Source organism: Alexandromys fortis, unplaced genomic scaffold (assembly GCF_014885135.2).
Source record: "Alexandromys fortis isolate MF-2015 unplaced genomic scaffold, M_Fortis_MF-2015_v1.1 scaffold_170, whole genome shotgun sequence".
Lineage (NCBI taxonomy): Eukaryota > Metazoa > Chordata > Mammalia > Rodentia > Cricetidae > Alexandromys > Alexandromys fortis.
This window is the reverse complement of record NW_026068084.1, coordinates 331,850-388,771: the sequence shown is the minus strand read 5'-3', so window position 1 is coordinate 388,771 and position 56,922 is coordinate 331,850. Positions and strand designations below refer to the sequence as shown.

The window sequence follows — 56,922 nt, the reverse complement described above, 5'->3', positions numbered from 1 at the left end:
CTGGTAAGCCAGCTCGTGGGCTACACAGAATATTAGAAATGGGTTAGAACAATATGTAAGAGCTAGCCAATAAGAAACTGGACCTAGCCAGGCCAGGCAGTGTTTGAAAGAATACAGTTTCCGTGTAATTATTTCGGGCATAAGCTAGCCATGCAGGCGGCCGGGTGCCGGGGACACAGCCCTGCCGCTCTTATTTCAACAGAAGAACATCCCACATCATCTCCCCCTTTCTGTCTAATTAAAAAGAAAGGTTTTAATGTTAACATACTAAATCGCATATAAAAACAGGTGTCAAGCAAGAATTACAGTTATGATATCTATATCTAATTATTAATTTATCATAACTAAGGAAAACTGTAATTATAACTATCTAATCTTCAAGCACATCAAAGATCTCAGAAAATTTTAATATTACTAAATAAATGGGAAGTTCATTGTAGGCAAGTTACAAAGTTCTAGAAATGACAGAGACATCCTACTGCCTTCACAATTCACCTAACAGTCTTTTATAACATTAGGGTACCCATCTTCAGCCTACAGGCCCATAAAATCTGCCAGACTTTTCAGTGAAGCAGGAAATTTGAAGATCTGTTCTGCCTTGTATTGTCAAAGTTATTCAGTTGCTTTATTCTGTATTCTGTAGAATGTCAGGCAGTATCTTCTGTGAAGCAGCAAACCTGAAGAATGTCTCGACTACTTTTTGGCAAGTTTTGTAGTTATTTTTCTGTGGGTCCTGCATTTCCAGTTCATATAGCATACTATCAAGTAGTCCAGGTAAGAGCAGTCTCTTACCCGAATGACTAGTCACATTGGCAAATTCCATAACAAGTTTCTTCAATGCCCATCAAACCCTCTGAAGTAATTGGTACTGCCAGAAGAAGACATTTTCACTGTTATGAAAAGTCTAAGTTCTTAAAGCATCTTAAATGCCATATTCTGTAGGTCTTTGAAGTGTTGAAGATTATCTACTGACTGAAATATATCTTTGTACATCATGAAAACCTAACATGATTACAGGTTAATTATCACAGATCTATTAATGCCTAAGTTTTAATTGTACATTACAACTTTAAAAGAACTGTACAAACAAATACATTAAACAAGATCAGAAAAACATATACACAGTATAACAATTCTTCATTGTTCATTCAATGGAAGGAAAAATTTCTTATGCCAGCATATGGTATTGCACTGCCATGTTTCCAATGGCCATAATAATCACCTGGAGGAATCTGAGACCAGAGTTAATATTAGAATTAGGTGCTGAATTCAATTGTGAAGACTCTTCAGGAGTAAAATAAAAATTTTGGACAAGGGTGAGATGTCAAAGAAACTGAACAGAGGCTACTATGTCACAGAAGTATCTGCAGAAGAATAGTACTTTGTATTCTATGAACTACATAGTATAACACTACATATGATACCATTATTTTGTGTAGAATACATTTTTGCCTTTCAGTGAGTTGAGTAATAGAACTATCTGAGGGAAGATATTTTAAATTTTCATTGATAAAGAGCAGATGTTCATGCAGAATTAAGTTGGAGTAAGAATCACTCCACAAGGCAAACTTAGAAACTGTGTTCTAGTCACTTTCTTATCGCTGTGATCAAACATTAAGCAAATGCAACTTTTGGATAAAAGGGTTTGTTTGTCATACACTTACAGGTCAAATTCATTACTGAGAAAAGTCAAGACAGAAACTATGGATGAACAACTTGCTACCTCATGCACTGCCTTGCACACTGGGTCTTGTTTAGCTAGTTTTCACTTGCCTAAGGAATGGTGCCACCTATGGTAATCTAGGCCTTCATACATCAATTAATGATAAAGATAATGCCCATGTGAATGGCCACATGACAATTTGGTCTAAGAAATTCATCCATTGAGGGTCTCCTTCATCTGTCTGTAGGTTATATTAAGTTGAGAATTAGAGCTAACTAGTTGTGTGATCAGTTCATTTTGATTTGTTAAGTTGCCATCTGAGGTTAGCACTGTTATAATTCTCATAAAGAGCTACAGTAACAGAGGGAGAAAAACATTGATAGCTCATACACTAAAAATGAATAAATACAGAAAAAAGTGATAGATGCTAGAATCAACAAATCCAGATTTCTGCATTTCTATGACGTTGAAACAAGACAAAAGGTAGAAGGTTTCAGGTTGAGGTGGGTGACATGAAGAACATGTTTCTGAAATATAAACAGATTAAGCCAACTCCATCGTTGCTTTTGTTCATTCTTGAATGCTTTCAAATTGTTATGACAGCTCCACTGTCCCAGAAATTCCACTGCACATATGATATCTCGTTCTCAACTTCACACAGTCAGCAGAGCATCTTTTCAGGTATTCCAGTCCTAACCACAAGGTCAGGTACTCTATGTCCCCTCAATCTTTTATCTTTCATTTCTTCAAAACCAATACTATGAAGAAGTCAATGCCAACTTCTGAAACCAGTTGGAGATGTATTCTGGCCTTTTAGATCACAGTCTAACAGCTTCTGTATGTGGCCCCTTAAGAGATTCTTCTCCATTGTCCTAGTGCAGAGCTCAAGGTCTAATCTCTCTAATAGTTACTGCTTCCTCAATGTCTTCACTCTCCTTGCCAAAATTTTACTTTTGCCCCAATATCTTTCTTCCATCAAATAAATTAGTCAAGTATTATTAAATTCAACTTCAATAAAATTCTCAGAACAAGAGTAGAATAATCCAATATTCTTAGACAAAATATTACTGATAAGGTCCCTAGCTGTTGTGGAATTCCACTCAGCATGCTGTAAATATTTTTATTTTATTTTATTATTTTTTTAATTTGGATTTTTTAAATTTTTATTTATTTATTAAAGATTTCTGATTCTTCCCCGCCACTGCCTCCCATTTCCCTACCCCTCCTGAGACTGAGAAGCTTCTGTAAAGCAAAGGACACTGTCACTAAGACACAAAGACAACCCACTGACTGGGAGAAGATCTTCACCAACCCTGCAACCGACAAAGGACTGATCTCCAAAATATATAAAGAACTCAAGAAACTAGACCATAAAAGGCTAATCAACCCAGTTACAAAATGGGGCACTGAGCTGAACAGAGAATTCTCAACAGAAGAAGTTCAAATGGCCATAAGACACTTAAGGAAATGCTCAACTTCCTTAGCGATCAGGGAAATGCAAATCAAGACAACTTTAAGATATCATCTTACACCTGTCAGAATGGCTAAAATCAAAAACACCAAAGATAGCCTTTGCTGGAGAGGTTGTGGAGAAAGGGGTACACTCATCCATTGCTGGTGGGAATGCAAACTTGTGCAACCACTCTGGAAAGCAGTGTGGCGGTTTCTCAGAAAATTCGGGATCAACCTACCCCTGGAACCAGCAATACCACTCTTGGGAATATACCCAAGAAAGGCCTTATCATACAACAAAAATACATGCTCTACTATGTTCATAGCAGCATTGTTTGTAATATGTTTTTTTTTTTTAAATAAAATCATTTGTTAATAAAGAGGCCATTTGGCCTGTGACAGGGCAGAATAGAGCTAGGTAAACCAGAAGCCTCATGATAAAATACAAAATAATAGGAATGGGTTGATTTAAGATGTAAGAGTTAGCTAGAGATACGCACATGCTAATAGGCCATACAGTGTTATAATTAATATAGTTTCTGTGTGGTTATTTCGGTTCTGGGTGACCAGATGAACAAGCAGCCTCTTCTACACTTAGCCCAAATACTGACTGAGTCCTTCCTCCCTTGTGAAACCCCATAAACTGGGACTCAGCTGTTTGCATGCTTTTCAGAAATCTTTTCTTCCAAGCTGTTCTAGATTTCTTCCTGTTCCAATAATAAAATACTCTGACCAAAGAAAATTAGAGGAAGAATGAAACTATATGTCTTACACTTCCAGGTCAGAGTTCATTTTTAAAGAAAATCAAGGCAAGAATTAGGAGGCAGAATCCATAGATGAATATTGATTATTGACTTGCTTGTTAACACTTATGCAGCTTAGAACCATGTGCAAAAGAAATGACAATGCTCACACTAGATTAAGTCCTCCTCCATCAATTAACAAATATGATAATAATTTACATACATGCCCATAGTCAAACTGAATAAAGATTCTTATTTAAATTTAACTGAGACTTCTTTTCTCAAGAGAGCCATCACTATGCCAGTATGACAGTTTGCTCTCTAGAACACTGCACCACTTGTCAACTTGAAACACAATCACCTTACCTTAAGCTATCCTCTTTCAATTCCTTGTCCCTGAGGTCTCATGTTAACATGATTACATGAAACTTTGCTGGATTTAAGAGTTCCACAACATCTAAAAATTTAAACATATTAAAAGTCCAAGGCTCTTCAAAACTACAAAGTATTTTAATTGTGGGTTCCTCTAAAACTAAAAACAAATTACATGTCTCTTATTGCAAAATGAAAGAAGATAAAGTTTGTAGAAAAGCAATTCCAAATCCCACTGTGTAAATCCAATTTCTGCTGCTCAATATTCATCATTTGGGGCTTCTTAGTGGGTAATCTATCTCCAAAAGGTTTAAGCAGTCTTCTTTCTCTAGTTCTTCCATACAGAGAACACATGACTTGGCTCCTAGGCTCATGCTACCTCCACCTCACATTTGCCACTGCCCTTTTCAGAAATCCCATGGGCCTGACATCTCCATTTTGCTGGGATCTTCATTAAAATTAAGGTTGTAACTTTCCTAATGCCACACATGATCTCACCAAAGAAATGTCCGACTGCCATGTAGTATCAAGACTCGGTTCCTATCCATAAATCTATTCAATCATGCGTTTGTTTTTTTTTTTTACACCTTCAAAACTGGTATCACTTAAGAGACTCTTACACATCACCAAGTTTGGCTGCCAGATGAAGATTCAGCTTTGGTTCTCTTGGACTATAACTTCTGTCAGCTGACCCTAAGGAAAATGCATTCCTAATGCCCCAGTATTTCTGAGCTCTTATTATTCACAGCTGATTCTTCAGCACCTGGTGACCAACACTCCTTTTGTTCAAGAGAAACACAGGTTTATCCTCAGTGATTCAGACCTAGTTTTAATCACAGCTGATTCTGAAGACCCAGCTGACAACCAGCCACAGACTCTTTTTAAAAATTTTATTTTATTTAATTAACAGTTTTTTTCAGTTATTGTACATACCAACCACAGTTTTGCTTCCCTCTTCTTCTCCTTCTCCTCACACTCCCATCTGCTCCCCTCCCCATTTACTTCTCCTCTGTCTCCATTTAGAATGGGGCAGGCCTCCAAGTATGTGCTTGAACAAAGCATGGCACATCAAGTTAGGTAGGACTGAGCTACTTCCTCTGCATCAAGGTTGGCAAAGGTAATCCAGGATGGGGAATAGATTCCAAAAAGCCAGCTATGTGCCTGAGACAGGTCCTGATCTCACTGTTAGGAGCCTTACAACCACACCAAGCTACACAACATGCAGGAGGGCCTAAATCAGTACCATGAAGGTTCCCTAACTATGGGTCCAGAGTCTGTGGTCTTCCACAAGCTCAGGTCAGCTGTCTCTGTGGGTTCCCAAATAATGACCATGACTCTTCTGGCTTATACAGTCCTCTGTCTTTCTTCAGAAGGATTACCCAGAGCTCAGCCCAGTGTTTGACTGTGGATCTCTGCATCCAGTCACAGACTCTTAATACAAAATTTCACACAAATGACCTCTGGCCCAATTCTTAATTAAGTCCTTGTTCTTTCTGAAACCTCCAAAGTTCATCATTTAAGCTCCCACAATAACTTCTTATTAAGCTCTGAAAATTCATCAGAATTCCCAACCAAAAGTTCTAATATATTTAAGATAATTTTCTTCTGCTTCTTCTCGGTGATGGTGATCAGTTATTCCTGTTGTATGACCACTGCGTTCTGGTGTTACCATGGTTTTTTTTTTTTTTTAGACTGTTGAATGAATTTTTGCATTGGTGCCTAACCATGTCTTCCTCAAGTTGGTGCCGGCATTGTCTTTGCTTCTTGATCCAATCCTTGCAGTTGCTGTTTGTGTCTTAGGGAGCTGCTGATGTCTCTCTTGGCTCACTCGTTTTGCTCTGTGCAGTTGCACCCTGTGCTTTAGAGTTCTGAGGTCACAGGTGATAGGTGGATTTAGGGACAGAGTGGACCTTGTAGCTTACAGTGTCTGATCAATGGGGGGTGTTGGAGCAGCCTACCTGTAGGAAGCTTGCCTGCTGGCTGGCTAGTGAAGCTGAGGCAGGTGGGGGAGGGGCTTGGGGTTTTGCCCTGGTACTAAGGCTCTAGAGAATAGGGTGCCCAGCTGGCTGGCCGATCATTCACCTCTTGGTTCACTGTGAATATTTCAATTCTAAAGCTTCAGTATGTCATAATCTTAACTGAAGCAGAAATAGGACAGCACATTGTGAGCTTATCAAGGGAAAGAAATCCACAGATTTTCTTAAGTTCATGTGTCTATAGGACTCAGAACCCAGTCAAGACACAAATCATTCTCTTACCTCTTTAAATATGCATCTCCCTTCCAGGCACAACTTTTTGCTTCAGATCACTGCTGTGCATATTTCTGTTCTAAACTAAACTTTAGAGTTCAAATTGAAATTGTGTAGCATAATGCTTGATACACATGTGGTTAAAGGGTTGTTAGAGTTGAACAAACTAACTGATATATTATCTCATATAAATATTCAGATTTTCACTTTGGAGCAAAAACTTCAAACTTAGAAAAATTCCCAAGTGCCATTTACTGTTATTACCATGAGGTCCCATGCTGTTTGTTAAGGTTGTGGTTTGAATGAGAATGGCTGCCATAGGCTCATATGTTTGAATGTTTGAACTGGCATAACTGTTTGGACAGGGTTAGAAGGTGAAATCTTTTTGCAGGAACAATGGCATTAGGGGTCATCAACGGGGTTTCAAACACTGTAACTATTCTCAGTGCCCACACCCCATGTCTTGGATTAGATGCAAGCTCTCAACTACAGCTCCACTGCCCTGTCTGCCTACATGTTGCCATGCTTCCTACCATGGTGGCCACACATGTTCACTCTCTGAAACTGTGATCACCCAAATTAAATGCCTTCTTTCTGTAAGTTGCCTTGGTCATAGTTTCTCATCACAGGAACATAAATGTAACTCAGACAGAAGCTGGTTGCGGAGTGTGCTATTGCTGTAACCTGCCTAACCAAGCTGCTTTCCAAGGAATGCAGCAGACTATGGAAGTTTGGATTAGGGAAGTAGTTGAAAGTTGTAAGTGGGGCTTATCAAGCCATTGTAGTGGGAACTTGGATGACAATTATGTGGAGATCACTGTAGACTATGGAGGCCCAGCCTAAGAGTTTTCAGTAGGGAACAATGTTAGCAATTATGCTACAGAACATTATTGGTATATTTTGTAAAGAATGTTGCTTCTTTTTGTCCTGTCTTAAGAATCTGCCTGAGTGTAAATGGAAGAGTTTGGGACTAATTTTGTTTGCAAAGGATATTATGTCTACAATGAAAATGAGTAAACAGGGCAAAAAGAATACAATTGTAGAGAAATTGACCACCAGGTTATTTAATGTTGGAACTAAGTCTTGTGCTTAGAGTAATCTAAAGAAAGCCCTGATGTGCAATGGCATAAAGGAGTGCTGCTCTCAGGGCAAGAACTTACCCAGCTAAAGTTCCATCTCACAAAAGGGAAATGCCTAAGGACTATCCTAAAACAAAGAAAAACTGTTCAACAATGAAAGCAACACATTAAAGTTTATGTAACAGTTACTCAAAGAAAAGGTCAGGCTACATACTAAGCAGAATATAGAACTTGGCAGTATCAGCCATGTGGTTCTGCTCTTTCAGTCAAAGAGGGACTCAGGAGTAAAGTCGCTGTGAAATCTTCCCTCTAGTTTACTTTCTATCATAACTTACATTACCATCTAAAACTATCATAACTTACATTACCATCTAAAACTATCTCTCAACTTTATATACTTTATATTACCTTAGTGAAATTCTTTTCCAAGTCTCATAAACAATGAAAACTATAACTCTCTAGTCTACAATTACCTCAGATAACCAAGAAGGAAGTAATATTAACCGAGTAAGAAGAAATTGTAAGCAAGCGACTTCTGAAAATTGTGAGGAATGACAGAAAATGTTGGGTGCCTGGAGAGTCACCCAAAGTTCCTCTGCAACTTTGGGGCCTCCATCTTCAGCCTATCAGCCTAGAATATCTGACGAACTTTTCTATGAAGCAGAGTTTTTGAAGGACTGCCCTGTCTTGTCTGGGCAAGTTTTGTCACTCACTGTCTTTTGTGTCCTACTTGTCCCACTAGGACAGCATACTCTTAGCAGTTGAGGCGAGGGTACTTTCTTGCCTAGAGGCTTACTTTTGCCACAAAGAAAGCAACCTCCATGTGGAGATTCTTCAATGTCCATTATCCTCTCTGAAGTAGATTAGTGCTGCCAGGACCAGACACATCTCATTGTCATTAAAAAGAACCCATGTTATTAAAACATCTTAAATATCATATTCTGTATATCTCTGAAATGTTTGAGGATGACTTGTCTGTTTAAAATATATCTCTAATATGAGTCTACAATTTTGAATATAATAGGTAATTAATTACTGACCTGTATTTTCTTATTATCCTAAACAATTGGTAATAATAATTTTCAAGGACTAGAAATTTGCATTACATTGTTAAATGAGTTGTAGAGGTACAATACGTTGAACAAGAGTAGAAATGCATGTACAATATGTTTTAACAAAATTAATCTCAAATTTGTATCAATATACAAAATTTGTATACAATATACAAAAGTCCAATCCAATGTAAAACATTTAAAACTAGTAGTTGTTTTCTAAAAGTAGATTTAATACTCTACCTTTTTATTTTATCATATTTACATCATTCCTTTTTTCAAAGTAGATTCTACCCTTTTATCTTATAATATCTGTACCCCCTTTTTTCTTTTCAAAATAAGAACCTTGCATCTAATTTCTTTCGCTTAGCTCTTTTCCTGACCATTGCCAACAACAATTTGTATGTAATCAATCCCTATAAACAATGACAGTATTCATAACACATTGAATGATCTAAAACCACCCACCCTACCTTTTGGGGATGTAGTCATTGTGTTCTTAAATTTACTTCTTGCTGTATTGGGGCAACGGTATCTTTAGGGCATCCTGAAAAGAAAAAATTGCATTGTCAAATCCTGGGAGAGGTAGCTTAATGGGGGTTTCTGAGTACCATCCTCAGAACTCCCTTAGGGTTCAGAGCAGAATGTGTGTAGCAAGTGAAACTGGCTAAGATATCTGAGGGCAAATAAAATAAATTAGCTCACATAAGTCTTTTTTTCCCATGCCTCATTTATTCTTCCTATGCTTTCCCCAGTGCTCTCTTGATGTTTCACTATCAATGGTCTTCCTTGCAGTTCCTTGCAGTTCTACCCATCCCATGTGGCTTTTGGTTTATATACCCACACAGATAGTCAGCAAGCATGAGTTTCCCAGAATCACAAAACCAGGTGAAACCCACAAGGAGATTATGCCTCAGAAGGGGGAGGTATAGCTGTAAAGCTCCAAGGCAGTTTCCAGGAGGAATTAGGATGGAGCTTGCCCCTCTGGGTCAAGCATCCTGGTGTTGTATTTGCTGGCATCCAGGTGAAAAGAAATTTCCTTCTCTGGGGTTGGTTTAGTGACCCAGGTTTTTTTCCTGTATATTTTAGGGATAAAGGTACAAGCAGTTAATTTCCTAGACTAAGACTTTGCATCTAATGAAAGGTGAAGGTAAGTACAGAATATTGATAGCTTGTGGGGATAGAGAAAAGACCAGTAGATTACACCTTCTTGCATCTGTTGCTAGAGAATTCAAGGCTACCCATACCTGTTTATCAGCAAGAACACACACACACACACACACACTGTTTCTATTTGACCTGGAAGAGTATGACAAACAATCCCCTTTATTCAGAAGTTGTATTTGCTCAATATGTGATCACAGCAATAAGAATGCGGCTTTTTCCAAGTTTACCTTGTGGAGTGATTCTTATTCCGACTGACTTCCGCATGAACATCTGCTGTCTGTCATTCAAAACTTTTCATCAATGAACCTTTAAAATATCTCCCCTTAGATAGTTCTCTTACTTAGATCACTGAAAGGGTAAAGCACATTCTACATAAAATAACTGGTATGATATGATGGGAAGGAGTATATTATATATCTCATAGAATATAACTTACAATTCCTCTGTAGATAGTTCTTTGACATAGTACCCTTATTGAGTTCCATTGACAGCTCACCCTTGTTCCAAATTTGTATTTTACTACTAGAGAGTCTTCGTAACTCAACTCAGCGCATAATCCTAATCCTAATTCTTGTCTTAAACTACTCCAGGTGACTATTATGACCATATATTCACTGGTAATTGCAAACATGGCAGCATAATCCCTATATGCTGGCATAAGTAATTTTTCCTTATGAAAAATTGTTATACTGTGTATATGTATTTCTGCTCTTGCTGAAGGTATTATGTTTATACAGCTCATTTAAAATGTAATGTGTAGGGGCTGAATTATACAGGCCAATGTTTCTACATTGTCTGGTGGTCAGAAAATTCTGAGTGACCTACAAAGCAAAATTTGCACCTGCCACACAGAAGGTGGTCACCTGGCTTTTAATAGTAAAACAACCTGACACCATCCTAAACAGTTGATCAGGATATGCTAACGTCATTCTGCTCCTTCTATTGTAAACTAGGAGGTCACCTGGGGAAGAGGTGTTTTTTAGTACATGAAAAAATGGACATGGACAGGACGTGACAAAATGGGACATAGGTATAGATATGACCTAAGTTATTCCCCTGCTACCTAGGAAACAGAATGCTAATGTACTTCCCCTGTAGTTTTCATTTGATATAAAAACTGTTTGGAAATAAATGTGGGGGATTTTCAGGATGTGAAGTTATGATTTGGATGATCCCTGAAAACTTCCTCCCATTGCTATCATGTGAAGTGTGCCTCATTTATTCCCACGCCTCCACTCTGGTATGAGAAGTGTTTTATGTCCAGGCTGGTCTCCGACAGTAATGTAAATAAAAATAGGGATAAGTAGGTAGTCATCTATAATAGTCAGTCTATAGGCATGCTAGTTAGGTTTTCTAGATGTACAGAGATATATTTCAGTTGGAATTTTTCAACACATCAAAGACCTACAGAATATGGCACTTAAAATGGTTTAAGAACTTAGACTTTTCTCAACAGTGAGACATGTCTGCTTCTGAGATGTTGATGGGCATGAAAAAACTCATTATGAAATTTCCCTTTGATGTGGCAAGAAACTGCTCTTGCCTGGACTGCTTGATGGTATGCTGTATGAACTGGACACACAGGATCCACAAAAAATGACTGCTGAGCTTGCCAAAAGAAGGGGAGACAGTCCTTCAGGGTTCTCTGATTCATAGAAGTTACTGGCAGACATTTTGCAGGACACAGAGTAAAGCAACTAATGAACTTTGTCAGTATAAGGCAGAACAGGTCTTCAAATTTCCTGCTTCCCTGGGAAGTCTGTCAGATATTATGGGCCTGTAGGCTGAAGATAGATGCCCCAATGCTGTAAAAGAACTTTGGGTGACTGTCCAGGCAGTAAGATGTTTCTGTCATTTCTAAAATTTTGGAACTTGCTTACAATGCACTTTCTGTTTACTTAGGTATTATTGTATCCTTTTGGTTTTTTTTTTTTATGGCTGGCAAACATTTTTAATTAGTGCTCCACATCCTTAGTCCTCAGGGAAATGGAGATTAAAACTCCCTAGAGATTACATTTCATGCTACTCGGGATGATAGCAACACGATTACAAATGACAACAAATATTGGCTTGGATAGGGTAAAGGGGGAACTCTTTGTGGTGTTTTTTTTAAATTTATTAAAGATTTCTGTCTCTTCTCCACCTCCTCCTCCCTTTTCCCTCCCCCTCCCCCAATCAAGCCCCCCCTCTTCGTCAGCCCAAAGAGCAATCATGGTTCTCTGCCCTGTGGGAAGTCCAAGGACCACCCTCCTCCATCCAGGTCTCGTAAGGTGAGCATCCAGACTGCCTAGGCTCCCACAAAGCCAATACGTGCAGTAGGCTCAAAAACCCATTGCCCATGTTCTTGAGGTCTCAGTAGTCCTCATTGTCCACTATGTTCAGTGAGACCTGTTTTAACCCAGGCTTTTTCAGACCCAGGCCAGCTGGCCTNGACCACCCTCCTCCATCCAGGTCTCGTAAGGTGAGCATCCAGACTGCCTAGGCTCCCACAAAGCCAATACGTGCAGTAGGCTCAAGAACCCATTGCCCATGTTCTTGAGGTCTCAGTAGTCCTCATTGTCCACTATGTTCAGTGAGACCTGTTTTAACCCAGGCTTTTTCAGACCCAGGCCAGCTGGCCTCCTTTTGGGGTTTTTGATAGTGTTAAAGACTAGATAGATATAATTATAGTTTTGTTAGCTATGGTAAAAGATAAATTAGATATAAATATTGTAACTGTAATTCTTGCTTGAAACCTGTTTTTTAATATGTAATTTTCTATATTAAAATTAAAAACTTCCTTTTTTAATCAGAAAAAAATAGGGAGATGGTATGGGATGTCCTTTGGTATATGTGTTGTTTTTATTGTTGATGAATAAACCTGTTTTTGATCAATGACTTAGTAGAGTAAAGTCAGGCAGGAAATCTGAAAAGAAATATATAGAGAATAGGCAGATTCAAGACAGCGGCCATATAGCTGCAGAAGGAAAAAGATGCCAGAAACTTACCTGTAGGCTACAGCCTCATGATGATATATAGATTGATAGAAATGAGTTAATTTAAGATGTAAGAGTTAGTTAATAAAAAGCCTGACCTAATAGGCCAAACAGTGTCATTGTAATTAATATAGTTTCTGTGTGATTATTTGGGTCTGTGTGACTGGGAAATAAATGTAGTCTTTATTTACAACAAAGGCATATCCTTTATTGTCTACATGTTCTTTCTAATAATAAACATATTTTTAAACATTTGCTCAACATTTCTTATAAAATTTCAACTACTTTTAGTCCTATGGTTCATTTCTATATCAGTTAAACACAAATTTACTAACTTTTCACTCTATCCCTGTAGAGAGCTGCACCCTGACATAGATAACAGAAGCAGGAAATGCCTTGGTATCTTCCAAAGCCTCCCTGCTGTCTGCCTTACAACACTTGAAATGGAAACCCACTGCTTCTAGACTAACAGGTCCGACTTTTCTCATAGTAGTCTTAATAAGACGTGACATTCTCTTCATGACTCTTGCACTAGTTTAAATTATATTGTTAACCATTGGCTCAGTTATTTGAACCCTTGGTCTTAGTTGATGGTGCTGTTGGGGAAGGTTAGGTGGACTGGCTTTGTTGAAGGAAGTATGTCTCAGGAGGTAGGCTTTGAGAGTAAAATCCTCCTGCTAAATGACATTCTTGCTTGCTCTCCATGCTTTCATGTGAAAATGTGAGTGATAAGCTTTCTGTTTCTACCTCCATGGCTGCTGCTTGCTGCCATGCCTCCTCATATGTACTGTATGTCTCTGGAAGCATAAACCCAATTAAACCCTTTCATCCATAAGTTGCTTAGGTCATGGCATTTTAATCAAAACAACAGAATAGTAAGAAATATAATCTTCTTTGAAATTTTCATGTGTTTTTTTTACATTAATTCTAATTGGTCTTAATAGAAAACACTATCCTGAGTGAGGTAAGCCAGACCCAAAAAGAGGAACATGGGATGTACTCACTCATATTTGGTTTCTAGCCATAAATAAAGGGCACTGAGCCTATAATTCGTGATCTTAGAGAAGCTAAATAAGAAGGAGAACCCAAAGAAAAACATATAGTCATCCTCCTGAATATTAACCTTCATCAGGCGAGGAAAGGAGACACACAGAGACCCACATTGGAGCACCGGACTGAAATCTCAAGGTCCAAATCAGGAGCAGAAGGAGAGAGAGCACGAACAAGGAACTCAGGACCGCGAGGGGTGCACCCATACACTGAGACAATGGGGATGTTCTATCGGGAACTCACTGAGGCCAGCTGGCCTGGGTCTGAAAAAAGCCCAGGATAAAACCGGTCTCGCTGAACATAGTGGACAAGGAGGACTACTGAGAACTCAAGAACAATGGCAATGGGTTTTTGATCCTACTGCACATATTGGCTTTGTGGGAGCCTAGGCAGTTTGGATGCTCACCTTACTAGACCTGGATGGAGGTGGGTGGTCCTTGGACTTCCCACAGGACAGGGAACCCTGATTGCTCTTTGGGCTGACGAGGGAGGGGGACTTGATTGGGGGAGAAGGAGGGAAATGGGAGGCGGTGGTGGGGAAGAGACAGAAATCTTTAATAAATGAATAAATAATAAAAAAATAAAATAATAATAAAAACCTGGATTCAGATACTGGTGTAAATACTGAAAGATCAGAGAAGTAAAGGAGTCAGCCAGTAGAGAGACACCTTTTGCTTCAGACCAAATTGGCACGATCGTCTCTCCACTAATTCTCAGACTGAAAGTAATGAGCTCCTTTCTCCTCCCAACTTATATTCTTCTCCTCTCTGCCAGTCATGTCCATTCCTGTCTCTTCATCCCTATTGCTGGGGTTCAATGTGTGTGGCCACACCGATTATCGAAATTCAACCTGTGTCCTCTCATTTACTGCCATCACTCCTGGAAATCATCAGTGTTTTTCTGTCACTGTAGAGCAGTGTTTCTCAACATTCCTAATGTTGTGGCCCTTTAATACAGTCCCTCATGTTGTGGTAACCCACAGACCATAAAATTATTTTGTTGCTAATTCATAACTGTAATGTTGCTACTGTTAGGATTTGTAATGTAAATATCTTATATGGAGGATATCTGATATATATCACCCTAAGGGGTTGCAGCACACAGGTTATGAGCCACTGCTGTGAGTTTTGTATCATAGAACTTACTTAATTAAAAGATTACAGGCTGTATTAGACCAATGTCATTCTGTTATTGTTTAGGCTTCTTGCATGACTTCTCATAGTGTGCTCACTTATTAATGATAGTAAATAATGCTTCCTTTATCTAACTGTTCCATTATGTACTTATCCACTTACCTAGGAGGAACATTTTGATCACTTCTAGGTTGGCAGAGGAATTAAGAGGTGGCAACTTTTAAAATAATGCTTCTGAGGTGCTGATGATTGATCCCAGGGCTTAAGCATGCTAAGTAAGTCTCGCGGTAAGGCTCTGTCAATGGGCTTTAGCTCCTGGTACTTGTGTAGACAATTACGTGGGAGTATATTTTTACTTAATTTGATGAAATCAAATATTCCAATGATAAGCCTCTATTTTTTACTGTTAGGAAATCTTACCTGATCTCATAAGTATCTGTAGACTAATATTCCACTCATTATGTGTGAGAACTCCAGCTGCACCTTCACTTCAGACCTTGGTGCCATCAATGTTTTTACAATTCAGTGGACATATTTTGGTATCTCATTGTGTTTCTCTTTAATTTTCAGTCCTTTATAGCATAATATAGAAAATTCTTTCCTATGCACATTTGAGCCAAATATATCTTCTTTTTAAAGGAATTTTTTTATTAAGAATTATGTATATGTAGGGGGTATGAGCAAATGCCTAATGAGGAAAGAAGATAGCATCAGATCCTCTCCAGTTGGAGTACAGGTTGTTGTGAGCTGCCATACATGCACGCTTTGAAACGAACCAAGGTCTCATTTGCAAGAACAGTACAGACACTGAGCCATCTCTCCAACCAGACATCTGAAACCACATCCTCAATATTCCAAGGGCCACCTCCATTCTTTAGTTATTAAAATTCACACAAATTTCTAAACGTTTACCCTGAGTACCAATCACCAATCACTTGGAGCATGGGGGATGAAAGAGTTCAAACAAATCCAAATCATGTTATTGTTGCCATGCCTATGAAATTCATTCCCTTGTCCATTTCCTATGAGATGAAATTCCATAATAATAATAAAGTGACTGTAGCAATAAGAACAAAACGAGAAATCATAGAAAATGAGACTGGATATGTATTTACATTATTAGAAAATAAGGAAAGAACAAATTTCCTGAATGAAGATACCAAAAGAATGAGTTCTATGTATGGAATTCTGCATTTCCTCAGGACAGTCTATAGATCCATTTCATGTGGACATATCAACTAACATTTTAAGTTTGCATTCAGGGGTGCTAATGATAAAAATCATTTGGATCTTGGCATTAGGATGTATTAATATCTGGATAATTGAATTCAGAGACTATTCAATTGCATATGTTTTTATATAATTTGAAAAAAATCTATACAGATGGATGTACTGATGCTGTAACTTCACTGTGGACACAAGGTATTGAGTGTCATACTAATGCATTTATTCTTTAATCATAAAACCCCAGAACACAGTAAACAATGCTTGACATTGCTACCTATGATGGGAATTCACAATCAAAAAAATCAGGTACTTAGCGATGTGTAACAAATATTAATGGAAGAGGTTGATGTGTGAGTGGAACAAGGCAAACACCATGAAACACCTTAGTGAAGACCTGGATTTAAATGTTTCTGATCTGTGATTTGCTCCAGCACATGTTTAAGAAGTCACATGTTGTATCAGAGATTTTATAAGCCTATATTATAAAAGTTTCTATGGTTATACTTGGTCACAAACACTCACTTTCTAAAAGCATCTACTGAGTTAAAGAACAAGGATGTGAACTGTGGAACCATTCACTCTAAGAAAATCTCCCTCTCCTTTATCACTGGCCTGCTCCCCATCTCTGGACTGGAATGGGAAAGAAAGGTCAAGATATGTTACACAAACTTCCAGGGAGTTCAGGTATGTTGTTTTCTCTGAGCACACATCCTCCAGATTCTACCACAGAATACCACATGCAGGGGTCTGGAACTTCTTACAATGAAAGACAAGAGACAAGCTTCCCTATGAAACATTCTCCTTTCAAACACAGCCCCTGTTTCATCCAAAACATTTAGATTTGATGCCATAAAGAAAAGACATCCTCTGATATTCATTTAAGGAAAATACTATGTGGGTGTATTGCTTCTCAGAGCTGAGGACTGTTAAACAGGTTATAGAATTTTGCTTGCTTCCTCAAATCATTTGTATGATAAATGTGATAAACCACCAAGAGGAACACTGGCTCAGATGGGAGTCATTGATGCATTACCTCAGGATGAGATATTACATAAAGATGGGCAGAGTTGATGGAAATTTGAAATGCATGCTGAGATTTTATGGGCAGCACACTGTATTAGGGTTTACTCCTAGGATTTAAGTGCCAAGGGCAAGAGTTATCGCTAGAAAGAGCACAGCCATAGTTGTCCCTTAGGTAGTGATGAATGACCAGGCAGTTGGAGAAGTTTCATTAGAGGGCCAAAGAGGAAAGCTCAAGTCCTGGAAAATTCCAGAGAAGCTCAGCTCAGCAGAAGAAGCACACTGGCATTAGGACACATATTTTGTCTGTCAAGTTTTCTATATCACTAGACCATTTTTCTTCAAATATCTTTAATTCATTTTCATTGTCTGCCTTTCATTCCGGTATTACTGCTTTTGTAGTGCAATCACTACAAAATCACTATTTCTATGTTATCATTCTTAAAAGCCCCCCCCCAATCCTCTCAAAGCTGTAATGCTAAGTGAACAATTGCCCACCACTGGCTGGACAGGACACAGTTAAACCTCATCCAAAGCACAGCATTCTTCCCATGGCCTCCAAAAGACATGCCCCTTGTGTATTCTAGTTGAAATGGCAGTTTTTGAAAATTGAATGGGAACTTAAGGTGCCTGCGATTTGAAGAATATAAAGGCGAATTATTGAAAGGACTTAGACTCTGAACATTTACAAATAAAGGATAACAAATTTTATGTAGTGTTGTAAGAAATGTACAAATGCTAAACTCTGCAAATTATGAGGATGGGCCAATACACTTCATCACATAGACAATATAAAACAAAAATAGCATTTCTATTTGCAAATATTAGTAATGAATTAGTGTGAAGATGGGTGTGAGTTAGAACCTAGGACACCTGTAAATGATTCAAGAAAGCTGTCAGCTTGAATGCCATTTGGAAGAAAATCACACTTAGTGCAGTGGAAGAGACAGTATCAATAGTGACACCACCTTCACATTTCAGAGCCCTTCAAGGTTGCACAGTGTGTTTATGCTTCAGTAATACAGTAACACACACTACACTGACACTTCTCAATGATTTTATGATGGATATTGTCCCTCAATGGAGTGAAGAATGTTTGCTTACATAGAGATGGATTATTTAGTAAGGAATGGTGGGGGCTGATATGCGAGGTACAATAAGCTTATGCTTCAGTCATACAGTAACACACCTCAAGCTTATACTGTTCATTGGTGCTATGATGGGGATTAGTCCTTAATGGAAAGAACAACAATTACTTATAGGATGCTAAACCTGTTAGGATACAATAAGAGAGGCTGATATGTGAGACATGATCTGCTTATACTTCAGTTACACAGTCACACACTGCAAGCTGACACTGCTCAAAAATGCTACCTGTGATGGGAGTTGGTCATTGAAGGAGGAAGGAACAATTATTTGGAGAGTGGTAGACCTAAAAGGATGTGATGGGAGAGGCTGATATATGAGTGTAATTGGGGCAGATGCCAAAAAACATCTTAGTGGACATCAGGACTTGAAGGTATCTGATGTGCAACTTGTTACCAGTATACATGCTGGAAGTCATAAGGTGTGCTCAATGTTTTTATATGCCTCCTCTGCATCAGAAGCATCTACTCAGCTTCTAAGACAAATACCAAGTTCAAAAGAAGGAAGCAGAGTCTAAAATCAATCCGCAGAAGGGTCTTCTTCAGCCATGGTCAGCTCATCACCTCTAGACCGGCAAATAGAAGGAAGGTAAGGATATATTCCAAGAATGTTTAGAGAGTTATTCTCATGATGTTTCTCTGAGTTCACTTCTTTATGATGCTACCCCAGAATGCAACATGCAGGATCTAGGACTTCCTCCTGGGAAGGCATGAGACCTATACTTCCTATTGAAACAGAGATGGTCTGGCTTCAATGGACTCTTTCTACTTTGCCACAAATCATTCATTTTCATGCCTGTTGTTTCTTAACGAGCATAGGCTAGAGTGTGAGAGTGACTTCTCAAATACAGAAAGGTAGAAGAATATCTTGTCAAGAAAGTTGTTGCTTGCAGATTGGAAGCTCCACCAAGTCTCACCCATGAGCTGCAGAATTACTGGTCCTCAGAACTATGGAAGCAGTAGCAGATTGCGGTGAAGGTCTCTCAGTCACATCTACATGTCAGTGTAGGGAAGACACACAGTGGAGCAGGAGGACTGTTTCTGTGAAGTGACTCAGCCTTGTGGCATTTCTCTACTCATCTCTGAATCTTCAATTTCTGATAATGTTTTCGTTATCAGACTCAAGAGAAAATGTGAAATATGATCAAATTTAATTTAAAACTTGGATAGTAATTAAGAGATAAATTAAGGGCCTCAGACTTTCTAGTATTGAATAAAGGTCTTAAAGTTCTCTCAAGCACTGCATTATATAAAGATTTTTGGTACATTTTCAAAAACAGAGGACAACAGCAGATAAGACAGAAAAAACATCAGAAGAGATGTAGAAAAAGAAAACTCAGAGATCGAATATTAATGTGACTTTGGGAAAACCATTTTGCACATGCAGACATGCTCACTCCTTTGATACAACATCACAGCAATTGGCAAGAAAGCATGTCCAGAGCTGAGATCATTCAGTCAACAGAAAAGGATAAGGAGATTAATATCCATTTTTTATTTAAAAAGTTTTATTTTCCCCACTCAGTAAGCTATAATATAGTTCCTTCATCATGTTGCCTGATCATGTTTAGATCCTGAGTTTTGTTAGAGTTATTCCTTCTGAGGAGACATTCATTTTTTTCAATATTGTTTCCCTTATAATAATTTTTGGAGGTTGACTTTACTTATGTGCTGTATTACATTTGTGATTTCTTTGTGTGTGAGAGGATGGTAGCAGGTGTGGAATGGTTGCTCTGGGTGTCCAGGTTTTGGTATGTGGGGGTAGGGGAATGGGGTGTTCTTCCCTGTACAAGGGCCTAAAGAGTTGAGATCTCTATGCAGGGACCCAGACGCTTACCTTTTCAGGGGCAGTCTGGACCAAGGCTCTGGTGGATACTGATGCTGAGGGCCAAGTTTTTGTTTCTTCATTCCTCTCTTGACTCATTTTTCATTCAGTAGTACATTGTTTAGTTTCTATGAGTTTGTAAGCTTTCTGTTGTTTCTGTTGCTGTTCAAGTACAGATTTAAACCTTGGTTGTCAGATAGGATACAGGGCAGTAACTGCATTCATTATCCTTTTTCCTTTTTCTTTGGATGAGCATATAACATCTGTCCTTATATTTTCTGTTTAGTTTTTATTTCAGTTCTATTTTGCCAGATATTAAAATGTCTACACCAGCTTGCTCCTGGGTCTATTTGATTGGAGTATCTTTTTCCATTTTCTACAATGAACTGATATCTATCTTTGATAATATGGGTTGTTCTTAGATGCAAGAGCAGGATGGGTTCTAATTTGAATCCATTTGTTATTCTGTGTCTTTTTATTGAGAGCTGTTAATGAGCAATGTTTACTGATTGTTGCTTTTTTGTTCCTAAATTGTTTGCCCCTCCCCCCCATATCTGATTTTCTGGTCTGAGATTATTTGTTCTTGGGTTTTCTCAGCTGTGCTTAACCACTGCAGTTTGGAATTTTTCTTCTAGCATCTTCTCTAGGGCTGAATTTATAGTTAGATACTGATTAAATTTGATTTTAGCCTGGGAAGTTTTTTCTCCATCTTTTATGATTGAAAGTTTTGTTCAGTATGGTGGTCTTGGCTGATGTCTGTGAACTCTTAGGAGTTTTTAATGACATCCATTCATGTCCTTCTGGCTTTTAGTGTCTCTATTAAGAATCCATGTGTTTTTCTGACCTTATACTTTGTTTTTTTACCCTAGTAGCTTTATAATATTCTCTCTTTGTTCTTTTCATTTAGTACTTGGACTATCATGTGTTTCAGGGAATTTCTTTTCATGCCTATTTATTACCTTTTATACTGTTTTACCTTGATAAACACCTCATTCATTAGGTTATAAAATTTTTCTTCTAGGATATTTTGAGTATATTTAATGTTCCTTTGACCTGAGATTCTTAAATTTGTTGTTTTCATAGTGTCCCAGGTTTCTAGGAGGTTTTGTGCCTGAATTTTTTTTAGACTTAAATTTTTCTTTGACTTATGTTTCCATAAGTTCTTTGTATGTTTTATGGCTAGGATTCTCTCTTCCATGTCTTATAATCAGTCTATTAGTTAGTGAGCCTTAACTCTGAGGGTTTTGTTTGACTTCCTAAATTTTTCATTTCTAGTTTTATTTCAATTTGGGCTGTCTGATTCTATTTCTACTTCCAAGTCTTCAGCTATTTTTTATTACTTCACTACGTTTGTGTTTTCAGACTTCATTAAGAAATGTATTCATCCATATATCCTTTAATGTGCTTGAATGTATTTGTGATAGTTATTTTGAAGATACTGTTTTGTACTTCAACTATATTGCATTTTTTAAAACCCAATGTAATAGGGCTGCTGGGTTCTCTTGAATCCACACTCTCTCAGGTGTTAATAAATGTACTTTTGTGATGGTATCTTGGCATTTATCTTTGGGATGGTAGTGATTCTAGGTGTTGATACCCTGTCCTGTCTGTGTTGAGTGAGTGGTCCATTGCTTGGTTTCTTTTGCCCTTTGTGGATCTTAACAAAGTGGTGGCTATGGCTTGCCCCCTAGTCCTTTGAAGATGTGGGCATTGGTGTCCTGGGTAGAACACATTTCTAGGTATTGGGAGCTGACATGAATGAATTAGGATGTACTATGGAGGACATGAGTGCATTTTAGGAAAAGGGAAAACTAGGTCTGTGCAGAAGTTTGGTGGAGTCCCTAGGAAGTAAAGCCAGAAACATAGGAAAGAGATCAGAAAATGGACTGCCACGAGGCTGGGATTGAGACTACCGTATTGGAGGACAGGAAGAATAGTGAAAACTGCCTACACAGTTGCCAGACTGTCATGGCCAGTGGATTCCCAGGCATAGACTGCCTCAGTAAACTTGTGATAAAAGTCTTGGTTTTAAGAAGAGAGGGGGTTAATAAGGGACAAGTCCAAAACTGTTATTAATATTTCCAAGTATTATAGATTTCTATTTATTCACAGCTATTTTCAAACATACATACATACACACACACACATACATAGTCACTCTCCTCAGAAAACAGAAGGCATGAAAGAAAATGGTCACTGATATATCTTTAATGCAGAATTTTTGGAAAGGGGTAAGAATGTCTAGGAGGAACACAGAAGCATGTTGTGGCAGAGAGAGTTATAGTACCTGGACTGATGGAATGGAGAAAAGCTAAAAGAATTCAGAATTGGTATGGGTCACAGGAAGGGTGGTATTGCCTTACTTAGGCACTATTCTGGGACTTTATTCAGTGTGATGAATCAGCCTGTATGAACTTCTACGAGGTGTTTAATCCCCCTTATCCAGGATCACTTCTGTGGAATGATCTTACTCATAGTATAACTGCCTTGAGAATCGATTGAAATGTGGAAAATGGGAATATGTAGGAATTTGTGTCTTAAAGCTTGTGGGGTTTAAAATAGTGACTTCAACAGAAGGAAAGATTGTTAGAACTTGACACACGTGGGAAGGTCTTTCATATTTCTGGTCCCACTTGACTCAGAAATGCATCAGCCGTCTAATTTGAAGGAAAAGGAATCTGTGCTACAGATACTGACACCAGGATCGAGGGAATATTTGTAAAAAAGTTTATTCACCTCCTATTTATCAGTACCCAGTCATGTGCTATCATCTAGTATCAAGAGAGGCTGAGAATGGGGATAACTTTTTTTGAGTATGAACTCTAAGAATCACTATGTTGCATAGGAATACAAAAATTGATCAGAAACAGAGTATCTCCATTCTTCTGGTTGACATTTTTTTTCATATATGTGAAGGTTTTCTCTGGGACACCACACAAGTAACATTTCTCATGGCTGTGTAATGGGGAAAATTGAAAGAATTATCCAGGTGATTCTGGTTGTGTTCAGCTGACGCTGGACCATGTGATTTCAGCAATGTCTTTGTACCTAAGCATCAGGTTCTCTAATGCACATGTGCTGAAACCTTGGTTACAATCACAAGCACCAGACAAGTCTAGACTTATATAGGGCATTGTTTTAACAAAAGGGACATGAACAAGCCAGCTCATCAATAGACAAGCAAACTGTGTTCCCTTCGGGAAATGAAAAGACAAAGTTGGCCGAAGAGAGGAAAAGAGAGCTGTGGCTTTCCATCCAATCATTAATCAGCCATGGTGAAGGACTGCAGTGCATGTGACTGATACTTTATCCTGACTCTCGTCTCTAATGAGAATACAACTTTTTTTCCATTCAGATTCTTCCAGCCCAGGTGAGTATTCAGCTGTGTGGATGATTGACAGTTATCTGCTCTGAAGCAAGAAAGAGATGGTGCTTTGTCTGTATTATTTGCCCTTATTTATTTTCTCTTTTTGATAGTTTTCTCCTTGATTTCTGGATTTTGCTGAGAAAAAAAAAATTTTGTTGTGGGACAATTCTTTATTCTGTCAATTATGTTTTAAATAAATGCTGATTGGCCAGTAGCTAGGCGGGAAGTATAGGTGAAACAACGAGACAGGAAGTAGAGCTGGGGCAAGGAGAATAGGAGAATTCTGGGAGGAGGAAGCCCATTCCTCTACAGTCCTGTCCAGATACTGAAGAAGCAGAATGTGTCCTACCTCGCTGAAAAAGGTACTGAGACATGTGGCTAATATAGATTAGAATATTGGGCTAATATAAGTTATAAGAACTGATACAAAGCCTAAGCTAATGGGCCAATCAGTTTATAACTTATGGAGACCTCTGTGTGGTTTTCTTTTCTTTTTTTTTTCTTTCTTTTTTTTTTTTTTTTTTTTTTTGGTCTCGAACTCACAGAGATCCGCCTGCCTCTGCCTCCCGAGTGCTGGGATTAAAGGCATGCGCCACCATCGCCCGGTTTCTCTGTGTGGTTTTCTTTGGGACTTGCCAGCTGTGGGATCTGGGCAGGATAGAAACCCAACAAGCAGGCCCCCATGTTACAACATTTGAGAGTTCATTTTTCTTCAGATTCCTCCTTCCTTGTCTTCACCCTTAAGTACTTCTTTCTCCTTAACCTTAGAATGAAAATATTAACAGCAATCACCTTGATGGACTCTGAAAAGCTTTCAGTTCTCTTCTACCATACCATAATGATTCATTATTCAAGCATTGTAGTGTAAATCCAGTCATGAACTTACACCTGAGGATATTTCAAATCCTTACTGTGAAATTACTAGTGTTTCATAGTTAACTTGACATAATATGAAACAATCTTCAAATATTATTGTTTATATACCTAGACAAATATCTCCTCTCAAACATATGCAGAGAAGGTTTACTTTTCAGTGAATACAGGGGTAATCAGAGACCTATGGCTATACAAGGTGTTAGCAATAAAGGATGGTACAGAGTTTGTCCCTAAACAAGGCATTTATACCATCACCCATGATATTAGGGACTGGTCCCAAAGAGGGAGTTCAAGGAATATAAGAACTGATGCTAGGGAAAATGCTGTAAAGTGCTATATTGTAAGCATGACATGGTTATGGCTATCATGAACACACAGCCGTTTTGTCTACTGGCTCTGAGCCTAAACACACTGGGTCCTCTGAACTGTCAGCTTTCAAGAGAGAAGGGACTCATAGGTTGATGCCACTTGCTGTTGAAATATTGACAGATAGCAGTTTCTGGGAGTAGGGAAAGCATTGTATCAAGTTTTGTAGCTCCTTTGAGCCCATTGGACTGTGATGGCTCATTGCAAACTCATGGTTATATATTGAGCCTACCTTAACTCTGGGATACAAAATCAAACCAAAAGTCATGAATATAAAATAGATAATCATAAAGAAGTAGTGGGTCTGGAAAGAATGGGAGGGAAAGAAGAAAGGGAGAGTAACCAGAATGCAGTGCATATGTATGGAAGTATAAAAGAACTAATTTATTAACAAAATAACTGTGTGGAATTGATTCATTTTCAACAACAATATAGCCTCTCCCTTCATCCTTTAATTTTTTTCCTTTTTCTTCCTGCTTTTCCTGCCATACTCCCAATAATGATTCTATATTCTATGAACACTTAATATAACTCTGACATGGAACTAGGTTCTCAATTGCACAATATACAAAAGGCCTTCCTCTCCTCACAATGCCAAACCCCTTAGATATTCATACTCAAGAAGTATGGTATCCACACATACATCTGCGCAAGAGGAGACACCACCTTAATGTCTCCATCATGATTTCCTTTCTTCCTCTAGGAAGGAGCTTCCAAGTCACTGAGAGTGATCTTGCTTCATGACTGAGGGCCCCAGTTTTCTCTCCTATTCCTGGATAGAAGCAGTGATTGGCCCAGAGTCCTATCACTGCCCCACATGGCCTGCTCAGACCTCCCTTCTAATTTTAGGACATAGTAAGGCTCATGATACTGGGTTGCAATGTTGGGAATACTAAATATTCCAATTTCATTATAAGACTTTTGTCAAAGAATAGAGGACCCAGGATGAGTTCGTTTGGCTGTTGAGCTTTCTTGCTTTGGTGGGTCTGACAGGAAACAGATTGTGTTGTGCTTTTGGTTCGCTGAAGAAGCAAGAATATCTTCACTATTTAATCCATATCATATATTATTTCCTGGTTAACAAAAAAGCCAACCAATCATCCAACCAACCAAACCAACATGTAAGCAAAAACCAAAAAATAAATCAAGAGAATAATCTCATCTCTTAAAAAACATTATATTTAAAAGGTGGTAAAGGTGAGGTTGGATATCCTCTATCATAAAATCTTCTCAGACCCTGGAGGAGGTTCTGTGGGTAAAGCACTTGCTCTGCAAATGTGAGGACTTGAGTTCAAATCCCAACACCCACATTTTTGCTGGGTGTGGCCTGCCTATATTCATAGCACTTGACTGTCCCTGGGGAATGACCATTAACTAGACTGGCTGAGTAGATTGGCTCCAGTTTTAAACAGATGATCTTCCTCAAGAGTGGAAAGTGATAAAAAAAAAAAAGACACTGAGCTCTGTCCTCCAAAAGCAGAGTGGTAATGTCTGTACACACTTGATCAGACACATACCAACACACGTGCCAACATAATAAAAAGAGAAATGTTCTAGTGCTACTAAGATATTGTCTTTGCAAAAACAGTTAATAAGTTTCACAAGGTCAAGTGGGAGGCAGAAACCATGAGAGATGCCTCTGAAACCATTTCTTTCTGTCCTGCTTTCTCAGAGTCAGGGACCTCCACATTGCTGCTCCCCATTCATTGCAATTAAATCACCAGCTTCTTGGTTCCAAGTTGCACCATATTACTTGAAGTTTTATCCTTTTCTGTTGCCTTTTTGGTTTCCTTCAATTTGCCCTTCATACAATTATTTTAATCCAGCATTCTTGGAGAGGACATATTGACTCTTTTTTATGGCCCTGCTGCTGAGTCTTTAATTGACCTCTTTCTTGGCTGTTTTCTGCCTTTTAGAAGTAAAATGTATGTCTCAGGAGATTGCAGTCCTTCGTTCCTTAGGTCCCTCCTTAGCTAGCTATGTGATGGAAGCATTGTAGTTTGAAGACCACGACACCTACCTGATAGGTTCCATGTCACTATTCAACAAATCCATCAGATATGATTATGATCTTTAGGCTTGTTGCTTCATTGTTTCCTAGTTTTGCAAAGATTAAGTTAGGATGGATGCCCAGACACTGTAACAGCACTGGCTCACATAGTTTGACTTTGCAGCCTTTTGGGTTCAAGAAACACAAATAAGGAAGAGGAGCCATAGGATTTGCCTGGCCATTGGATAAAAGATAGAGACCAGCCAAATATTGAAGAGCATGACTCAAAGGAAACATCCTCATTTATAACCAGATCCAAGTATAGGAAGCCACAGACCTTTCTTCCTTTCTTGATTATTTTTCTTCAACATCATTCTCTCTACAGTTTCTGCACTACAGACGTGTTTCATATTGACGACTGACTTACGGAACATTTCTGTTTGCCACAGACCAGCTTACCGCCTCCAGTAAACAGAATGGAGCAAAGGTAAGATGTTTTCTAAGACCTTTTCCCTAAAAGTATTATTAATTTTTCTTAATCTCTGACCTCATAACTGTATGTGTTATAGAATTCAGAACTATCAGCTCAGAGATGACACCATTCCTAATAGGCTGGGCCCTTCCACTCTGTCACTAAGAAAATGCCCTATAGGTTTGTGGACAGTCATACCTTATGCAGGAATTTTCTCATTAGAGCCTCCCTCCTCCCTTGTGTCAAGTTGACATGAAATTAGCTAGTGCACTTACTATAACAGTTCTATCTCACTTTCTGAGGAATCACCATACTGATTTCTGTAGTGGTAGCTTCAGTTTGCATTCTCACCAACATCTGTAACTGAGTCTTCCTCCTTCCCCATATCTTCATGAGCATTTCCTGTCTTTGGATTCTTAATGACAGTCATTCTGATTGAGATAATATGGAATCTCAAGGACATTCACTTCATGCTTTTAATTGTTCTTTGAATCCCATGTCTTGAGCTTCATCTAAATTGTACTTCCTTTGGTTACATATTATAGGATTCATGGACTTTAGCAGAGATATATTGCTTTTCTTTTTCATATTGTTTGCAATTTTACAATGGGATCTGGGCATCTGGATTTTAGTTTTTGCTTATATATTTTGGTAAGTTTTTGGTCACCATTTTGAAGTGCCCATGTTGGTTGTGGACTACATACTTTTGAGGGAATGCCAAAGAACAATATTTGGGAGGGAGTTTCTTATCAGAAGCCTGTGAGTATCTGCAGAGAAGGCCAAAGTGGGTTATCAAGCTGGATAGCTAGGGTAGCCCCAAGAGGGTGTAAACAAAAAGAGTGGTTTCTATCAGGATGGGTGTGACACTTGATTGGCAGTTACATATTCTCTCAGGATGTGGAACATTATCTTTCTGTGCTCTTCCAGCTCTAAGATGTTTACACAGAACTCTGTTATTTGGGGATAGGTTTTACTTTGTGGGTAAAATGACACATGTGCCTGTATCCTTTAGCATCAGCTCTGTTATGTGACATCTACTCCTGACACTCACCACTGCATCATGTTATATAGGCTCTTTTTCATGTACATTTGGTAGTCACTATTGTTGGATTGCCCCTGTATTTTTGCAAATTAAAGGATATCCTTAATTCTGTAAGGTCATGGAATTAATCTTCTGGTTTTTTTTTTTTTTAATCTCAGATCAATCATTTGCAGAAAGGATACTCAGGGTTGGTCTCTAAATCAAGCCCCAGAGGTCTCGAAATTTGAGGTCTTTTCTATTCCCCCTTTCATTTCTTTCTTCCTCCCTCTTTCCCTCCTTCCCTCCTTTCCTTCCTTTCTCCCTCTCTCTTTCTCTCCCTCTATCTCTCCTTTCTTTCTTTCCTTCCATTCTTTCACGTTATTGTTTTCTTTATTTACCTCCAGCCCAGGCTTTTCTGGGCTGCACTGTGTAATTTAGGTTGTTCATGAATTCATGGAACTCTTCCTAGCCCATTCTCTACTGTTTGGTATTCCATAGGGAAGCTACCATGCCTTGTAGATGGTTTCTATTACACTCTGTTTCCCCTGTAGATATTTCTGTGTCACAGTCCTTCTATCAAGCCAGATGACTCTTCTTTCCTTCTTTCTGCAAAACTTCTTTTTTATTCTTTAACAGGGTTTGAAGTTCAGTTAACCTCAAATCAATGTCTAAATTCTGGACTGAAACTCTTCAAGGCTATGAGTATCAACATTTATTTGTACTTTTATGGATTTGGGTATGAGAAAGCTCATCATTTGTCATCTTGTAGCATAAGTCATTCTTTCAAACACACTAGAATTTTCAACTGACAGAAAGTTCAGCAATAAAATTTTCTTCCTTTTCTATGTGTTTTGTGTTACTAACTTGCTCTAAATTATTTATGCAAAAGATTTGTTCTCAATCTGTAGCTACTCTTGGGTCTATGATTAATTTATTCCTTTGTTCAGTGAAAAGTCTCAATTTCTTATTGTGTCTCAGTAGAGAGATAGATAATTGTGATATAACAACAAACTAGAAATGCTCTTGATATTTCAAAGATTTTTTTATGATTTCTAGTTTTAAATATGAAATTGAGACTTATTAGCCTTAGCCTGTTGGTCTGCTTCCTTTCATATGTGGTTTAGTAAGATTTGTCATTTCTTCATGTCTTTCTTTCATGATTTCCATATTTTCACATTTGACAGACTCCCCCTGCCAGTACTGAGAGCAGCTGATGGTCATGTTTCTGGCTTCCAAGTTTCTGTACCAGAGAAGGAGCAATTTTAGCACAGAAAAAATTGGGTTCACAGTTTTGTTTCTTTCTCACATGGTCAGAGACACTGAGTATCTCTATGGGACCACCAACTGCACCTTCATCAGTACAGTCCATGGGTTGTAGATAGCCCAAAAATACAAACTGGATTTAAATTAAGGCTCTAGAAATACTGAATTTGATAAATTATACTTAATTTCTATAATCCCGTTTCATCTCCTCATGAATCAGCTCAGTCATTACCACAGAGCAGGGTAGTCCTGGGAAACAGAGAGTACACAGCATCTGCTCATGTCCTTCTATTTTTTTGTTCTAGGAGCACTAGTGGAGATTTCCTAAGCAAGCATTCCAACATCTCAACCTGGGAGACTACCATCACAGCACCAAATGGAAGCATCTACTCTGATTCTTCACAATGGGAAATCGTAGACCAAGCCACAATTTATCTTTCCATCATCTTTGCCCTGGTTGAGATGGCAGGAAATGCCATAGTGTTGTGGATTCTGGGCTTCCACATGCACAGGAATGCCTTCTCTGTCCACATCCTCAACCTGGCTATGGCTGACTTTCTCTTCCTGAGTTTTCAATTTGTACATTGCCTTTTAAATGTCATTTACATCTACACCTCTTCGTTTTCTATTGCTGTGTCAAGATTTGCTTATGTTTCTGGCCTGAGCAGTCTCAGCGCCATTAGTGTTGAGCGCAGCCTGGCTGTTTTGTGGCCCATCTGGTATCGCTGCCAACGCCCAAGGCACACATCAGCTGTCACATGTGCCTTGCTTTGGGCTCTGTCCCTGCTCTTGAGTCTCCTGCATAGCGAGGCGTGCGGCTTTCTGTTTAATAGTTTTTCACGTTTATGGTGTCAGTCATTAGATTACCTCACAGCATTGTGGTTATTTGTTTTATTTGTGGTTCTCTGTGGGTCCAGCCTCACCCTGCTGGTGAGGATCATCTGTGGCTCACAGTGGATCCCTGTGACCAGACTGTTTGTTATTATTATACTCACTCTGCTTTTCTTCCTAATCTTTGGTCTCCCCTTGGGGATCTACTGGATTTTTTACATATGGTTTTTGTATTTGTATAATTTTAAAAGGCGTTACCTTTATGTGACAATATTCCTATCCTGTGTTAACAGCTGTGCCAACCCCATCATTTACTTCTTTGTTGGCTCTATCAGGCATGGCAGGTTTCAGCGGAAGACTTTGAAGTTGCTTCTTCAGAGAGCTCTGCAGGACACTCCTGAGGAGAAAAATGATGGAGAGAGGGGCTCTTCATGAGAGCCAGGAGAACTGTGAACAGTCTAGTGCAGCCTCTCAGAGATGCTCTGATCAGAAACAAGTAGTTTTGATAGAGAAATTTTTTCTTATGTGTAGGCTTATTTCACAACCTTGTTCTGTTTGTCACCTAACCCCAGTCAGGTTTTAAAAAGAACAAACATTTCTTGAAAGTTGGGTGGCACAAAACTTTTTATGTAAACACTGACTGCAGCATTTCTGAAACTGTCTTACACAGGACCTCATCATATCCACTTGATGGGGCACCTTGAAAGTACTCTGGGGGCAAAAACTGCTCCTCTCTTGAGAAATCCCTCCTTCCTCTGATGACGTAAAAGGTGCAGAAAGTTGGTGCATTTCTTTAGTCACTGAAACTACACTGGTTAAATAATTGTTATAATTTGCTAAACTTCCCTTTTTACAAACAATATTTTTCAGTTCTTCAAGAGTTATATGGATATACCTTATAATGCCAGTTATTATTAATTTCTATAGGTTTTGAGTAATTTATTTGTCTTTCTTACACAAATTGCTTAGTAAACAAATATGCATTCTCAAGAGTCTATCTTAAATCTCTTTTTACCCAGTGGTTTCCTTTGTTTCAAATTCACTGTATCTACCATTTTCCACATTGGAAGAGTCTGGTCAGGTTTTGTAATGAGATCTGTCAACCTCCATGCACATCTGAATGTAGAGGGAGACTGTCGTCTGTGATTCTCTTCACAAGGTCTTGCTTTGCATTCCTTGATTAAATTGTTTCTCTTCCTCTCTTTTCTTTGCCATGATTTCCCCTTCCTCATTGTCTAATCCCTTAAGACAAATTTTCAGTGAACTTCTTTATACCAGGTTCCATTGAAATTAACCATGCTTCAAATTTATACCATTGCCAGTGCCCACAGCTTTTATTTCTTGAATTATGCTTATTTTAGTAACATTTTTCTATAAAATAATATTTAAATTTTAAAACCGAAGTATGTGATAATTTCAACTGAAGCACAATTAAGAGAGCAATATATGACCAACAAATTTCCTTAAGCAAGTTTGGGTACAGGACTAAGAAGCAATGAAGTCCCAGAAGATCTCTTTACTCTCCTCCTTTCCATTTCCTCTTCAGTCAAAAACTCTGCCTGAGAGGTCAGTACTGTCCAAATTTCTCTACTTAACTAAACTTTAGAGTGCAAATTGGAGGACTGTAACATGAAGATTGGTATACATGTCATGAAATGGTTGTTACAGCTGAACAAATTAATGTATACATCATCTCATGTAAATAGTCACTTTTCTCTTGTGGCAAAAAATTCATATTTAGCAAAAGTTTTGTGAGCAATGCACTGTTATTTTGTAGAGATCTCATGCTGTTTATTACTGTGGTGGTTGGAATGACAATGGTGAATTCTTGGTTCCTACTTTGTGGAGAGGTTTGGAAATGATCAGGAGGTGAGACCTCATTGTGGAGATGTGTTAGAGGGGGTGCACTTTATGGTTTCAAAAATCTACTTTATTTCCATTTTCTCTCTCTTTCTTTATCTCTCTCTCTCTCTCTCTCTCTCTCTCTCTCTCTCTCTCTCTGTCTAAGCTTGACCCACTGGACAGGCTCTTACCCATTTTTGAGTAAGAGTACCATTCCTCAAAGGTTTGGGCCCCGGGAAGGTCCCAAGAAGTCAGAAGTATGGGGAGACTCTTAAGAGAACTAGCTCTTTAAATGGTCTCCTGTATTTGTGTTAGCCAAGGATGTACCACCTTGGAGGTTTTGGTTCAGTGTGCTCCATAACCATTAACACTTGGAGTGTTGCCTTGTTCACCCACTGTGTTAGAATCTTAGCTGTAGGAGACACTTAAGTAGAAATATTAGAGCCGCCACCACCCCTCCCATAAGACACCATGCAACAAGTTTAGAGGGGTCTAGCAGGGATTTTATGTGGTCCTATACTTGGCCAAACAATGTGGTAGACAAATCCAATGGTTTGATTTGTGCTAAGTTGTATGGATTCTGATTCAGTGTTACAGTTAAGCAAGGGTAAACCAGGTAAAAGCTTGGTCAAAATTTGAGGGGACAAATAAAATTGCTGAAGAAGGAGCCTAACCTGTTCTAGCAAAGGCAAGGACACTGTCTTAGTAATAATTAGGCAGATTACTCTGTGGTTGCCTATTGCTAGCTTTCCTGGCAGTCCTGTATACAATCTGATATGGGATATGTGACAACTATGTCCTCTGGACTGTAATAAGTCTTGATTAGTTTGAATGATTTTGGAGATGGAATCCTTTGGGCACTTTAATTTTGTAAAAGATAGTATTTTGTATGTTTCTATGGCATAACAGCTATCTGAGAAAATATTTACAGTTTCTGACTGGGTCATTTCCAACACATTAATGAGCACCAATAACTCCCCTAGTTATACTGATCCAGGATTTGGCTGAGTATAGGCCCTTCCCTTATCATTCATTTAGATTATTATTAACCTAAAATTGTTTTCTTTTGCATCTGTAAAGGCTATACTAGCCTGGAGAATAGTATTTTTGATGGTGCTGCATAATTTTATATTTTTAATTTTCAAAGGAGGAAGGCAAAATGTTGTCTGTCCTGAGAAATGATTATCCAGCATGCCCATACATGATCTAAAAGTGCTTTAAAACATACTTCCTCTCTAAGTGGTTTGTTGCTTTTCCTGATTTTGCTTCTGCTATATATCTATTATTATAATTCCTGAATCAGAGAGTACACCAAGTACCACAATGTGCCTGCTGACTGGCCTGAAGGGCAGCAAATGGCTTTTCATAGACTGCTTTGGGACACTGCCTGAGCTTATAGAACAGGAGCAACAGAAACTCCTTCCTGCCCCTTGGCTCTGGAAGAGGACCTAAAGGTGTTCCACAGTGCTTGCTCATAAAGACACCAAAATCTCTATTAAGATGGGTTCTATTGCTGTTCAAGTAACCTCAGCAGAAAGAACAAAAGTATTGGGGCAATCCATGTTTTAAATGACATCTCTGTGCTTCTTAAATCAAAGATATCTGCCTAGTGGATGAGAAACAATTCACCTTAACCATTGCAAAGCAAGGCACACCACTTACTTCATGTGCCAGGAGTATGAAGCCATTGTCCAGTCTATCATTCAGATCAGGACCCACTAGGAGCTTCTACAGTCTCATGTCCAATGATAGCCCTCTTGCCATTTAGGGTATTAGGTCTTGGATGAGCCCTGGGAAATCCCTATATAAGTGGCCAGACTGTCCACATCCTCAGCAAGTACAGTCTTACAGGGTAAAATTATCATCCTTGCCAAGTTTGGCATTTACCAAGGCACTGATAGAAGCCATAAGGGTATATATAAATGGACCTCTTCTGTGTTTCAATATCACAGGTGGCCAAGACTCACTTATGAATATTTTAATTTCTAACATGTGAGATATGTCATGGTGACATGGGTCAAAGATTCAGGAAATGGTTCTGCATCCTGCTGGACAAGATTGCAGAAATAGCCTACACCGTCCTCAGGCACACAAAGTTTGAGGGCCTTGAAGGCTAAGGTTGGGCACTTGTTGGAAATAGGCATGTAGGCCTATCATGGATTGTGAGACAGGGTCAGTATATTGGCCATGGTCAGTAAGCTTGTCAAGTGCGACATTAAGTCCAAATTTTAAATTATTAAGGGCCTGGGTTTCCATTGTGTAGACATAGGCTGAACATTACTGGAGGAAAACTGAAGGGTCAAAAAAAGCCTTTAACAGAGTGCCAGTCATAATGGGTTTGAAGCTGCATGGTCCATTTTCTAAGTGCTTGATCAAAACAAGGAGAATTAGGGTAGTATCTATTACCCTTGCACACCCCTTCATGACACCCAACCTGCTCCTTCTGCCACTGGGAAGGCACACAGCTGACAAGGACAACATCACTGGAGCCTCCAGATTCCATAGGGTTGGGATGCACCTGGAAGTGGTCAAATACATCTAAAATGGACTGGAACACAGATGTTTGACCTAGCACTGACCCTCATCATTCAATGACACACACAGCTGTTTGGTCTTGCCCTGGAAGTTGAAAGTGAGAACATATTCTTACATCTTTTCTCACTGTGACATACCAGGAAGATACCACGGGAGTTAGTGCCTCCTTCCATCACTAACTAGGCAGCCTTGAGTCGAGAGAGCATGCCATGGAACCAAGGATATCCTTGTAGTAGCTAATCCCCCTCAGCACCCTCTGACTTCCCCAGAACATAAATGGCCCTGTGTCTGCTTCTGGAATATCCAGGGGAGGAAGGGGTGTAGAGAAAGAATGAATTTCCCCTCCAGGTACCCTTGCTGAATAGGAATGCAGAGGAAGCAGTTCTGTTGAGTCAAAGTGGGAGGCAGCAATGGAGGCAGAACTCAAAGAGAAGGATGCTGATAGCTGGTCAGAAAGGTCCCCATAAGCCACCTGCGACAGGTGGTCATTACTTTCACTGGGTCTCAGCAGCAGATACTAGCTGGGCTTATTCTCTATGAATCAGGTAGGACACAACTCCAGGATGTCTGTGTTATCCTTTGTGATAAAAGAGGTCCCCAAGGCCAGGGGAAGGATCATGGGATGGGGCTGATAGCAGGGCAGAGTCCTGGGCTTAGGTACTGCTGTATGTCAGATACCAAGGCATTCACATGAAGCCCATCAGTTGTCTCCAGAGTATACTCTGAAGGGCCTTCTATCTTAATCACAAATGGGTTCAACCTGACAGGCATCTCTAGGGCAGTGTCTGTGTGCATATCAGTGAACAGGGAATGCCGAGTCAGGCTTGAGGTACCTTGGATGGTATGAAGAACTCCAAGCACCTTTCTCCTCCTCCTTCTTCCTCACTTCAGAGCCATAGATGATACTTCTCCCACTGAGGCTGTCCTACTCCCCCTGAGGTCAACCCAGCTGCCCCTCCTCCATGACCAACTCCTGCTGGGTGAGGGGCAACCTCGTCAGCACCCATAAAACCAAGAAATTCTTCTCTCTGTACCATTCCTGTCCCATATTTCAAGGTTCCCCTTCCATGACTCAATTTCAGCCTCTCGAAGTCCATCTCTCCCCAGGTGATGTGCCATCACTAGACAATCCCCTACCAACAGTCCCAGCACCACCAGAGGAGTTGGAGTTGCTGCTTCCACCTAGGTTTGGAGAGCCTGATGTGCTCTCCAGAGGCCCATCTGGGTAAAACGTGTCAAAGCCTCTCACCACTGCAGTATACCTTAGACAGAAGCTCTGACTGAGTGACCCAAGGAAAAAGCATTTCTTGAGCTTCAGTTTTGAGGATATTGTAGAAAGCAAAGATACTGAGGAAAGAAGATAGAGATGTTCCTGTAGCTGTCAAGGGACAAGTCATGTGGTGGTGGAATTTCCACACCACGACTCAACTGGGCAAAGGCAGTTGGGGAGAGTGAGTCCACCTCAGCTTCTAAGTGCTGCAAGAATAGCTCAGCAAAATGGCCAGAAAAGGCAGCTTCTGCTCCAGGTTCTGCACATTGTGGATGGGAGGCTAGGTAGAGTAAAAAAATGGTGGGTAAGAGCCAGGGCAGCATGCCCCTTGCATGGGGCTCACTGAACTCTTGCCAACTTAGGGACAGAAGGGGTGGCAGTGCTGGTAGAGAAGGAAAGGCCCATCCTTTAGGGAAAGGGTACCATTCTTGATAGGCCCCGGGGGAACCTGTAATGAGGGACAGCAAAGAAGAAAGCAGTCAGAATATACAGGGTGGGAGGCAACAACTTCATCTCAGACCCTGCATTCAGATCAAAGGTCAAGCTAGTGGAAGTAGCCACTGTCTGAGGAGAACTTGCCAATCCAGGAAGGGAAAGGGTATTCAACCACAGTCAAACAGTCAGTGCCTTTCTGTGAATTGAGACCCACCACTGTCCTAATGGCCTTTAATAGCTGGTTATGTAACTGGATTACTTGAGAAGAGAAACTAGGAGAGGAAATCCAATAATCCACACTCAGAAGAATGGTCAGGACTCCCTGTAAAACAAGAGAGCCACCTCCAGACAATCCTGAAGAGTGGATCCAGGCTAAAGTCATCAGTTACTCTCAGACTGCGAGGAGTCTGCAAAAGGACAAGGATGGAAGGGAAAGGGAAAATAGTGTTAGCAGACAGAGTATGCTGTTTATAGTGAGAAGCTTCCTTGATTTGTTAGGCCATGGCCATATGCTTACATGGTGTCTCTGGGTGAATAGGACCTGTTGGAGGATCCTTTATTATTTCTACCTCCTGGGTGGTCATCCCTTATGTGGAGGTACCAGGATGAACAAATCACAATGGAGAGCTCCTAATCAGGAAGGAAAACAGGGATAAATAAAGTAAAATGTAGGGCCAGTAAAGAAAGCTCCAAGACACCAAGGGCTTAGAAAACAAAAATAGGGATAAACTCACCAAAAAACAGCTGAAGGGGCAAACTGAAGATGCTGGTGGAGAGTCAGAATTGGGACAGCAGCTGGGAGAATAAACAAGAAAGAAAAATGTCCCAAAGAGTATAAGGAGGACACAAAATGTGCGCAAAAGGTAAAGGTCCATCCACGTTGGGTGCCAGTTGTTGCAGGCTTGTTGCTGCTGCCTGTTGTGTGATCCCCATTTCCTTGGGAGCACATTTCCTGTGAAGGCAATGGCAGACTCCATGAGATTCCAATACAGAAGCTCTTTATTGTAAAAAGGTTGTGCATTTTATGGAGTTCGGAAAATTAAGCTGCTTCAGGAACATTTTTGGTTGGTCCTATTGAAACGGGTGGTCACTGCTCACATTTTGTGCTTGGAGAGGAGTATGCATTATTAGTTACTATGTTTTTGGTCTACTGACAGGTTGTTTTGGCCAGATTTGCTTATTCATTGTGAGTTTGCATGCTCCTGCTTGTACTTGTGCTATGGGCTTGTCCTTGGGGATTATGAGTCCCCAAATTATGTTTCCTTTTGAAAGTTGTAATAACCTTTTTCATGGTGTCTCATCACAGCAACAGGAAATGAACTAAACAATAAATTTTATTTCATCTTGCATTTATATTACTCAATGTTATTGACCAGTGCTATTCCTTTCATGTACCTTATTCATCAAAAGTGTTATCATATTATCATTCTCTATATATTGACCCTTTAATATGCAGTCTATTTGTAAATGTAATTATATGATATTTTTCTCCTTACAGTCATCTTATATGGCATAACGCAATGTACATTAAATTACTCATACTACAGCAAATGACCAGGACTCCTTTCTCTTAGCATTTGAGTAATCATGTTCTATATGTGACTGTCAGTTTTGTGATCCACTGTTCCTTGTCTGGTTTACTGCTCTGCCTTGAATATTATGAGTCATATTAAAAAAATCACGCAAAACATACTTTTTATGTAGAATGATATATATTTATCCATCACTTAATTTTAAGCTAAAATGGCTTGATTTTCAAACAGGCATCTGGTGATAACAGTTTTAGGTCTTTACATTTGTTATTTTATTTATTTTTTTTGTATTTTGAGATTTTCATAATCTCCCTTCCCTTTCCTCCCTCCAAATCATCTCACCCCCCCTCCTTGCTTTGTGTCACCTTAATGGTCTCTTTTATCAGTATCTTTTGTTATATACGTACATACACATATATTCCTATAAATAACACACCAGTCTATATGTTATTTGCTTTCACACTTGACACTTTTGTAGGCAGTTAGTTTGCTCTTTCTAGGGAAAGACTATTTTTCCCACATTCAACATTCCTTAATTGTCTATAGTTTGTTGTGTAGGACTGAGGCCTTGTGGTCTTATCCCCATCTAGTTTATTGATGTGGGAATGATTTCTTACTAATAAAGAAACTGCCTTGGCCCATTTTATTGGATAGAAAATTAGGTAGGCGGAGTATACAGAAGAGAATTCTGGGAGAAATAAGGTTAGAGGAAGAGTCGCCATGATGCTCCCACTCCAGACAGACGCAGGTTAAGATCCTCCCTGGTAAGCCAGCTCGTGGGCTACACAGAATATTAGAAATGGGTTAGAACAATATGTAAGAGCCAATAAGAAACTGGACCTAGCCGGGCCAGGCAGTGTTTGAAAGCATACAGTTTCCGTGTAATTATTTCTGGGTATAAACTAGCCATGCGGGCGGCCGGGTGCCTGGGACGCAGCCCTGCCGCTTCTAATTTCAACAGATGGCGCCCAGACGTGATGGGCTAAATCCACTTAAAAACCTGAGAGGGCTTAAAAAGGAGAGAGAGAGAATTTAAAACAGCTTTTTGCTGTTTCTGGGTTGCGTGCCACAAAGAAATTGTCCTGACTCGGCAGCAGGAAAAAAGTGGCTGTTTTAAAATGCCGGCTTTCTGGGCTGTGCCGCCATTGTGATCTCTGTCTGGCTCCAGCGGGAGACAGAGCTTATGAATGGAGCATTTGGATTAAAGTGCTACGATTTGTTTGATGGCAACTAGACTGCTGTGTGCCTAAAAGGGGGACATTGTGTGCCTCAGCTCAGAGGCACAAGCAGCTCCGCCATGCTAATGGTGCAATGTGCAAGGATCAGAGGCATTAGCGGCTCCGCCATGTTGGACTGGGTGGGGCCAGCATACAGTACCTGTTTTTGACCTAGGAATGTCACAGCTTAGATTCTTAAGCGCTTAATGATTTAAAGGCGCAAAACAAAGTGCTCCTGGATAGTGAAAAAATTACAGATTCACAATAAAACAGATTCAGACACTGTTGGATGAATGTACGTAGGCTTGGGAAAGAGAAGAAAAAGAATATAAAAAAGTTAATGTCTTAAAAAGAAAAAGGGTAAAGTCTTTAAAGAGACAGAGTACAGAAGTACAGATAGTTATAGATTAAGAGAAATAAAGAAAAATAAGCCACGTAAAAATGGAAAATTCACAGAGAGTCTGGATTATGTACATTGTGTTTTCTTTAAAATTTTTGACTGTGAAGGAGCTAAGTACAGAGAGACATTTTGTTACATGGGCTGCCAAGCTAAACCAGAATGGATATAAGGGTATTACGATTTCAAAATTTGGGTCTAAGGATATGATGCTTTGGAGAGGGTCTTCTTTTGTTTTTACAGAGGATGTGACCCTGTGGATTGCATCTATCCCGGTATGGTATGATAGACCACGTCCTCCTGAAAGGTTGCTGTGAACACCCTCAAAAAATTACTTCACTCAACTGCCAACTGAGATGAACCTGTCACACAGGTTACACCCTAAACGATCTACTTAACGACGCCCCTATTCAGCAGGAAGCAGTTTGGAGAAAAGAAACTACGCCCATGCTCCCAAATATTGTTTATAAATGTTCTTTTACATTTAAAGGGGGATATGATATAGATAGGAATAATTTACATTGATATGGATTTTACGGTCAATTTTGCTATATGTATATATATTTTTGATCTTGATTAAGGTATTGTGATTGTGTAGTTCATTTAAAATTGTAATATATAATTAGGAAATATAGGTTGTTAATGGATAATCATCGCTAATAGTTAAGCTTGTAGTCATGTTAGATTTTCTAGATATATAGAGATATCTTTCAGTTAGATAGGCATTCTTCATATCTTTCAAAGACTGTAGAATATGGCATTTTAAATGTTTTAATAACTTAGGGCTTTTCATGACAATGAGACACGTCTGCTCCTGGCAGCACCAGCTACTTCAAGAGGAAGATGGGCATTGAAGAGGATCCTTATGGAGTTTAATAGCCATTTGGGCAAGAAACTGTTCTTGCCTGGACTGTTGCATAAACTGGACACAGAGAACCCACAGAGAGAGGACTGCTGAACTTGCCTAAAGGTGAGATGGTCTTTCGGGGTTCCTGATTCATGAAAGAGTCTGCGAGACATTCTGCAGGACACAGCAGAAAGTAACTGAACTGTCTTTGGAATTTCCTGCTTCATGAAAATGTCTCTGGATACCATGGGCCTGTAGGCCGAAGATGGATGCCCCAATGGTACCAAAGAACTTTGGGTGACTGTCCAGGCAGCGAGATGTCTCTGTCATTTCTAGAGTTTTCTTATTTCTTGTTTACTTAGGTAGTATTATATCCTTCTGGAGTCTTTGATGGAGTTGAAGAATGAATAGATAGTTATGGTTTTCCTTAGTTATGATAAGAGATAAATTAGATATAAATATTGTAACTGTAATTCTTACTTGATAACTGTTTTGTTATATGTAATTTTACTATGCTAAAGTTAAAGCCTTTCTTTTTTGTTTAAACGGAAAAAGGGGAAATGATGTGGGAATGATTTCTTACTAATAAAGAAACTGCCTTGGCCCATTTTATTGGATAGAAAATTAGGTAGGCGGAGTATACAGAAGAGAATTCTGGGAGAAATAAGGTTAGAGGAAGAGTCGCCATGATGCTCCCACTCCAGACAGACGCAGGTTAAGATCCTCCCTGGTAAGCCAGCTCGTGGGCTACACAGAATATTAGAAATGGGTTAGAACAATATGTAAGAGCTAACCAATAAGAAACTGGACCTAGCCGGGCCAGGCAGTGTTTGAAAGCATACAGTTTCCGTGTAATTATTTCTGGGTATAAACTAGCCATGCGGGCGGCCGGGTGCCTGGGACGCAGCCCTGCCGCTTCTAATTTCAACAGTTTATCTTTGTTCAGATCACGTTTAGTCAATAACGTTGGTGAGAATGTATGGGTATAGCTTTTGATATTACCTAGAGACACGATCTCACAACAAACTTATATGTTGACAGAGATATATGTCCAACCAAGTCCTGCAGCCATTCAATCTCAATGAAACACACAGAAGTTTACATTAATTATAAACTAATTGGCCTACTAGCTCAGCCTTCTTATTAACTCTTATATCTTAAATTAGCCCATAATTCATGTCTGTGTTAGCCATGTGATTTGGTACCTTTTATCAGTGAGGCATTCTCATCTTGCTTCTTTTGTGTCTAGATGATGACTGCAAACTCAGCCTTTCCTCTTCAGAATTCTCCTGTTCTGGTCACCCAACCTATACTTCCTGCCTTGAAGGCGTAAATCACATACAATCCCACACCAGTTTGGAATTATGATTAATAGAATGGTTATTTATTTAAAGGGGAAAAACTTACAGATCACCATCACAGATAACAGCCCTACACGATCAAGAAAGGAGTCTAGTAGCCAGAAGCAGAGCTGGAAGCCAGAGAGAGAAAGGAGGACAGCCACTGCTTTTATAAAGAGAGAGAACACGCCCCAATGGGCTGGTATCTCAGTGGCTATTGGCTGAAGGAGCAGAAGGAGGTCCAGCAGCACTGCCTGACAACTGGCCAATCAGCATTTTATTAAACAATTATAAGAGACAAATTTGTATAGGGTTTAAAGTTCCACAGAACTTTACCCTTTTTTTTTTCAGAACAAGAACTCTGAATTTAATCTCCTTTCTTCAGCTTTCTTTTTGACCATTATCCATACAACTTGTAACCAACACTCTAAACAAAGAAAGGCATGCATAATCCATTTTTGGGAATGTGGGGATAGTTTTCAAGGCTACTTCCTACTGATTAGGGGTGTTGATAATCTTATAGGGACCTTCCTTGATCAAACCTGATTTTTCTTAGCCAGAATGAATCTACAGCTTCCTATTTTCTGTGGAAACAAAAGCAGAACCTCTTCTCCAAAGTAATATAACTTTTGACCTAAATTTTGAAATCAATGCATTTTCAAAATATATATATTGGAATAATCCATCAGCATTTATAATCAAATGTCTTTTAGCAGCTGTTGCTTCTTCAGCAGTCACACAATTCAAAGATAATGAAATAATATACATAATCCAGACTCTGTGTATTTTTCATCTTTTAAGTATAATTAGAGAGATTTTAGTTTTCTCATAGGTATGTGTACCACTGTTTACCCTTTTGGTTATCATGACATGCTGGACATTATTATGGTTTATAGCTTAATAGGGCTATTGGTTGTTCCTCTCCTTTGAAAGTTTGTATGGTTTCTTCTTGTTCTGTAAAACTTGTTCTTAGGAAGGAGCCACTCCCTAAGATGGAATTCAGTTCCATCTCAGGGGCCACTGAACTCTGTGTCCGAATTGCATTATGTCCTCATCAATAGGGCCTTACCTTGTGCCTCTGGGAGGGAAACCAAGAGAAATACCGTGTATGTTTTAGATAATTCTGTTGATCTTCATATTTAATGTACCACAAGTCTTTGTATTTAGTTTCCATTTTAGATAATGCATATTTACATAGGTATATTATTATTGAAAATACACAGCTCTTATATGTTTGGGACATTTCACTCATTTATGTTCATACTTATGGGTATTGTCCACAGTTGTCATGAATAATGAGCTATATTCTCATCCTTATTCAATATTTTGATCTTTTGCATTTCAATCTTTTTTGCCCTTCTTTGGCTCAATTGAATATTATTAGCACAACATTTTTTTCCCTGACTTGATATTCTTTGCATTATTTATTTATGGGCTGGCTCAGAAAATCTTGCATCCAAACTGACTACCAGAGCTTTACCTCTAGATTTCACAAGATATAACTGAAGAATTAACTCCCGAGGGTACTCTTCTGACTGCCAAACTTTATTCAGTGTATCTAGGTAGTCACATTAATAAAAATACACAAGCATACAAAAAAGACAAATTTAAAAACTTTAAGTATTCATTTATCAAACTAGGTTAAAAGTGTGTATTTGAAGTTAATAAAAATGAGAAGTAGAGCCATATTTTGGTTCAATATGATTATGAATGATTATTTCATCATAACAACATGAAGTTGCACAGCAATTAACAAAAACTAAGGAAATGGGTAAAAAAAACCCAAAGTTTCTCATTGTAGTATAATTAAATTACAGGGCACATTGATGTAGATAAAAAAGAAGGGGTTGCTTGCAATGCTTTTCCTAATTCTGACCACCATGATGTGTATGGAGATACTACAAGCTTGGGAAACTGACAGAAAATGAAGTCTAGGCTTTGATTCAAAGGCCGCTACCAGATCTGCTTTGTAAAGTTCAGTGTTGGATAAAGACCCTGCTTGACTATCTCCAAATCTATGTTCACAGTTGACCCACTAGAGCAGCACTAGCAAATAGAAAACATCTTTCTTTAATACCCACCCTCTAACAGTGTGTCTCAGATTGAGGGAGGAGTAAGAATTTACCTGCTGCACAGAAGATAAGAAGAGCAGAGGGTTTTGTTCAGAGTCAGTACCAAAGCTTTCAGAAAATGATCTAGCACTGGTTGAAAAATAAGCTCCGAAGATAGACCAGGACTAGAGCTAGAGCTGCCTGCAGAAACATCTGAGACCTATGCACTCATTGGACAACCTTGACTATTGGCCCACATCACTGCCAATCATATTGGAGGCTCATGGTACCTTGCAAAGAATGTGTATATTATTGTGGTTATGAGACTTGACTACATATAAGCTTGTTAATTGTCTTATTGGCCAAGGGAGTATCTTTATCACATACTCTCCATCCTTGAGCAACACAGTGATGACCTAGCTAATAGTCTTTTACAAAACTCTAAAAGTTGGACCAGAATTCCCCACCACATTCTGTGAATATGTCTTATTAGCATTGCTTAAGAAAGGAGCTGCTTTGGGTCTATGGCAGTGAAGAATAGAGCAGAGTTGCGATTCTAAGCAGATAGAGGAGAAAAAGAAGGTAGAGCCAAGTAACTGCTGAAAGAGACAGACATTGGACAGAACTTTACCCAGTAAGCCACAACTATGTGGCTAACAGAATATAGCATTTAAAATGTTTTAAGAACATGGGATTTTTCATGATAATAAGACTCATCTGCTCATGGCAGTACCAATCTACTTGAAGAGGATTATGGGCATTGAAGAGGATCCTTATGAATTTTGTTAGCTATTTGGGCAAGAAATTGCTCTTGCCTGGACTGATTGATGGTATGGTGCATAAACTGGACATGCAGGACTCACAGAAAATTACCTGCTAAAGTTGCCTAATGAAGGTAAAATAGTCCTTCAGGGCTCCTGCTTCATGAAAGAGTCCACCAGACAGTCTACAGGATACAGAAGAAAGTGACTGACAAATTGTCAATAGAGGCTGAACTGTCTTTAAGTTTCCTGCATCATGGAAAAGTCTGCCAGAATCTATGGGCCTGTAGGCTTAAGATGAATGCTCCTATGTTATGAAGAACTTTGGGTGAGTGACTGAACAGGCAGAAAAATGTCTCTGTCAATCCTAGAGTTTTATGTTGCTTACAATGGATTTTTGTTTACTTAGGTAATATTATATCTTTCTGTGGTCTTTGATGAAGTTAAAGAATAGATATTTATTGTTATAGTTTTCCTTCTAAGCATAGATTAGATATAAAACTATAGATTCACAAAGATAGGATAGATTATAGAATACTTTCCTTAATTTGCCAAATATAAATGGACTAAATATTGTAACTATAATTCTTGCTTGATAATTGTTTTATTGTATGCAATCTTGCTAGTTTTAAAGTTCAAAACTTCCTTTTTGTTTAGACAGAAAAGAGGAGATGATGTGAGATTTCAATCTGTACTCTCTTAATATGTTTTATTACCATTGGTTAATAAAGAATCTGCTTTGGGTCTATGGAAGCAAAGAATAGAGCAAGGTGGAAATTCCATGCTGACAGAAGAGAAAAAGAAGGCTGAGTCAGGGAGATGCCACATAGCCACTGAAGGAGACAGATGTGGGACAGAACATTACCTAGTATGCCACAACCTTGTGGCAACGGAGAAATGCATTAATTTAAGATGTATGTGTTAGTTAATAAGAATCCTAACCTAATAGGCCAAGCAGTGTTTTAATTGATATAGTTTCTGTGTGAGTATTTCGGGTCTGGGAAGCTGGGAAATGGATGAGCAGCCTCTGCCTATACCCTTATGCCTGGATCAATCCCAAGGTTCTGAAAATTCTTAAAGCTTTGGGACTAAGAGCCCCCTTACATATAATCAGTCTAGGTGTCCAAAGGAATTTCCTTTACTAAAAGTATTAAAATCTTTGGCTACATAGTGTGTAGTAAGCCCTAATTTATTGGAGTTAAGAATAAGCAGAACTCATTTTCCTGAAACTTTTTACCTGAGTAGTTAAAAGTTTATACTGGGAAGATCTATACTGTAGCCTAAAAGATGACATAAGGATATGGTTCAGATAGTAACTATTTGAACCAGTGCTCGATAGTGGTAGATATACAGTTCATTACTGAACACATTCATAAACTATAACCAGTTTTCACTATCACCTTCTCCTGCAACTTATTGCTTGGTAGACATCTAATGACTAAAACTAGACACATTTCCAAACATGTAAACATGCTTTTCACATGGAACAAGAACTTTGCATTATGTAAACATGTTCTTCACATGGAACAGGAACCTTGCACTGAAGGAATCATGAGTAATTTTTTTCAAAAAGTTATGAACTCTATGGAATATAGTCCCAAACCTTCAGGCAAGATGTGCCTTTTGGTGCAATAGTGGTATAACTGTTATGAGAGCAAAAAACTGCTACCTGGTTGTATCTGAGGCCATTCCAAAACAGAGATCCATGCACAGTCTAATGAATGAGGGCAACAAAACATGATGGAGGAGATCTTGTTCCGTAGGTGGAAACCTATTACTGTTGGTTATCTCCTTTGACATAGTACCAAAACACCATCAAATACTAATGTTTGCCAACTCAGATAAATGCTATATGTTACTTTTTTTTCACACTTGACACTTTTGTAGACAGTTTGCGTACCATTTCTAGGGGAAGACTATTTCTCCCACTTTCAGCATTCCTTAATTGTCTGTAGTTTGTTGTGTAAGATCATGGCTTATCCCCATTTTATTTCCTTCTGGTTTGGCATATTTATTTTTGCTGTCTTTGTTCAGTTCATGTTTAATCAATCATGTTGGTGAGACTGTATGGGTGTAGTATTTGATATTACCCAGAGACACAATCTCACACATTTTTAGAAACTCTTGCTCTTAATAACTTTCTGCTACCCACCTCACCTGTTCTTCAGTGATACCAAAGACTTAGGTGCATGGATTGCCTTACAGATGTATCTACTAGGACTGGCCTCCACAACTGTATTTTGATTGCTTGTGGTTTTCTGTATTGGTTTCCATCTGTTGTAAAAACAAGTTTTTTGATGAAGGGTGAGGAATGTAATTATCAGTGGTTACAAGAACAAAAATATAGATTGTATTTAATAGTTTTCTTGGTTTAGTAAAATGGTGGTTGTAGTTTCTCCTCCAATATCAATTACTTAAGTAGCCCTGGTGGATGGCTAGATTTTCAGTGCCAGTTATAATTTCCTTTATGAAATGAATTCATTTCAAGTATAATTAGAGAACTATTAGTTATCACCATGGTGTGTGTACCACTATTTGCCCTTATGGTTATCATGAAATGCTGCATATGGTTGTGGTTTATAGCTGAATAGGACTATTGAATATTCCTCTTCTTTGAAAGTTTGCATGGTTTCTTCTTGCTCTGTAGAACTAGTTCTCAGGGAGGAAGCATTGAAGTCAGTTTCAACTCAGGGGCCTCTGGACTTTGTGTCTAAATTGTATTGTGTCCTCAGAAATATGGTCTTACCTTCCACATCTGGGAAGGAAACAGAAATAACCTGTTTGTTTTAGGAGTCTCTTAGATAATGCTGTTGGTTTTTATATTTAATGTACCACAGGTTTCTATATGAAGTTTCTACATGAAGTTTCTGTATTAAACAGTGAATATTGATATAGATAAATTACAACTGAACAATACATAGCTCTTATGTGTTTGGGACATTTCACTCATTTATGTTTATATTTGTTGGTATTGAGCACAGATTCTTATGAATAATGAACTATGTTCTCAAACTTATTTAGTATTTCAATCTTTTGTATTCCAATCATTTTTGTTCTTCTTTTGCTCAAATGAATATTATTATAACAATGTTTTTGCCCTGGCATGATATTCTTAACAATATTTATTTATGTACTGGCTCAAGGCAGAAAGTCTTGCATCCAGCCTTACGACCAATGATCAGGGCTTAACTATGGATTTCACAAGGTATCACAAGGTATCATTAAGTCCTGAGGGTAATCTTTTGACCTTCAAGCTTTATCCATAGTATCTACATGGCTGAATTTTAAAAACACAAAAGCTTACACAAAATAAATATTTAAAACTTGAATTACTTATTTATTTATCAACCTAGAGTTTTTATGACTATTTGAGTTCATAAAAGTGGGAAGTTAGGCAATCTTTTAGCTTTGCTCAGTATGATTCTGAGTGACCATTTCTTCACTGTCTGTCACATGAAGATACACAGCTATTACAACATCTAAGGAAATGGGTAAAAGGCAAGTTTCTCATTGTAGTATGATTAAAGTGTAGATAACATTAATGTAGATGGAAAGGAAAGAGTTGCTTGTAATATTTCTTCCAACTCTGAATACCATGTTGTGTACAGGAATACAAGCTTGGGGAACTGACAGAAAATTAAGTCTAGGCTTTGATTCAAATGCCACTACCAGATCTGCGTTGTGAAGTTCAGTGTTGAATGGAGTCCCTGCTTGACGACCTCCAAATCTATGTTCACAGGAGAGTCACAAGAGCAGCACTAGCAAAAAGGAAACATCTCTCTTTAATTCTCATCTTCCAATGGTGTGGGTCAGACTAAGACAGGAGTAAGAATTTACCTGCTGTGCAGATGGCAAGAAGAACAGCAGGGGATTTTGTTTAGAGCTCAATGTCAAGCCTTTCAGAAAATGAACTCACCCTAGCAGAAGAGAAACAGATCAGGACTTGGGGAGAGCAGCATAAAGAAGCATCTAACTGTAACCTATGCACTCATTGGACAGGACTGGGTATCTGCAAATCATACTGTAGGTACATGGTCCCTTACAAAGAATGTGCATATTGCTGTGATTATGAGGTTCAACACATAAGCTTGTTAGAAGTCTTGGTGTCCAAGGGAGTGTCACCATTACTTGCCTTCCATCTTTGAGTAACACAACAATGACCAAGCCAATGGTCTATACAAAACTATAAAAGTGTTTTCAACCAGGCTGAAAACTCTGCTCCAGTAATACAGATCAATATTTTGATGGTCATCATCAACATGTTTCCTTCAAGCTTTGGAACAATCCTAAGGTTATGAAAATTCTTAATGTTTGGGACTCAGTGCCACTTTACCTAGAATCTATATAGGAATCCAAGGACACTTTCTTTATTAATAGTACATAAATCTTTGACTACATAGTGTGTGGTAAGGCCTAATCATTGGTTTAAGAAGCAGAACTCTTTGTCCTGGAACATTGTACTGAATAGATAATTTTTTATACTGGAAAGATCTGTACTATAGCCTAAAGGATTATATATTACATTCAGGTAATAATAACTATTTTAACCAGTGCTTAGTGAAATATGCTGGGGTCACAACTCTGTCTCTACAGTGTAACCTCACACAGTATGCATTTCCATTCTATTTCAGAACTGTGCATATTGTGATGGGCTGTGAGTTCACATTCTGGCAAGCTGGTCTCACTCTAGGCCAGTCTATGCTCAGAAATTACTCACATATCCAGGACCATTGCCAACCTCTCTGACTATAGAGCTGTTCAGGGCCACCTGTGTGAGACTACACTGGTACGAGAAAGATGCTTGCCCTTCTGTGGGAAACTGTAAAACATACCAACACCTGCATGATATTGTAAAAGACATGCGAAATAGTGAATTACTGACACATATCTAAATAAAAAAAATCAAGACTATTTTTTCATAAAAAATAAAAGTTACCTATTAGGGGCAGTGGAAAAAATAAAAGAATTTGAAAATGGAGTGGAGTTTAGTAAAATGCTGCCCATTGTCCATGGTGTGACCATTAAACAGTCACTATGAAAATCAGTATGGAGAATTCTCAAAATCCTGAAAGTAATCAATTGTATGGCTCAGCAAAACTACTCATTGGCACATTCTCATAGGAGTTGACATGCTACTCCACAGATAATTTCCCAGTCATGTGCATTGACTCAATTCACAAAAGCTAGGAAATGGAAAAAGGCTAAATGTTCTTCAACTAAAAAATAGATAACACACAGTTGGAGAGTGTTCAACTAGGAAGAAATTGAAGTCATGAGATTTGCAAGTAAATGAGTGAAACTAGACAGAAGAACACTATAAAATAGTACAGACCAGGAAAGCTAAACACTACATGTTATTCGTATTTGTGGATCCTAACTCCAAATCTTTAGATTTGAGTATATAACCTGAAAGAACCAAAAAGGCAACATGTCCTAGTTTGATTTTTTATTGCTGTGATAAAGCCTATGTCCAAAAGTAACATGGGAAGGAAAGTGAATATTTGGCTTACATATCCTCTGTCCAGTCTATTGTTGGAAGCCAATGCAAGGACTCAGGACAGGAAGCTTCACTTCAGAACTTAAAGAGAAGGCATGAAGAAGTACTACTTGCTGGTTAACTCTCTATGGCTTTCTCAGTTTGCTTTGTTATATAACACAGGACCAAATGAGTGGAGATGGCAATGTCCCTAGTAGTGGGGCTAGCCTAAATTAGTGATTAATCAAGAAAATCACCTGATGCATTGATTGCACAGGAAGAAAAAAATGTATATATGAGCTATCCTCTGTCTGCCCTAGTCCCTCAAGCCATATACATCAAAGTACATTTATACAATGCCAGCATTTTTGATATCATATTACTTATTAGAATTTGTATCTACAGCAATCCATGAATTTGAGACCATACTGAAGGTAATAATATAAACAAAGAAAGAAGATAGATATTCATTATTATTAACCAGTCTTTTTTAATAAAACTCCTCTCTGCTTCTCTTTGGATGAAAAAATTTAAAAAAAAAAAGAAAATCACCTGAGATGTTACAAACCAGATTGATAAAATTAATTCCTTATTTGAAAGAACTTCTTTCAAGATATGTCTAGGCTTGTGTTTACCAATACTGATCCACAAACCAGAGTAGTATAAAGAAACCACACCATTATGGCAGAGAAGGGAGTTAAGACAGGTGGAATATAGAACACAGGTTCTTAAAGAGGAAGTGAAAAAATAGAAGATTTGATTGCAGATGAAAATAATTGTAGAGAAAATGGAGAGTGATGAAGAGAGGTTAAAAAACACTATGGATATTTGAAAAGGCAAAACAAAAAAATAAATATCAGTTTATCATCATTCTTCAAAAGTATATTTAAATGGAGTTCCACTATATAGGATGATATTGCTCCTGTCGAGAGAACCAGACTATCTTCCAAAAATTCTAGTTCCAGGCATGTGATACCTCTCTTTGAATAATTGGCCCTGATGGTCCAAGAGACTACCAAAATAATACAGGCTATTGACCTTACCATGAAGTTAAGAACCTATTGGCAAACTTCATATATTTCAGACATGAAGGCGTAAGTCACGAACAAGGCCACACCAGTTTGGAGTTATGATTAATAGGGTGTTATTTATTTAAAGGGGAAAAAAACTTACAGATCACCGTCCCAGACAACAGCCATCTGCACAACCAGGAAGGGAGTCTAGTCTCTGGCGGAGCAGGAAGTGAAGAGAGAGAGCAGAGGAAGTAGCCGCTTTTTTAAAGGGAGAGAGACCACGCCCCAATGGGCTGGTATCACAGCAGCTATTTGTTGGAGGAGCGGAAGGACCTCCCGCAACACCAGACATAGGGCATTGAGGAATCCAGCTACACCTGACTTGTGTGCAATATGAAAAGCTGAAAATGCAGAGAACCAAAACATTCTCTAAATTTTATCATTCTGCTCCCTGTTTATCAAGAAACCAACTAAACAATCAGTGTAACAAACTAACTCAAAAACCCAGTGAATAATTCCATCACTTAAAAAGTCATTCATCTTAAAATAGATTGGGAAGATAAAGTGGGATTTTGTAATTATAAAAATGTTTCTAGATAGTCATGGAAAGATGGCTCAGGGGGTAAAATATTTGTCCTGAAGTTGTAAGGGCCTGATTCAAAATCCCTATTACCAACATTGATGCTGTTTTGTGTTCTGCCTGCAATTTCAGCATGTGGGAATTCCTGAAAAAAGATGAATAGCTAAATTAGTTTAAAAGGTAGGTCTTGTTTCAACTGAAACTAACAGGAGGTGGGGAAATCGAAGAAAAGGAATGACCAGAGGATGAGAGATAAGAGCAAGGTCAACTGTCAAGAACAGTCTCCTGAAGAGCTGACTCAAAGGGGTGATGTTCACATGACACTTCAGATGCAAGATCCAAGTACAGGAAACAACAGTTCTCTCTGCTCTATTTATCAGCCTTTCTCAAGCACCAATCTAATTGCGATCTCCAGGCTACAGAAGTCTTTCATGGAGATGGCTGAATAAGTGGACACTTCACTTCACCACAGACCAGCTTGCCACCTCCCATATGAAAAACAGAAAATAGTAAGAGGTTTTGTGAAATCTTTCTCCCAAAGATTTTATCTATTTTTCTTAGTCTGTGACCATATAATCACACCTTACAGTGGAGAATCCAAAGAACCTAGGTGTTTCTTAAGAATCAGAGTTACAAAAGCTACTCTTTAGCATTGTGGGTTAGAAGACATGAATTCAACAGATTTAAATACTTTGAGTTAAGGCAGTGCCCACTTCTTTAATTTCTCCCCATTCTTCTTCATCTCAACTATGCAAATATTCTGTTATTGTGAGAATTATGCCACATTCCTCTACCTGGCAAGTCATATACGTACAGGCACCCTCTATATAAGCCAAGTTCTCTCAGTAACTCAGCCACCTGTGTTTCCAGAAATGGGAAATTTCTTTTTTTGTGTGTGGAAATGCAGCTCTGTAGAAAACAGATGGTCTAAAACTGAGTGACTGAAAAGAACATAATTATGTATAGTTTAGTGATAATATACACATATATGGAAAATTAAACATGATGCTAAACCCAACTCCAACCCAAGAAGAACACATGGAGTATGTAGATGTACCAACAGTAATAATCATCTGAACCAATGTTGGGTTCTACTGTGGATGCAGGTGTAGTTGTGCTAATTCAGATATATAACTAATTTACTAATTTTCTACCTGAAAATTTGATTTCTGTGCACAATGCACTCTTACTACCCTCCCTCCCCTCTCTTGACTCCATCTGATTCATTTTAACTTCCTTCTCCATCCCTACTAGACACTTTCCCAGATTGATCACTTTTGGTCATGTCTATAATATAACAAAAGACAAGAGAGATGTACTTAATGTTTCATACCTAGAAGGGTGATCAGTTTGATTGGAAACTGATTGCTCTCCAGACATTAAATACAACTTTCCTTGGTCTCCTAGTTTTAGATATTTTCACATAAGTGTGCTATTCTATGACAGGTTTAATTTCTCAAGTAAAATAGCACATGCCCATTCAGCTCTGACCATCAGCATTCTTCATATGCCATCTGCCCTTGACACTTGTCACTACAGTTTGTTGTATATGGGTTCACTTCTTGTCCTGTTCATTTGGAGCTCTTCCTCTGTTTGAATGTCTGTAACCTTCCAGAGGTCAAGTAAAACCATCATTCTAGTTCACAGAATTAGTTTTCTGATCTTTAGTCTGTTTCTCAGACTATGCTTTGTGGCGGTTTGGATTAATGAAGACCAATAGTAATATGTATTTGAACAACTTTAATGACAAAACCAGACTCATGAAACCAAGGTTACAGCGGAGTACCAGAAGCAGGAAGGAAGGGGTGCGCAGCATCTGCGCACCCAATTTATCAGTAAACATTCGCCCAAGGGGAGCCCGCCCCCAAGGGGAGGGCTTATCCCTACATCGCTTTGCATGAAGAATTTATATGTTTGCTCTATAAAGTGAGTCTCACATACCTCATAGTTTTCTTTTTTGTGCTTGCTTACCCTTTCCCACATTCCAGGCATTTCTGGACTTACTATGTATCTCAGACTGTCCTAAAAGTCATAGAATCCTTTCTTTTTGTTCTTAGGATACTGGTATTCCACAAGTGAGGTAACATGGTTGGTAGAAGAGTTTCTATTACCCTCCACCTAGAGACCATCTTTGTCTCCAAAGCCTCTAGAAGAACCTATGTGTCACAATACCCTCTACTTAGCACAGTTTCCACTTCTTTCTTTCTTTCTTTCTTTCTTTCTTTCTTTCTTTCTTTCTTTCCCTTTCCCACATATTAAAATTTTAACTCATGAAGAATGGTATAAATTTAGTTCATTTCATAATTCTATGCCTAATTCTTCAAGGCCAGAAGTTCTCAGCATTCCTAATGATGCTACACATTAATAAATACAGTTACTAATGTTGGAGAGACCCCTCAAACATGAAATTTTTTGTGTTGCTACTTTATAACTGTAATTTTCTACTATTATTAATTTTAATGTAAACATATGATTTGAAGAATATATTTTCCAATTTATTTTTTGAAAAGCTATCTTTTCTCATTTTACACTCCAAACCCACTTCCACTCCTCCTCCTACCCTCTCCACCCTCTCCCATCCCCATCTACTCCTTAGAGAGAGTAATTAGGTAATAAACAATAACTAGGACATTTTTTGAGGCAGGAGTAAAGCCCTCCCCATTATATCTAGGCTGAGCAAGGTATCCCTCTAGAGAGAATCAGTTACAAAATGTCAGGAAAAAATATCAGGAATAAATCCTGGTCTCACTTCCAGTGGTCCAACCTTGGGCTGCATCCATACCAGTGTCACAAGCACTCAGAAGGCCTAGTTTGGTCTTATGCTGCTTCCCTTATTGTGAGGCCAGAGCTGGAAGGCTTCCATTAGCTCATATGAGCTGTCTCAGTGGGTATTCCTGTCAGGATCTTGACCTCTTTGCTCGTATTCTCACTTGAACCATTTTTTTTTTTTGACTGGACTTTGGGAGCTCAGCCCAATGATCCACTGTGGTTCTCTGCATCTGCTTCTGTCACTTGCTAGATGTAGGTTCTATGATGGCATTAAGATAGTCATCAGTCTGACTTCATGGTACAGCTAGGTCAGGTACTCTCTCTACTATCTTTTAATATCTTAGCTGGGGTCATCCTTGTGGATTTCTGGGAATTTATCTAGTGCTAAGTTTTTTCCTAGCTTCATAATGGTTCCCTCAATCAAGATGTCTCTTTCTTTGTTTCCCTTTACTTGTCCTTCCTCCCTCTTGACAATCCTCTTTCCTCTAGTTTCTAGTTCTCTAGTTTCTCCTCTCCTCTTTTTCTTCTATCTTCCCTTGTCTCCCACCAATTTTCTCAGGAGATATTGTTTATTTCCTCTTCCAAGGGCAGATCTATATATGTTTCTCTTAGGGTTATCATTGTTTCTTAGGTTTCTGGGGTAGTGGCCTTTAGGCTACTTCTCCTTTGCTTTACAGTCAGTATTTGCCTGAAAGTGGGTACATATCATACTCTTCTTTCTGGCTCTGGCTTACCTCACTCAGGATGTTTTTTTCTAGTTCCATTCATTTGCAATGCAAATTTCAAGATATCATTATTTTTTATCACTGAGTAGGACTCCATCATGTAAATGTACCACATTTTCTTCATCCATTCTTTGGTTGAGGGACACCTAGGTTGTTTCCAGGATCTATCTATTACAAATAATGCTACTATAAGCATAGTTGAACAAATGTCTTTGTAATATTGTTGACCATCCTTTGGGTATATGTCCAAGAATAGTATTTTAAAAATATCTTGACTTCAAAATTTAAGCCAAAAGATATGTTACTTTGAAAAAGAGGTTCTGCTTTTTTATTTGCAGGAAATGAGAAGTGTTGTATTCATTCTGGATTAAGAAACATCATGTTTGATGATGGAGGAGGGTCTTCTGTCTATGTGTTACTTTCATTGGTTAATAAAGAGACTGTCTTGGCTTTGATAGGACAGCAGCTTAGATAGGCAGAGTAGACAGAACAGAATTCTGGGAGAAAAAAAGCTGAATCAAGCAGATGCTATGCCTCTCTTCTCTGAGATGGAAGCAGGTTAAGAATATTGCTGGTAAGCCACTACCTCGTGGTGCTACACTCATTAATAGAAATGGGTTAATCAAGATGTAAAAGTTAGCCAGTAAAAGGCTAGGGCTAATGGGCCAAGCAGTGTTTTAAATTTGTGTGTTGTTATTTCGGGGCATAAAGCTAGCCATGTGGGTGGCCGGGCACCGTGAACGCATCCTGATGCTCCATCTACAGAGTGGCACCCAATGTGGTAACTAAATTCACTTAAAAACCTGAGAACACAGCTTTTTGCTGTTTTGGGGTGGTGTGCTACAGAGAGAATTTCCTGACTCAGCAGGAAAAACAGTCACACTGTTTTAAAACTTGGCTTCCTGGGCCCTACCGACCGTGCAAACTCCAGCTATGGTGCATTTGTGGGCCTGGGTGTTTGTATTCCCACTCGGGATCCAGAAGAAAGTACTCTGAGACCATGCCTGTGCTCCCCGCCTGGGCAGACTGTGGGATCAGGCTTAGGCAGGCAGATTCCTCCCACCATACAGAGAGATGTTTCCAGGCTGTGCAGTGCTCTGCCTGTCAGATTTGGCTATAACTTGGATGAAATGAGTTTCTGTTCCCCATGCTCAGTTTCAGAATTAAACTGCTGAGTGAAGCTCCAACCTGGCGGCCCCAGAGCTAGTAGAAAATGGTATGTCCTCCATTTTGAAATTGGAGAAAGGTGGACCCAACATCCAGAACAGCCTGGGGCTCTTTGACTCAGTGGCACAACTGATTCAGAGTCACAAGTGGCTCCACCATGTTAGCTATGCCATGCACATGGCTCAGAGGCACAAGCAGAGAGGTTCCTCTGCCATGCTGAACTTGCTGGTCTCAGGCAGGAGCTATCATAATTACCATAATAACAGCACAATTAAGGTTTGGAAGGGCAATAAACAGGCTCTATCATATTACCTCTACATGGTGCAACTTAAGTTTTAAAGTAGTGCTTAGCATTTTAAGATGTGCTCCTGGACACTTCCTGGTCATCCTCAGGGGCTACTCTGCCCGATACTTCCTCTCTCTTTCTATCCCACCCAGCTTGCATCCACAACCCTACCCCCCCCTCCTTCTGACTCCCTTCCCTCTCTGACCACATAACATCTCCCAGCCCAGCCTGTTCGGGCTCTAGGACCGAATCCGAATCGGCAGGGCAAACGGGAGGGTGCTAGCTCCTTTGTCCCCACTAGCCTGCCTGCAGCGAGCTAGGTAGGTCCTTTGTTTACGAGA

At 38.9% G+C, this 56,922-nt stretch overlaps 1 protein-coding gene and 1 pseudogene across 1 annotated transcript; one reads left to right on the top strand and one right to left on the bottom strand.

Annotated features, from left to right (window-relative positions):
- The first annotated feature begins 18,875 nt into the window (after window positions 1–18,875).
- LOC126488577 (mas-related G-protein coupled receptor member B2-like) lies at window positions 18,876–30,773 on the top strand. Its single transcript, XM_050122126.1, has 2 exons — window positions 18,876–18,916; window positions 29,813–30,773. The coding sequence occupies exons 1-2, from the start codon at window positions 18,876–18,878 to the stop codon at window positions 30,771–30,773; spliced, it is 1,002 nt and encodes a 333-aa protein (XP_049978083.1).
- Window positions 30,774–34,479: 3,706 nt separating this feature from the next.
- On the bottom strand, window positions 34,480–36,308 carry LOC126488576 (SH2B adapter protein 1-like; annotated as a pseudogene).
- Between the last annotated feature and the right edge of the window lie 20,614 nt (window positions 36,309–56,922).

What these genes read in the sequence shown, in the direction of transcription:
- LOC126488577 (XM_050122126.1), top strand. Translation starts at nt 18,876, where the DNA reads ATGGTCAGCTCATCACCTCTAGACCGGCAAATAGAAGGAAG. An exon ending in GACCGGCAAATAGAAGGAAG is followed by an intron (nt 18,917 to 29,812) that starts GTAAGGATATAT and finishes TTTTTGTTCTAG; the next exon opens with GAGCACTAGTGGAGATTTCC.